This window comes from Rana temporaria, chromosome 12, assembly GCF_905171775.1.
Source record: "Rana temporaria chromosome 12, aRanTem1.1, whole genome shotgun sequence".
Lineage (NCBI taxonomy): Eukaryota > Metazoa > Chordata > Amphibia > Anura > Ranidae > Rana > Rana temporaria.
In genome coordinates, this window is record NC_053500.1 from 113,920,683 (window position 1) to 113,980,647 (window position 59,965).

At 45.7% G+C, this 59,965-nt stretch overlaps 2 protein-coding genes across 2 annotated transcripts; both read right to left on the minus strand.

Moving 5' to 3' along the window:
* Positions 1-6,847: 6,847 nt before the first annotated feature.
* On the minus strand, positions 6,848-20,731 carry UBE2C (ubiquitin conjugating enzyme E2 C). The gene is made up of 6 exons (XM_040330261.1): positions 20,477-20,731; positions 14,033-14,060; positions 13,866-13,952; positions 12,076-12,280; positions 10,921-10,980; positions 6,848-7,130 (listed from the first exon to the last, which is right to left on the minus strand). Exons 1-6 carry the CDS (start codon positions 20,575-20,577, stop codon positions 7,072-7,074), a joined length of 540 nt encoding a protein of 179 aa, XP_040186195.1. The 5' UTR covers positions 20,578-20,731; the 3' UTR covers positions 6,848-7,071.
* An 11,735-nt stretch (positions 20,732-32,466) lies between these two features.
* DNTTIP1 (deoxynucleotidyltransferase terminal interacting protein 1) lies at positions 32,467-55,867 on the minus strand. The gene is made up of 15 exons (XM_040330262.1): positions 55,698-55,867; positions 52,754-52,824; positions 51,660-51,756; positions 48,140-48,238; positions 47,987-48,049; positions 46,384-46,440; positions 46,282-46,300; positions 45,789-45,800; positions 45,558-45,582; positions 45,382-45,427; positions 41,085-41,143; positions 40,936-40,996; positions 37,638-37,709; positions 34,685-34,740; positions 32,467-32,758 (listed from the first exon to the last, which is right to left on the minus strand). The coding sequence occupies exons 1-15, from the start codon at positions 55,779-55,781 to the stop codon at positions 32,650-32,652; spliced, it is 930 nt and encodes a 309-aa protein (XP_040186196.1). The 5' UTR covers positions 55,782-55,867; the 3' UTR covers positions 32,467-32,649.
* Positions 55,868-59,965: the final 4,098 nt, after the last annotated feature.

Sequence of the window (59,965 nt, forward strand, 5' to 3'; positions counted from 1 at the left end):
GAAAACCTCCCATGTCCACATTCGATTGTTTTTGCTCAGTGCTAGGACGTGGCCAACATTGCGCACTCAACCAGCATCACAGGTGCAAGCACTCTACCTAGTTCAAAAGCTGTACACATACAGTGCGCTCTCTGCCCCTGTTGCTAGGTGTATCGTCACAGAGAAGAAAGGATAAAATGTCTGCTATTTCGATAAAAAATTAATGTGATACCTAAACACAGCACACCTTAACGTGTCACCCACATCATATTTATAACATATTAAAAAAACACACATTAACTGCTGTCAACTTAGTCACTGAGATTCATTTTCTGTATTCTTGGGGGGGGGGGGGGGGGGGGGGGGGGGGGGCTGGTTGATCCTGCTGCTCTCTATCTCCATCTTCTGTCCAAGTACCCAGTGCAGCTAGGGATTGTGCAGAGCAGTGTTGGCAGCTCTGCACATGCTCAGTTTTTAGTGTCTTTCTATGCTGAGCATTTCCTATCAAATCTGAGAAGCCCACATGTGGGTGTATACACAGTGGTAAATAACAGCCCACTCCCCCCTTAGCACATGGGGGGGGGGGGGTTGGGGGAGTAAATGAAATTCAGATGCAACTTTGACTGTGTGTAGTTACAGACAGAATAACAAGAAGTGAGGATTTCTCAGAAGAAATAAGGACATTTAAAAGCAAAATGGAAGGATGAGGTAAGTGAAGGAGGACTGCACTGAGGTAAAGGAAACTATTTAGGGGAAAAAAAAATATCTTTTACCTTTACAACCCCCTTTAAACTAGCATGCTAAAGCTAAAACCAGGAAAAAAAAAAAGTACATACTGGGCCAGATTCACATAGAATTACGTTACGCTGCGGCGGCGTAACGTATCCCATTTACGTTACACCGCCGCAGGTTTACAGCGTAAGTGCCTGAGTCACAAAGCACTTACCTGTAAACTTGCGGCGGCGTAGCGTAAATCCGCTCGGCGCAAGCCCGCCTAATTCAAATGGGGCGGGCACCATTTAAATTAGGCGCGTTCCCGCACCGAGCGTACTGCGCATGCTCCGTCCGTAAAATTACCCGACGTGCATTGTGCTAAATGACGTCGCAAGGACGTCATTGGTTTCGACGTTAACGTAAATGGCGTCCAGACGACTTACGCAAACGACGTGAAATTAAAAATTTCGACGCGGGAACGACGGCCATACTTAACATTGGTTACACCACCTAGAGGGCAGCCTTAGTTTTACGCGACGCATCTCTACGGAAACAACGTAAATTTAGATCGACGGGCAAAGCGGACGTTCGTGAATCGGCGTAACTAGTCATTTGCATATTCTACGCCGAGCGCAATGGAATCGCCACCTAGCGGCCGGCCTAGAATTGCACCCCAAGATCCGACAGGTGTAACACAGTTACACCTGTCGGATCTTAGGGCTATCTATGCGTAACTGATTCTAAAAATCAGCCGCATAGATACGACAATCGTATCTCTATCGTATCTCTTTCGTGAATTTGGCCCACTGTACTTAGCTAAAAGGTATCATAAAAAAGGAGTCAATTTGTCTTGGCACAGACGTCGCAAACACAATAAGTGCTGCCGGTTAGGGATTTGGGCCGGGATACAATTAAATCCATTAGGGATCAAAAAAAGACACACATGGAAAAATGACATATGCTGCCTTCAAGGAAAATGTTGAAAACCTCCCAAGAGATGACGCTCTAGGCGATCTACCTTGAGCCAATTAACATACAGAGTCTTTGCATTCACTGGGGACAGTTTTCCCTCCTATTATGTATTCTAAATCAATATGGTTACAAAACACCACATGTAATATAGAGTACCAACAAAGGCCATTAATAAAAGCTTTTACAAATACAATGAGCAGCATTAGGAACATAAAGAAACTTATCTGGATCCTGCAAATCCCTTCTATACCAACAGGGTTTCTCAACTCCAGTCAAGGCACCCCAACAGGTCATGGTTTCAGGATTTCCCGCAGATTAAACGGCTGTGGTAATTACTAAGGCAGTGAAACTGACCAAATATCCTGTGCAATATAATGGAAAGCCTGAAAACATGACCTGTTGGGGCAACTTGGAGGACTGGAGCTGAGAAACACTGGGTTAACAACTCAAAAAAAACAAGTGGAACCGTTTTACCAGCCAGTTTTGGGATCAAGCCACTACTGCCTGATACCGCAACCAAGTCCTCAACCTCCAGTGCCGCCAACCAATGGAGCCTGGTCCAGGACCCACCAGTGTGACTAGGCAGTATAGGAACTGAAGCATGCCGTGTCCAATTATACAGTTCTGTGCATACAAAAAACACAGGACTCTGCATATAAACAGCGATCTGACCGTTTCTTCTCCATGAAAAAACAGCTGGATAGTAAAGGTAAAGCTGCACACATTACACAGTAAAATAAACCCCTTCTCAGCCAGTCCTATTAGAACAGGGACAGTATTCTCACTGAATTAATGCCACTAGCAACATCATTGTTATTTGTTAGGGCTGTCCCGATACCACTTTTTTAGGACTGAGTACGAGTACCGATACTTTTTTTCAAGTACTCGCCGATATCGATACTTTTTTTTAAATGTGTCCCCAAATGCAGCCATGTCCCCCTACAAATGCAGCCATGTCCCCCTACAAATGCAGCCATGTCCCCCATATGCAGCCATGTCTCCCCCCATGCAGCCATGTCCCCCCATATGCAGCCATGCCTCCCCCCCCATATCCAGCCATGTCCCCCATATGCAGCCATGTCTCCCCCCCATATGCAGCCATGTCTCCCCCCACATCCAGCCATGTCCCCCATATGCAGCCATTGTCTCCCCCCATATGCAGCCATGTCTCCCCCCCATATCCCCCTTACCTGCATCCCGCTGCCGCCGACTGGTTAATACGCGCGGGGAACATTACAGCTTTGAATAGCTGTAATGATTCGCGCCGCGTATAGACACTCCCCCTTGCTCGGGATTGGACAGTTAACCCGAGCAAGGGGGAGTGTCTATACGCGGCGCGAATCATTACAGCTATTCAAAGCTATTCAAATGAAAGCTGTAATGTTCCCCGCGCGTATTAACCAGTAGGCGGCAGCGGGGAGTATTCTATTTCAGTATCGGGGGTATTTGCGGGAGTACGAGTACTCCCGCAAATACTCGGTATCGGGACAACCCTAATCATTGTACCTCCCAGATTGTGTCTGTTAGCACTAGATTGTCCACCACACTCCGATCACAGCCATTACAGTGTAGCATCTACAGCTGCATAGATTCCAGCATACACACTGGTGGAAGCACATAGGGCAACTCATCCACTTACATGCAGCAATCGCCAAATAAGCTTTTCAGAACTTTTTTTACTGTGAATTTTGGTGCAGCGCATTTCTGAAATGCAAAGAAACGCACAGATGCGAGTGGAGCCTCATTGTTCTTGTGTTCTCGCACCAATTTCACATCTGGCATAGTGGGAGCGAACGTTGTTGCTCGTTTTTCCTGTCACACACATAGGGCATTCCATTAATGGGCTGCAATGAATGTATCTCATAGGACATTTTGACGCAACCCACAAAACACCAAAATGTCCCATTAACCACATGTAGTGCAGCCCATTGAAATCAACGGCCTGCCCTATGTGAGCCCTGAAAGTGACATTGTGCGATATCACAAGAACAATGAGGCTCCATTCGCATCTGTGCGTTTTCTTGCATTTCAGAAATGCACTGCACTGCACAAAAAAAAAGCTCCAAGCAAATGAAAGTTCTGAAGCTTCTTTGGGGCGATTTCTGTATGTAGGGCAACTCATTCAGGTGGATGAGCTTCCCTATTTGATGAGTGAAAATTCTCCAAAGTTCAATTTGTTTCATCAGAAAAGAGAATTTTGTTTCTCATGCTCAGAGTCCTTCAGGTGCCTTTTGGCAAACTCCAGAAGGGCTGTCGTGCATTTTTACAGAGTGCCTTCCATCTGGCCACTCTACCATACAGGCCCGATTGGTGGAGTGCTGCAGAGATGGCGGTTCTTCTGGAAAGTTCCCTTTCCACAAAAACACTGGAGCTGTCAGAGTGACCGTCTGGTTCTTGGTCACCTTCTTCACCAATTGGCTCAGTTTGGCTGGGTTGCCCACTCTAGGAAGAGTCCTGGTGATTCCAAACATCTCCCATTTATGGATGATGGAGGCCATTGTGCGCATTGGTACCTTCAAATGCTGCAGACATTTTTCAGTACCCTTCCCCCAATGTGTCTCAATACAATCCTGTCTGAGGTCTACAGACAATCCCAAGACTTCATGGCTTGGTTTCTGCTCCGACATGCAGAAAATTGTGGGACCTTGTATTGACACGTGTGTGCCTTTCCAAATCATGTCCAATCAACTGAATCTACCACAGGTGGACTCCAATCAAGTTGTAGAAACATCTCAAGGATGATCAGGATGCACCCGAGCTCAATTTTCAGTGTTACGGCAAAGGCTGTGACTACATAACCACTTAGACCCCTTTCACATTAGCGCCGCTTACCCGCCTGAAAATCTCCTTCACTGCAGCCTCAATGTGAAAGCCCTGAGGGCTTTCACACTGAGGCGATGCACTGGCAGCAGCATCTTTGGAGCGGTGAGAGGAGCGTGATGTATACCGCTCCTTCCCATTGAAAACAATGGGAAACCGTGGCAATACCGCCCACAATGCGTCTCTATAGAGGCGCATTGCGGGCGGTATTAACACTTTATCAGCCACTAGCGGGGGTTAATACCGCACCGCTAGCAGCTGATTCCCACGGCAATATAGCACCGCTATTTTTAGCAGCGTTATACCGCCACCGCAGCTCCCGCCCCAGTCTGAAAGAGGCCTTAAGACCCCGACCAATATGCAGGTAAAGGACCTGGCCCCTTTTTGCGATTCCGCACTGCGTCACTTTAATTGACAATTGCGCGATCGTGCGACGTGTTTTCCAAACAAAAGTGGCGTCCATCCCCCCCTCCTCCTCCACAAATAGAGCTTTCTTTTGGTGGTATTTGATTACCTCTGCGGTTTTTATTTTTTGCGCTATAAACAAAAAGAGCGACAATTTGGGGAAAAAAAAAAAAAAAGCAATATTTTTTACTATAATAAATATCCCCCCCCCCCCCCCCCCCCCCCCACAAAAAAAAAAAAAAAAAAATTATATATATATATATATATATAAAAAAAAAAAAGTTTCTTCCGTTTAGGCAGATATGTATTGTACTTATTTTTGGTAAGAAAAAACGCAATAAGCGTTTGGTTTGCGCAAAAGATATAGCATTTACAAATTAGGGGATATTTTTATGGCGGTGATCAGCGATTTTGTTCATGACTGCAACATTATGGCAGACACTCGACACATTTTTGGGACCATTGTCATTTTACAGCGAAAAGTGCTATAAAAAAAATGCACCAATTACTGTGAAAATGACAATGGCAGGGAAGTGGTTAGCCAATAGGAGGCGCCAAGTGTGCCCTAAGGGAGCGATTCTTACTGTAGGGGGCGTGACGTCACTGATTGTCGTTCCCTATAACAGGGAACAGACGATCAGCGACACTGGCACAGAGAATAACCGGGGAAGGTGTGTTTATACACACACACACACACACACACACACCTCTCTCCGTTCTTCAGCTCCTGTGACCCGATAGCGAAACGGGGCAGCAAGCGGGTGCAGTCACGGAGCATCAGACCGGGTCGTGAGCGGCTGGGCACTTAGAGGGCAACGTACCTGTGCCCAGCCATTCTGCCGACGTATATCGGCGTTAGGCGGTCCTTAAGACCCCTTTCACAGTTTTTCAGGCGGTACAGCGCTAAAAATAGCGCTGCTATAGCGCCTGAAAAAACTCCTGCCCAGCAACCTCAATGTGAAAGCCAGAGGTCTTTCACACTGAGGCGATGCGCTGGCAGGAGAGAAAAAAAAAAAAAATCTGTCAGCAGCATCTTTAGAGTGGTATGTATACCGCTCCTTCCCATTTAAAACAATGGGAACCTGTGGTTATACCACCTGCAAGGCACCTCTGCAGAGGTGCATTGCGGGTGGTATTAACCCTTTATCGGCCGCTAGCGGGGGGGTTAATACCGCACTGCTAATGGCCGAATCCGACGGTATAGCACCGCTATACCCCCACCACTGCTCCCGCCCCAGTGTGAAAGGGGCCTAAGTGATTAATGTGATTTTTTTTTTTTTTTTAAATAAACATTTCAAACAAACTCCTTTCATGTTTGTCATAGGGTAGTTTGAAGAAATTTGAGGAAAATAATGAATTTAATCCATTTTGGAATAAGGCTGTGACATAAAATGTGTAAAAAGTGAAGCTCTGCGATACTTTCCGGATGCATTATACACCTGCTGTAACAAAATGTACATAGAGACCTGTACAGGGTCTTAAAAACCTTTGCCAAGAAGTGTGCGATGCAATTCTATTCCTGAAACCACCAGTTGCCCGACTTTGACCCAAGTCACTGGTTAGGCACATGTATGGTGTGTGCTGCTAGGAGGGGAGAATTGAAGCACAGACAGTCAGCATCATTTTTCAGCCCACCCTCCCAATTGACACAAAGAAAGGGGGTGGGCCCCCTACATTTCAGGTAAGAACCTTTTTGGTGGTACCACACTTCCATATCCTCACCTAGGCAAGGATGCCGTTACTACACCCCACCCTTCACCATGGCCCCCTGGGATACACATACATCCAGGACCAGTCTCCGAGTCTGTGGCCTCGTGTAGTGATCAGAAGCGATAGCCAAATGCAAGATGCCAATCTTACCCACTTTACAGGCTGGTACATAGGAGCTTCATAAAAGTCAGCACTTTTTCATAGCCAAGTGAAATTCATGTTTAAGTCAATATTCAATTATACTGTATGTGTTATTATAAATCTTTAATGAATTTGGCAAAGTCAGCAACTAAAAAAAAATCCTACTGCAACTTCAGGAAAGGCAGACTGAGGATCAATGTACATGGGACATGAAAACCTTAACAATACATTCAAAAAATTAAAATCACTTTATTTGTACACAACAATCAAACTCTTATTAACTTAAGCGTATATTACAGCATTCATATACAGAACACAACAGCCAGCCGGTCAAATGTCCTTTTCTTGGGTGTGCTTCTTGTATTGCTCAAGTAAATGCTTCTTGTATGCTGAAAGACAAAATGCGGGTTACAAATCACAGGCCATGGATGACATCTGGAAATGCTGTGACTGCCACCTAGTGGCAGACACTGACAATCTGGAAAAGCAGCTTGTATTGCTGGGCTAGGATTTCACACTGGGTTATATTTAGACCTACATTTACATATCTGTATGGCAAGATACAAAGTCTGCTCTACATAATTCAAAGTAAACAGCTGTCACTAGGGAAAGGCAGAGAAATTCTCCCAGCTAATGGCTCCTGGAAATCTCATTCATCTTAGATCTACTTTCCCTGAGGGTAAAACACCCCCCAGGCCACATTCACTGACATAAAGATGTCCTAGATTCTGGTGAAGGCCCACAGGAAGCGTACTTTACTCCTAGTAATCTCTCTCCTGGTCTTTTTACGGAGTTTGAAAAGATTACTTTGCAATGTATGCTGAAGCAAAAAAAAAAAAAAAAAAACAACACACACACACACACACACCCCCCACCCTTTACCCTTCATATTAAAATTGATACTATTACCTGTAAAAATTCTAGCATGGTTGCAGATAAAACTGAATCTTGTATACAATCCCAACTCACCCTAAAACCATTGTGCAGCCTGATCCCAACACCATGGGTGACTAGATCACAATGTAGTAGTAATGCATTTTCTGGCGTATAACACGACTTATATACTTAAAAAAAATCCCCCCCCCCCAAAGATCGGGTTGTCTTATACGCCGGTATACCGGGGCTTGACAAAAACCAGACGCCAGGTCGCAATTGCGACAAGAAATTGTGACCTGGCGCCCCCGAACGGGCGGTAATTGAGGCTGCGGCTTTGCGGCCTTGTGAAGTCCCAAGCTTCCTTATGTGACCTGGCACCATGTGGTGGTGGCCGTTGGCATTACAAGTAAAACCAGTTCTAATGTGTAGATTTTCACTGCCATCTCCTTCCCTCCAATTATAACCCCCAAACATGATATATATTTTTTATTCTAACACCCTAGAGCAGGGGTCTCCAAACTGCCGCCCGAGGGCCGGATGCGGCCCTTTACGTGCCTTTATCCGGCCCGTGGAGCACTATCCCTCCCACTGATACAAGACACTATTCTGCCATCTGACACCGACAATGGAGCACCATTTCTCCCACTAAAACCATTAATGGGGCAATATTCCTCCCTATGATACCAACGATGGGGCACTATACCTTCCCCTAATACCAGATGTTTAGTCCCACTGATGCCAGGAACATTTCCAACCCTGCTGGCCAAAGTTCGGCCCCCCAAGAGTCTGAAGGACAATAAACCGGCCCTTTGTTTAGAATGTTTGGAGACCCCTGCCCTAGAGAATAAAATGGCGATCGTTGCAATACTTTCTCACGCCGTATTTGCTCAGCGGTCTTGCAAGCGCACTTTTTTGGGAAAAAAAAAACACTTTTTTAAATTAAAAAATAAAAAACAGTTATTCCAATTTTTTTTATATTGTGAAAGATCGTTACGTTGAGTAAATTGATACCCAACATGTCACGCTTCAAAATTGCGTCTGCTCGTGGAATGCAGACAAACTTTTACCCTTTAAAATCTCCATAGGCGACTTAAAAATTCTACAGGTTGCATGTTTTGAGTTACAGAGGAGGTCCAGAGCTAGAATTATTGCTCTCGCTCTAACGATCGCGGTGATACCTCACATGTGTGGTTTGAATACCGTTCACATATGCGGGCGCTACCATCTGTAAGCGCGTTTTCTGGCTCCTAACTTTTAGCTGGCTCCTAGGTTTCAAGCAAATTTGTCAAACCCTGCTGTATACCCGCTGGATGTGCTTTATTACTGCATGTAGCTTTGGCTACACACAGTATACCGTACTGAGAATCACAGCAAGCAATGCATTCTATTACTACAAAGACTGCTTTGATTGGCTTTGAGATTCAGAGAGGCACGGGCTGAAGTTCCAACCTCTGACAATCACAGCGAGCAATGTATTCTATCAATATTCTAGAAGCCAAGCCTGCTCGGATTGGCAGCCCACGTCTCTCTGAATCTCAAAGCCAATCCAAGCAGGCTTTGTATTCATTAATAGGTCGTTCGCCATGATAGGCTCATGGCGGTATACAGTATGTTACTGAATGCAGCTGCTCCTGTTCCTTCCACGGCCATCTCGCCATCCACTACCGGAGCTTTGGTTTGAAGCACCCGACCCTCCATCTGGCTCTGCACACATTGGTTCCCCCCCTACAGTGGACTTTGCTGGGCACATGAGGTATTTACCACCGCAGCATTGCATCAAAGCTGGCGATTAAGTTGCAGACTTCTTGCCGTTTCAGTATGTTACCCAAGCTATTTACGGCTTCCATGAATGCTAATATTTTATACATTTTTTTAGTCCAACTTATTTTATTAAATGCCGACATCGGCTTATGGCATTTAGAGGGAATGGTTAATTTATTGGAAATTGACCCCGTTTTACCTTGTATGTTTGACGTTATATTTCATGCATATATGGACCAATACATACATTCTTAAATGTTTTATATATTATTTCATATTCTGGACATTTAGGGAAAAAAAAAAAAAATATATTGTAGGTTGCGTGACCTTTCACTCCAACTAGTATATTGGTTGTGGTGTTATTACATGGATTTGTGTCGGTGTCATTTTCCACGCAAGGTTGCGCTTTCCTAAGGCTCGATCTCAGTATCCAGAATGAGGCTTGGCTTATTGTGAATACGGTTGCAGAGCATGAAAACGAGGCTTGGTCTTACCTCTTTGAGCCATTTATGGTGAACTTTCAGAGCGTTGCCCATGCCCTTTGATAATGTAATATGACGAAACATGTCAGGGCGGAGCCACGCTCTGACATCATCACGTTCCAACGTGACCCCAGAAGCACGGGCCAACGCAATTTTTTATGCCGGCTATTTATTTGTTCTCACGAACATAGGTTTTAACTTTTTGTATCGTATTTTGTAATAAACCGAGGAGTGGTAAAAACTTTATTACACCATCTCAAGTCCCTTCTCTTTTTTACGTTTCCCTCTCCCAACGAGGGTCAATTTGTTTTGCGGACCCCTTGGTTCATCAACCTGAGGATCACGATTTGAGGGGATACAGAGGATGGTGAGAAGGAGCTAAAGGGGTTCGTAAGACCCTGCAGAAGGCTATATCTGTAAGCGTCTATGACCTTGCTTGTACAGGGAGGTCCTACGTGTCTGGTAAGAGTATTTAGTACCTCTTCTAGTGTATCCTTAAGGAGCAGCTTTTCCTTTCATCCTGGTGACGGTGGACCTACCTTCAAATGCTATTTTCACTTTCATATTACATTTTGGGATTTAACGTGGACTCATATTTTGATTTGTTTATGTTTACACATTTATGCTGTGGATTATAGTATATCATATTGATGGCTTTTTTCACTATATGTATTAGTTTCTTCACAGATCTTTAGTTATTAGCGCAACCTTTTACCAATTTATATATTTTGTTCCACATGAATATTGCATGTTTTCTAGGTGTCGCAGCTTCATTTTCATTATTTATATAGATAATTTTTCACTTTATTTTACTTTAGCGCAGTGCAGTTCCCTCTTGAGAATTTACCCAAGCTACTAGACAGACTAGTCAGAAGGGGGGGGGGGGGGGGGGGGGTTGGTCACCTTATACGCCGGCAACAACTGGATTGTAATATTTAGAGCAGAAAACCATTGTTCCCTAGAAGTGCTGTTGCAAACAGCACATCGCTTGACATACACAAATACAACGTCCCACTATAACATGGGAGTCCATTAGAATTCAGCCAATAAAAGCACTTACCTGTCTGATTCTGCCAGAGCTCTGCAGCCTGTGCATTCAAGGGACTGTCGTTATTTGGTTCTGAAAACAGGACATTTTATTACGTTAAGATAAGAAAACCACACATGCAATTGCTTGGAATACATCTCTCAGAAACTGCGTGGTCGCAAGCATCTACTACCCAGCTATATCAGGGCTCATGCACACACAGCTGTAAAGGGGCTGTGCAGTATCCAGAGCCTGCGTTACAATTTTTGGGGCATAAATCGGCTGCATACAACCACCTATAGACAACTAGATGCAGATGTAGGTAGGTATACTCCACAGGTTGCATAAAGCACCCACATGGACATATGCTCTGATCATACACCATCAATGTTTGGAGTCTACGTCCATATGCAGGTAGTTGCATCTGATGTCTACAGGTGGTTGTATGAAGCAGCTGCAGGTCCTAGAAATGTTTTTATGCAGGCTCTGGCTAGTGTACAATCCAGTATAGCCATGTGCATGAGCCCTAAAGCTGAACACCAGGCAGATTAGAATATTCAGCTTTACGCACTTTTCTGGATCCTACCTTCCTGTAAAATGCCATGCACATTGACAACTCAGGGGGGCAGAGCCTAATTTCAATTTGAAAACTGACCTTGTTACATTCACATTGCATCAATCCAAGTCACTTTAGATCCAACAGCAGCCATGTGGTACAATGAATGGCCCAATTGACTTAGTTGTTTAGCAATGCCCCTGGCAGGAGATTTGATCAGACTGTAAAAAGTATGGCCAGCTTAACACAGGTCCTGAGGACGCCTGAAACTGGAGAAGCTGTAACAAGATTTGATGCTTCCTGTCAAAGGCTGACCTACCACCACCCCATATTGGCCCAACATAAGAGGTGGCTTTTCAGGCAAGCCAGTTTAAGACTATTGCGAAGTGCTAAAAATGCGCGGCCTCCTAAAAAACAAAACAGGCATGTGCAAGAGAGAGTCTCTCTCGTTCCATATATACAGATTTGTAGAACCCCCCCTCCCACAGGTGGCTAATGTTATAAGACATTGTCTAGTACCAAGTCAACAGGCAGGTGCAGAAACTGCAATAAAAAGGTACTGCAAGATTTGCATTTAGAGGAACCAGTGTCTACACCACATATAGAAGTATGGACATAAAAGATGGTCTCACCTCCAAGAAGGCTTTGTAAGGAGAGCAATATGGTCCGAACATCGTACAGAGCTGACCATTTATCTTTTAGAATGTCCAAGCAGATGTTTCCATGACTGTCTACATTAGGGTGAAAGCATGGGGTAATAAACTTCACAGCTGGTGCATTGTAGGGGTAGCCGCTTGGGAATTCCAGAGAAAGCTTGTACCTTAAATTCTCATAAACCTAAACAGTGTAAATAAATGCCATTAAAATTTCACATAACAGAAATAAAAACAATTCTACAGGATTACAACATACATCTAGAAGGATGCCAAGTCAATACAAGAACTGCATAAAGAGCATCTTTTTTAGCCAACTTAGGACCAGCACTTAGCTCCTGGGCAGGAGGCTCCAGCAAATAGGTGCTGTGCCAACAACCTGTCAACGTTATGAGAGGCTGGCAGCTGCTGTGACTGGACAGTGTACTGCGTGGTTCATACATTTAGTGTTGTATGCACCCAGGACAAATGCCAGGGACACAGCCTGTGTTTTCATCCCCAAGTGCATACATTACATGAAAGTATGCAGCAAAGTGTCCAGTCCCACTACAGGAATAAACCCCTTCACTCTAAGGCTCCATTCACACCTCCGCGACAAGATACGCCACATACGCTGCGTATTTTGCCGCGAGTGTAACTTTTTTTTTTTTTACAAAGCCTTGCCATTGCCGCCTGAAAAAAAGGGTCGGGGACTTTTTTTCAGGCGGCAGGCGTACGGCGTCTATGAGATGTGAACCATCTCCATAGACAGCAATGGGAATTCTCCCCAGCGGCACAAGCGTCCGGCGTTTTGTCGCCTAGATGTGAATGGGCTCTAACAATGGCAGCAGGCTTCCAGTAGTCACCAACTGCCCCATAAAGTCCACCTTCCTTTAGGAGATATTCTAGTGAGCAGCAGCCAGTGATGTCACCAGATCATGCGCTCTGAAGCAACAGCATATTAGCCATGTGCCGTCATCAAGACTCTCGAGCACATGTCCATAAGGGACATCGCGGCTCAGCCACTCAAGAGGCTGCAGCCCACAAACCCGAAAGGAAGACCGGGTGAAAAATGGAGGCCTCTGCAGCAGCGACAGCCCAGCACAGGAGGGGCTTCATTTCAAGGCATCTTTCATAATGTGCCAAGTAAAAGGCATAATGAGCTAGTATGACTAGCATACTAGCTCAATTACTTACCTTAGATCGAAGCCCCCGTAGCGCTCCTCAGACACATCCTCCATTGCCGCCATTATACCCGGAGTGACTTCCTGGTATCACCGCTCAGGCGCTGTGATTGGCCGGAGCGGCGATGACGTCACTCCCGCGAATGCGCACATTTCCAGCAGGCTCCCATTCAGGAACCGCCGCGATCAGTGAGCCTGCGCCGTTGTCTACGGCGCGCATGCATCGTAGACATCGGGGCCCGCTTTTCTGCAAATATCTCCTTAACCATGAAGGTTAAGGAGATATTGCAAAGACCTACATTAAGGCTTACCTGTAGGTGCAAGTATACCATGAGGTTATACCACCACTTTAATACGCACCGTAGTATTGAGCTCCCACATGTATCAAGGCCTCAGGAAGCTTACAACAGATACAGTTCATTCAGCCGTTTACTAATGGTGGGTTCAGAGTGTCAAACTAAAGCCCATGACAGGTGATGGGCGCATGCCCTAAACCCAGACACACGCAGTGACTTACCAGTGTGTCACTTTGCCGACATGCTGTCCACAAGTAGTTAATCAAAACAGAAAAAAAAAAAAAAAAAAAAAAACACTGCTGATACTTACTGTTCCCACAGCACCATCAATTGTGCCAATCCATTTGAAGAGGTTATCTGACTCTGGGAAAGCTGAGATGCCTTTATTGCCAGACATCTGGAAAAAGAAGCATAAAAATGATAACCTAGATCTGACCTGGCAGAATCAGACACTCACAAATCAAATGTTCTACTTACCATCAATGTCATCAGTTCCTGCTGTAACCTGGAAGAAAAAGAAAAAAGCGTCACCTGACAACGAAACTAGATCCGACAATGGTAACCCATACATACGTTAAAGGTTTCTATCTGAACATTACCCAATTTACACCAATCTTAGGCAGCGCCGATAAAACCCACATCTGATCGCCACTTTATAGGTATAGAGCTAGTGAGCTTACTTGTCTGATCATTGCAATCCCAGTGCCTCCAAATTACGTGTTCTGGACAGCGCTTAATTATGTCTTAATGAAAATCTGTCTCATCTACAATGCCAAGTCTCTTACTGTAGCAATCTGTTTCAGCTGCAAAAAGCGCAAACTGCTGCCACACGTTGGGCTAAATGAGAAGGGAAAGAACTGCAACCAACGTGTACGTTTCTTTACCAAATAACCCTCATTGATTTCTCATGCGATTACTCTCCCTTCACTGCAGTTTAAATGGATCACCAATGCAACAAAAGTGGTAACCTCACATTGTTTCATCACTTGTCAAAAAAAAAAAAAAAAAGTGATCATTCCATGATCCACCCAATTGCTGAAAGTGGTGGGAGGTTCACTTGCTCAGATGTTACAGGGTGACATCATTTCATACAAGGCCATCAAGTATAGGGGTCGACCGATATATCGGCCAGCCGATATAGCGGCCGATATTTCACTTTTTTTAAAGATATCGGCATCAGCCGATTATTGTGTCAAAACGGGGGATCAGAGGGATCAGAAGCGGTGGCGTTCTGGGTGGAAACCCCCCCCCCCCGCCCCATCTATTCTAAACGGCTATCACCATATCACGGTCGCTGTTTGCGGATTATTTTTTTCCCCCCCAGTGGAGGAAGTCTGCAGCTGCTGATTGTAGTGTAGAGGCAGGGCGTGCAGCACGTTAGGGGACAAATGGCCAGGCGAGGGGACGGAACAGAGCCAAGAGCTCTGTACTGGTGGGCACTGAGGAGCTCTGTACTGGTGGGCACTGAATGGCATTTAGTGAGATGCACTGGCGAGGTGGCACTGATGGACACCGATAGGCTGCACACCACCGCTCCACCCTAAACAATAACAACCTCCCCACCTCTTCACCCTAGATTTGCTAAAAAAAAAAAAAAAATATATATATATATATATCGCCCTAAAATATCGGCCAGTCCGATTTCTAAATATCAGCCAGAGAAAAACCCATATCGGTCGACCTCTAATCAAGTAGTGAATGTGTATCGATAATTTTGAGAAAAAACGTGTATTTAGTGACAATCTTGGCTACAGGATCCAGGAGTCAGCTGTGGCTTCCTAAGGCACCACAGCCAGCTTGTGCAGAATTTTGTGAATGGTCCTGCAGCCTCCCGGGACATGACGTCCCCCGGGGGTATGAGGCAAGGTATATCATCCTCACCTGGATGAGGATTGCCCCCAAAGCCCCATGAAAACTTGGCCCAATGTCATCACCATCAGAAAAGCCATGCAGCCATCATTGAGTGTGCATGTAGAAGATGAGAAGCACTAATAAAAAGGGGGATTCACAAAATACTTTAAGCAGAACCCTACTGTGCATGCACGAGGCACCACTGCGCTCTCCTTGCTGCCATCAGTCAATCCTCCATTCACAGGAGCGTGGCTTGAGAGCAGGCCTGTTTAAGTGCCCCCATAGCAGGAAGCTTGCCATTGAGGGGAATCAGCAGGGGGGAAGAAACTAGGACCAACAGAGGGGGAACCAAAAAGAAGAGGATCAGGGCTGCTCTGTGCAACTATTGCAAAGAGCAGGCAAGTGTAGTAGGTTACCCCCCCCCTCCCCAATTAAAGCTCATTTATTGGGGGGGAGGTTTAGTGAAGAAGCAGAATATCCATTAACTTAAAGTAGATGTAAACACGATGCATTAAAATTTGAGCTGGGCACATATCTGCAGTGTTATCTCTCCTCAGAGCACTGTGTCCTGTAGCGGTCTCATGCCCCGTTCTTCTGTTAGCCTGATGACTTCTGATAAAGTCTCCAACACATATGATAAAACATGCAATTAGGCTCTACAGGGACGCTGACCAATTTATCTGCAATTTGCAGACCAGTTTTGAAGTCACATTTGCGCTTTCTCAATTTTCCACTTCATCTGGAGTCATAATATATATTTATATCCAAAATCAGTTCAGCATTCCTGCCTTCTTTATTATAATCGCCAGTTTCTCTAGCCACAACTAGGGGTCTTTGGATCCGAATCCGCCTTCGGGTGACCTGGGTTTATCCCGAATGGTTCACATAGGAGCTTTGGAGCCACTTACTGAGCTGGTCATGTCACAAATCCCCTGATGAAGCCAAAGGTTTGGCGAAACTAGTCTGGAAGACCTGACCATTGGCCTGTACTGTGATGTTTGCTCCCACGTTCTTATTGTACTGCTTATATGTTTGAACCAACTTTATCTCTTTGTAATTAATAATTTTTGTATTTTTATATATTTGTGTTTTGGTTGCCATCTGTTGGCACCGTAATAATCCCATACTCCTTTATTCCCTATTCAATTTAATTTAAGGGATGAGGTGCCAGATCAGTGCAAGTCTCATGGTTTTTCACCTTCAGCTGCCCCCCCCCCCCAGAGCCCCCTCTTTTTCTCATCTGAAACCGATCGTTTCAGTGACAAGAACAAGCCCAACAGCTCTAGTCACTGGCCCACACTGCTTTGAACCAAAACCAGTGACATGGGAGGCAGGGGGCGGGGCTGAGTCCTGCTGTCTAACACGAGTGTTCCCATGGAACGCGGTTTTCCATGGGGGCGCTCGAAGAGGAGCCAGGACCACCACCGGTGGACCCCAAAAAGAGGAACCGGACGTTCTGTGCACCGAGCAGGCAAGTATAACATTTTTTTTTTTTAAACAAAAAAAGCCACACACGCCTTTAAAAAAAAACTGAACACATTAATCACACAGGTTTTAAGGACAATTTGAATTAGTTTATTTACCCTCCTTTATCACAGAACCTGTGTAATTAAGAGCCTTTTCACACTGTACCGCCCATAGCGTCGGCGGTAAAACACTGCTATTTTTACCGCCAACGCTATGGGCGGATTTGCAGCGCATTTCAGTCGCTAGCGGGGCACATTTACCCCCTGCTATCGGCCGAGAAAGGGTTAAAACCACCTGCAATGCGCTGCTGAATAGTGGGCGTATTGCAGGCACTATTTTTTAACGCTATAGCGCCTGCAATACGCTCCAGTGTGAAAGGAGTCTAAAGCAGAACTTCACCAATAAAAACTTGATAAAATATAAATGTTAATTAGCAAGGAACATAGATCCCATGTTAATTATGCTACCGAAGTTAGTGTGTGCTGTAAATTGCCTCCAGCATTGCCCCCGTTTCTTCTTGCTAGAGGCTGCCATTTTGTTGAAGCCCAAAGCCCCTGAGCAGTAGTAAATTATAAAGTGGCACTAAACCCATGACACAGCAAATTACGCCAGCAGCTCGGCTCCCTCCACTGCCGGGCCAGTAGGAGAGCGCAGCAGTGCCTCGTGCATGTACAGTAAGGACCGGGCACAAAGCCGTAATGCTTCACTACCAGGTTCCCTCACCAGCGATGGTAGCACCAGACAGCTGATGGAAACATCGCTGACTCCAGGACAGGCAAGTGTCCCATTAAAAGTCAGTAGCTGCAGCATGTGTAGGTACTGGCTTTTAAATTTTGCAGGGGTGGGCAGACCTCCGCTTTAAGGCTGTCAGCAGATCGGCTCTAGAAAAAAAAAGGTGCCTTAACATGGAGGGCAACTGAGCATGTGCAGAGGAGGGGCAAGACAGTATTACTGGATATTGAACAGTATAGGACTTATTTTACATATCTATACCGGCAAAAGTGGCCAGCCTGAAGTGATCTAGCAAGACTTCCTTTGCCGGCTAAAGAGTCACTTTAGCAAACTCTCAACTGCCCTACAGCACGTTTACTGCTACAGGGGGACCACGCTGCACAATATAACATACAATCCTGCACTTACACGTACCAGCACACCCCTGGCTTGCTCACGCTGCGATTTTACACAGCGGGAAATGATGTCCACCGGCACCCACTGATCGTTTGGTACACAAGCAAAATGGCAGTTGGCTTATGTAAACAAGGCAGATTGTCGTTCTGTCAGTACAGAAGACATGGATCCTGTGCTTCTGTAAAGCAGGAAAACCGATCCATGTCTTCCACTAGTAAAAGCACCTCCCCCACGACACTAACATTAGTTAGGCACACAGTTAACCCCTTTGATCACCCCCGATGTTAAATGGGTTGTAAAGGTAAAAGTTTTATCACCTTATTGCATTAAGGTGAGAACACATCTGTGGATTAGCGGCCCCCCGTTTACTTACCTGACCCCCTCGAAAGTCCTGCGCAGTGAACGCGCTTGCTTCTTGGCTCATTCATTGGTTGATTGAAAGCAGCGCATACAGTGAGTGGCTATGGCCGCCGGCTCTATCACAGGAACACGCCCGCAAGAACTCAACACCATGCTCGCTCACTTGCTGAGGGGGAGCCGAGACAGCTGCCGAGGGACCCCAGAAGACAGGGTTCGGGGCCACTCTGTGCAAAACCAGCTGCACAGTGGATGTATGTATAACATGTTTGTTTTTAAAGGGTGTTTTTTTTTTATTTTTTATTAACTAGTAATAGTGGTGATCAGCAACTCATAGCGGGACTGTGACATTGTGGTGGACAAATTGGACACCAACACTTTGACACCAATATTTTTTTTTTCTTATTTTTCTTGAGACCAGTGATAAGTGCTAAAAATATGTGCCGTTACTGTACTAATGACACTGGCAGGGAAAGGGTATGTAAAGGGTGTGCGTTTTTTTTTTAACATACCCTTTAACCACTTCCCTGCCAGTGTCATTAGTACAGTAACGGCACATATTTCTTAGCACTGATCACTGTATCAGCATCACTGGTCTCAAGAAAAATAAGAAAAAAAAAATATTGGTGTCAAAGTGTTAGGCCCCTTTCACATTGAGGCGTTTTTCATGCGGTACAGCGCTAAAAATAGCGCTGCTATACCGCATGAAAAAAACTGCCCTGTAGTGTTCAATGCGAAAGCCCGAAGGCTTTCACACTGAAGCGGTGCGCTAGCAGGAGCGCTCCAAAAGTCCTGCTAGCCGCATCTTTACCGCGGTATAGGAGCGGTGTGTTCACTGCACTTTCCCATTGAAATCAATGGGAAAGCGCGGTAATACCGCCCGCAACGCGGTATTAACCCTTTTTCGCCCACTAGCGGGGGTTAAAACCTCACCACTAGCGCCCGAATATCGCGGTAAATACGACGGTATAGCCGTGCTACAAATAGCGCGGGTATACCGTCACCGCGGCTCCACGCCTCAATGTGAAAGAGGTCTAAGCCCTGGTTCACACTGGGTACGATTTGACATGTCAAATCGCATCTCAAATCGGCAATTGTCGGCAATGGCACTGTCCTAATCAGTGCGACGCCGCATCTGCGATTTCAAAAAGTAGTTCCTGTACTACTTTTTGCGATTTCGGGCCGCGATTTACATTAAATTGCGGCCGAAATCGCGGCAAAATCGCAGCCACGAAATCGCGGTAAAATCATGCATTTTACAGCGATTTTGAATTCGCAGCAGTGTGAACCTAGGCTTAGTGTCCACCACAATGTCACAGTCCTGCTACGAGTTGTTGATCACCACTATTACTAGAAAAAAAAAAAAAAAGGATCCAATAGTTTGTAAACGCTATAACTTTCACGCAAATCAATATACACCTATTGGGATATTTTTTTTATTATTTGATAGGTTTTATAGCAAGAAATTTTTAACATACATACACTTTTGGTTTATAGAAAAAAAAAAAAAAAAAAAAAAATATTGGATACAGTGTTGCACAATTGTCAGTTAAAGTAACCCAGTGCCATATCACAAAAACAGCCTGGCCATGGGGGGGGGGGGGGGTAAATCTTCTGCAGGTCAAGGGATTAAAGGGATGAGGTGGCTGCCACCTCATCCCTTTAAACCAAACACATTAATAACACAGATTGTGGCCGATTAAGGTGGCAATTAAACTCACTTGCTGCCTTAAATTAGCCTCAGAACCTGTGTAATTCATATGTGTTCGGGTTTAATGGAATGGTGTCACACACACACACACACACACTACATTCTCCATTAGATTCACCTACAAGTATGTAGTAGAAGGCGCCCCGCCTGATTGATGGGATAGTTCAGGGAGGTCCTCATACTAGATTGTACGATCAGATTGTAACATGTATGTGGAGCCAGTCTGAGAATGATTGTATTCGTATAGTAAAGTCACCCATGTATTTGGTGGACAGAGCCCACAGAGGACCTACCAGGAGAAGCTCAGTATAGCCGTTGCCCATATAAAAGATGGCCCCCAGAGTCTCACACACACACAAAGACCTGTCTATGAACACAAAGCCACACAGGAGGACACTGCACCTCACCTCTTGCCCACAGAGCCCCGAGCAGCCTGAGTCCCGGACTCCCGTCCTTTCCTCTGGGCCGCGGAATTGGCGGCGGCCGGGTCCACGTTCTGAGAGGCCATTATTATTATAATAGGATTAGGCGACGATGAGACGTGAGTGACGGGCCGGTGTGTAGAGACAACGTCAGCTTTTTACCCTCCGCTAACTGCACCGCACCGCTCAGCCAGCCGCCCTGCGTTTGAACGTTTTAAACCCCCAGGCTCGTAGACCAATCAGAGACGCGCTATAATTTGACTCCGCCAATCACAGGTCGCTGTTGCCGGGGTTTCCACGGCAATCAGTGGCTTGGCCTCTTCGCTGAGCGTTTGAAAATAGAGAACGTGATTGGCTGGGTGAGCGTACCGCACCGCCTCCGATAGGGAAGCTTGCTGTCAATCACGATTGCGCAACGCCTGTTAACTCTTCAGTTGCAGGAGGCGTGGTTGGACTTCCTCCCGTTGTCTCATAGCTCTGGTTTGGCTGAATAAAGTATAAGTCATGTGACATTTGTACACCAATCATCTCGTAATCTAATTTAATGAACATTAGTTATTTTATTAAAGTGCTAATTTATTACAAATATTTTGTTTTCACATTTAGATGTCCTAGAATCAACTCGCCTATTCACAGCGGTGCGTCACGTTAACACGTTTTTGCGTACTTTTTGTGGCGCTTTTTCGCGTGACATCATATTCACTTGAATGGATTGCTCTACAAGACCCTAAAGAAGCTCCTGCAGCTAGCTTCTTTCTCGTCCTCCTCACGTTGTCTTCTGAGGAATGGGGCGCGCTGTCTTCTGGGACCCGTATGTGTCCCAGAAGACACAGGAGTATGTGACGCATAGTAGCCCATTATGTGGCACTTACCTGCAGAAGAAGCCTGCAATGTCAGTGATGTCCCCTCTCTCTCATCACGTCCATCTTCAACCCTTCTTTCATTCCGGGGGCGTGGACTCCGGCTCTGCTATTGGCCGGAGTTGCATGACTTCACTCCCGCGCATGCACGCGGGAGCCAACGGTCACGGCACAGGCACTATAGAAACGGCACGGATCATGCCCTTTCTTGAGTGCGCATGCGCCAATTATGTCGGCGCCGGCTTCTATGGCGAATATCTCGTAAACCCTAGAGGTTTAGGAGATACTGTACCTACAGGTAAGCCTTATTATAGGCTTATGTATAGGGAAATAACAATCGATGACTCCACAAGGACAACGCACATCCGTTTGCATGTTCTGAGGGACAAGCAGGTGTGAATGGAGCAGTGGCAGCCCGTCCATTAGGGGCGCGGGGACATCGCCCCCCTAATCCATGCACCCGGCCCCTAATCTACTTGCAGGGCACCGGACGCATGGATTTCCAGTAAGGTTTTTTTTTCAGAAGCACATGATAAGAGCCAGAGGTTCTAATTGGCTTAAAAAAAGAATGGGCTGTGTCCCAATCCCACCCAGTTGTGTGACAATAGCAACTTAATATTCATTATTTTTTTCCTGATTCGCCTCCCGGCCAATCAGGATTAAGACCCCATTGGCCGAGAGGGAAGGATAAGGGAAGCAACCAAGGACGAAGCCGTGAGAAAGCCAGAGATGCAGGGTGAAGCCATCGCTAAGGAGGAAACGTAGGAAGGGGCCAACGCTGCTAGATGGGGTAAGTGCGTGACTGGGGACGAATGACCGACTGACCGGAGAGTGCCGATGGGGGTCTTGTTTGCTGCCCTCCCCCCCCAAAATATACAGCACCAGCCGCCACTGCTCTGTTACACAAAACAACATACCTGTACGTCATTTCGTGTATTAGACACTGGGGGCGCGTGCTGATTGGACAGAGGGGGGGGGGGGGCAATCAGTGGGTCCGTGGGCAATCAGATGTCCACAGCCACCTGCGATTGTTCCCCAGAAAGGCAGAACGGCGATCTGCCTATATAAACAAGGCAGATTGTTGTTCTGACAAGGAAGGAGATGGAGATTGGTGCTAAGCAGGAACACCGATCTCTATCTTCATCCAGCCAGACCATCCCCCACACACAATTAGAAAGCACCCCCTAGGGACATACTTAACTCTTTGATTGCTCCTGATGTTAACCTCTTCTCTGCCAGTGTCATTAGTACAGTAAGGGCTCATTTACACTTGCTTGCTTCAACGCACATTAAGGTAGGGTGACCAGACATCCCCAGTTTCAGGGGACAGTCCCCTGATTGAGGACACTGTCCCCGGACCAAGTCTGTCCCTGGGTTTTGTCCCCAGATTGGATTTAATAGGGGGCAGGGGCAATTTCAAAGACAATCAGTGCAGAATTAAAATTAAAAAAATTAGAATAACACCCCCCCCCCCCCCCGCTCTGCCGTGCCTACTAGCATAGGGGGGGTTATATTTTTTCCATTATCTGTGCCCCTTTCTGATGATCATGTGCTGGTCAGAGCGGAGGGAATATTTCTTCAGTTTCGGGCGCATGCCCATTCACCTCCGCTCACATGTTATTCTGCCTTGGCTCAAATCCTGGCTAGCCACCTGCCTATCTCCTTGCCTTCCCTGGCGGAGTGATCTTCCTCCGCTCCCCATCCAGTAGTAGCCGGGGCCCGAAGAGTAAGACTTGAGAGGCTGTGAGGTGGGCAGCGACGGGCAGAGAGTCGCTGATTGCCGCCATTACTAGTAAAGAAAAAATATGTCCCCGGATTTCATTTTAAAAATCTGGTCACCTTACCATAGAAGTCTATGGCAAAGCTCACAGGAAGCCTCATTGAAGCCCCACAAAGCCTCACCAAAGCCTCATCGAAGCTCCACCAAAGCCCACAAGGCCCCCCTCCGCAAGAAGGCACATGTACAGGCCCATCTGTAGTGTGCAAATGAAAATCTAAATGATTCAGAGAAGGATTGGGAGAAAGTGCTGTGGTCAGATGAGATAAAAATTAAGCTCTTTGGCATTAACTTGACTCGTAGTGTTTGGAAGAAGAAAAATGCCGACTATGACCCCAAGAACACCTTCCCTACAGTCAAACACGAAGGTGGAAACATTATGCTTTGGGGCTTTTTCTCTGCTAAAGCTACAGACAGACTTTGCCGCATTGAGGGGTCAATGCACGGGGCTATGCATTGTAAAATCTTGGATGAGAACCTTCTTCCCTCAGCCAGAACACTGAAGATGAATCGTGGATGGCTCTTCCAGCATGACAATGAGCCAAAACATACCACTAAGGCAACAAAGGAGTGGCTTAAGAAGACGCACATTAAGGTCGTGGCACTCCACCACCTTAGGCCCCATACACACCATAGAATCTATCCGCAGATAAATCCCATCAAATGGGTTTCTGCGGATAGATCCTATGGTGTGTACACTCCGTCGGATATCTATCCGCAGATAAATCTCCTCTGGAATGGATTTCCAGCAGATAAATATTTGTCGACATGCACAGAATATCTATCTGCTGGAATCCATTCCAACGGATGGATCCGCTCGTCTGTACAGACTTACCGGATCCATCCGTCCAAAGGGATTCCCCGCACGCGCCGTAATGAATAGACGCATGCGTGGAATTCCTTATATGACAGTGTCGCGCCCGTCGCCGCGTCATAATAGCGGCGACGGCGCGACACGTCATCGGCAGAGGATTTCAGCGCGGATTTCAATGCGATGGTGTGTACACGCCATCGCATTGAAATCCTCTGAAATCTTAGAGAGGATTTATCCGCGGATACGGTCCGCTGAACCGTATCTGCGGATAAATTCTATCGTGTGTATGGGGCCTTAAAGTGGAAGTAAATCCTCCTATCGTTTTCAACCAAGGAAGCGGCCATCTTGGCCTCTGTTTAATCTGCAACTGCCATGCTGCTGTACATGTGACCTGTTATGAAACCAGCCATTGGATGGTTTGGCAGTTTGGTTGAGAGCACAAACAAATGTGACAGCTAACATTTCCGGCATGCAGGGAATGTTAACTGTTTTTGTAACTATGAAATTGAAGGGTTTACTTCCACTTTAAAGGGTTTGTAAAGGTAAAAAAAAAAATCCCTAAATTTTACCTCAGTGCAGTCCTCCTTCACTTACATCATCCTTCAATTTTACTTTTAAATGTCCTTATTTCTTCTGAGAATTCCTCACTTCCTGTTCTTCTGTCTGTAACTCCACACAGTAATGCAAGGCTTTCTCCCTGGTGTGGAGTGTCGTGCTCGACCCCTCCCCTGGAATACAGGAGAGTCAGGACGCTCACTACATTGCAGATAGAGAAAGGAGCTGTGTGTTAGTGGGCGTCCTGACACTCCTGCTCGCCCCCTCAAGAGGCTTTCTCCACACCAGGGAGAAAGCCTTGCATTACTGTATGGAGTTACAGACAGAAGAACAGGAAGTGAGGATTTCTCAGAAGAAATAAGGACATTTAAAAGCATTTTTACCTTTAACCACTTGCCTACCAGGCACTTTCACCCCCTTCCTGCCCAGACCAATTTTCAGCTTTTAGCGCTGTCACACTTTGAATGACAATTGCGCGGTCATGCAACACTGTACCCAAATGACATTTTTATCATTTTTTCCCCACAAATAGAGCTTTATTTTGGATGCTATTTGATCACCTCTTCCGTTTTCATTTCTTGCGATATAAACAATAGAAGAGGGACAAGTTTGAAAAAAAAAAACACAATATTTTTTATTTTTAGCTATAATAAATATCCATTTTTTTAAAAATTGTTTCCTCAGTTTAGGCTGATACGTATTCTACATCTTTTTGGTAAAAAAAAAAAAAATCACAATAAACGTATATTTATTGGTTTGCCTAAGTTATAGCGTCTACAAAATAGAGGATAGATTGATAGCATTTTTATTATAATTTTTTTTACTAGTAATGGCGGTGATCAGCGATTTTTATCGTGACTGCGATATTACGGCGGACACATTTTTGGGACCATTTACATTTATACAACGATCCCTGCTATAAAAATGCATCAATTACTGTATAAATATGACTGGCAGGGAAGGGGTTAACACTAGGGCAGAAGCACCGGGTCCTCGGTGACGCGCTGCTGGCGGCGCTCGCGCCCCCTAGTGGTTTTTAAAGGCGCAACATCATATGACGTCCACCCAGGATAACAGAGTCTACCCAGCATAGAAATTCACTGAAAACTGAGCTTCTGCAGAGCTGCCAATGCTGCTCGCCAAAATCCCTAGCTAAATTGGGGACCTGGACAGGAGGATCAACAGTTTTTTGCAGAATACAGAAAACAAATCACATAGTGAACAATTGAGTGTGAACAGCATTTAATGGTTCTCTCAATGAACTGTAGCTCCCCAGTGTCGGCCGCACTCATGCACCCACAGACCATGACACTCCCACCACCATGCTTGACTGAAAGGCAAGACACACTTGTCTTTGTACTCCTCACCTGGTTGGCGCCACACACACTTGACACCATCTGAACCAAATACTTTTATCTTGGTCTCATCAGACCACAGAACATGGTTTCAGTAATCCATGTCCTTAGTCTACTTGTCTTCAGCAAACTGTTTGCGGGCTTTCTTGTGCATCCTCTTTTGAAGAGGCTTCCTTCTGGGATGGCAGCCATGCAGACCAATTTGATGCAGTGTGCGGCGTATGGTCTGAGCACACTGACCACCCCTTTAACCTCTGCAGCAATGCTGGAAGAACTCATACGTCTATTTCCCACAGACAGCCTCTGTATATGAGGTTGAGCATGTGCACTCAACTTCTTTGGTCAACCATGGTGAAGCCTGTTCTGAGTGGAACCTGTCCTGTTAAACTGCTGTATGGTCTTGGCCTTCGTGCTGAAGCTCAATTTCAGGGTCTTGGCACTCTTCTTATAGCCTAGGCCAGTGATGGCGAACCATCACTGGCCTAGCTGAGCATCATGGGAAATGTAGTTCCAAAACATCTGGGGTGCCAAGGTTCGCCATCACTGGCCTAGGCCATCTTTATGTAGAGCAGCAATTCTTTTTTTCAGATCCTCAGAGAGTTATTTACTATGAAGTGCCATGTTGAATTTCCAATGACCAGTATAGAAGAGTGAGAGCGATAACACCAAATTTAACACACCTGCTCCCCATTCACACCTGAGACCTTGTAACACTAACGAGTCACATTACACCAGGGAGGGGAAATTACGAATTGGGTCCAATTTGGACATTTCCACTTAGGCCCCTTTCAGACTGGGCTGGGAGCCGCGGTGGCGGTATAACGCCGCTAAAAATAGCGGCGCTATACCACCGGGATTGCAGCGGGAATCAGCCGCTAGCGGTGCGGTATTAACCCCCGCTAGCGGCCGATAAAGGGTTAATACCGCCCGCAATGCGCCTCTATAGAGGCGTATTGCCGCGGTTTCCCATTGTTTTCAATGAGAAGGAGCGGTATACATGCCGCTCCAAAGATGCCGCTGACAGGAGATTTTTTTGGTCTCCCGCCAGCGCATTGCCTCAGTGTGAAGTGAAGGAGTTTTTCTGGTGGGATAGCAGCGCTATTTTTAGCGCTGTACCACCTGAAAAACTCCTCAATGTGAAAGGGGCCTTAGGGGTGTACTGACTTTTGTTGCCAGCGGTTTACACATTAATGGCTGTGTGTTGAGTTATGTTGAGCGGACAGTAAAAATAAATTTGTTTACAAGCAGTACACTCACTACTTTACATTGTAGCAAAGTGTAATTTCTTCAGTGTTATCAAATGAAAAGATATAATAAAATATTTACAAAAATGTGAGGGATGTACTCACTTTTGTGAGATACGCTAGGTGGATGTACAGAAGTCCCCCACCACTTCTAAGACTGAGAGATCAAACACAGCTGATTGCTCAGTTCTCAGAGAGCAGAGCAGAGAGCTGCTGACTGTCAGTTTAGACCCATACACATGATTGGACTTTTTGACAACAAACTTCAAAATGACCAGGTTTTCAGAAAATCTGACCGTGTGTGCGCTCCATCAGACAAACCTTTTTGATTTTCATCAGACAAATGTTCGCTCTGCAAACAAACTTTTCGACAACTAAAGTCCAATGGTGCAAAGTCTGATCGTGTGTACAGAAAAGTCCTAACACACATGCTCAGAACCAATGCAAAAGATCAACCAGCAATAGCAGAAGTTGCCCAAAGGGTGGCACTAAAGAGCAGAAAAAAACATGTATTACGTCACTACGTTTATATTTGTTTGAAGTCCGATCGTGTGTATGAGGCTTTACAATGATACACAAAGCTGTGCCAGTTCTAAAACCTACTACGAACCTAAAAAAAGTGCTGTGTTATAATAGCTTAATACACAGTGGTAAATCCTCCTCCTCCGTTTCATGAGCATTGCTTCTGAGCATGTGTGTTCGTACTTTGGAGTTTTGTCTGAAGGACTCGTGTACACACAATGGGAAAATCCAACAACACACAATTGTTGGTGGAAAATTTTAAAGCATGCTATCCCACATTTGGAAAATTTCGACAACAATTTTCTGATGGAGCATACAAACTGTAGAGGACACATCGGCTTATGGGGCTCTGCTCCGCGGCCGCTTTCTTCCTCTACCACCAGCTTCACATCACAACACTGATGCTGTGGTATGGCAGGTTGGCAACCTACGATATTTGCTTGCCAACCCGCCATTCCAGAGGGCTCTGCCGGCCATTGGTTGGCCACCCCTGCTCTACTACAACAAAAAGGGTTAGATTTGCTAGAAAATTAATTAGAACCCCCAACCATTATATATATATTTTTTTTAGCAGACACCCTAGGGAATAAAATGTCGGTCATTGCAACCTTTTTTTCTCACATGGTATTTGCGCAATACGTAAAAAAATAACAAAACAGTAAAGTTCGCCCAATTTTTTTATATAATGTGAAAGATGATGTTACGCCGAGTAAATAGATACCTAACATGTCACGCTTTAAAATTGCGCACATTCATGGAATGGCACCAAACTTCGGTACTTAAAAATCTCCATTGGCAACGCTTTAATTTTTTTTACAGGTTACAATTTTCGAGTTACAGAGGAGGTCTAGTACTAGAATTGTTGCACACGCTCCTATGCACATGACGATACCTCACATGAGGTGTTTGAACGGCGTTTACATATGTGGGCGGGATGCATGTTCACTTCCGTGCGCGAGCTACCGGGGACAGGGTCGTTTTAAAATTATTATTATTGTATATCTGTGTGTATGACTGTGTATCCCAAGCGTGTCACGATCCTACGGGGTAAAATGACTGCACCAGCCAAGTAGACACTGGCTGGAAAAAAGCGCCCAGAGGCGATTCAGTTCGCATGAGTAGCGCTATACAAGTCATTCATTCATTCTTTGTTTTTGATCACTTTTATTCCTATTACAAGGAATGTAAACATCCCTTGTAATAGGAATCACTGTGACAGGTCCTCTTTATGGAGAGATGTGGAGTCAATAAGACCCCACATCTCTCCTCCAGGCTGGAAAGCATGAGATTGAAAAAAAAAATTCACCGATCTCATGCCGACAGCGGCTTTGTTTACCTCCAGGTACCGGGCGTAACGTCATAAGGTCGCGCCCGGGCCTCCGACGGTCATAGAGATGACTGGTGACCAGTCGTTTATTGCAATTTTTATTTTTACAAAAAAATATGTAGAAGAATATGTATCGGCCTAAACTGAGGAAAAATAAACGTTTTTTTATATATTTTTAGGGGATATTTATTAAAGCAAAAAAAATTTTTTTTTCAAAATTGTCGCTCTATTTTTGTTTATAGCGCAAAAACTAAAAACCGCAGAGGTGATCAAATGCCACCAAAAGAAAGCTCTATTTGTGGGGAAAAAAGGACGCCAATTTTGTTTGGGAGCCACGTCGCACGACCGCGCAATTGTCAGTTAAATCGACGCAGTGCCGAATCGCAAAAAGTGCTCTGGTCTTTGGGCAGCAATATGGTCCGGGGGTTAAAGGAGTGGGTGCCCTGCAGGTGTCATTCATTTTTAATGGCACCCCAACATACCCTCAAAATGCACAAGGGCTGGAAGGCACCACAGCACAACACATAATGTTCTGTGAATTTCACTTTGAAAAAATAAAAAAAAATGCAGCCAGCCCCAGTTTCACTTGCCTTGTATTTCAGCCCATCCAAAATTAAAATGGTTGTAAAGATAAAAAGTTTGCAGAAAATGCATTAAGGTAAAAAAAAAAAAAACTTTCCATGTCAAGCCCCCCCCCCTGAAATACTTACCTGAGCCCACTCTCAATCCAGTGCTGTGCCCACCTGCAGCAGCACTGTTCTTCTCTCCTCTTCTCACAGAAGGCGCCGCAGCAGCAGGGGCCACTGGCTCATGCCGCTGTCAATCAAATCCTGTGTGTAGAGAGCTGGGGGGCAGGGCTGAGCCACACTGTATGTGTCAACAGACTCACACAGTATGGCTCCAGATCAAGCCTGCAGGAGTGTCACCATAGAAAGCAGCTTGTTATGGGGCACTAAGAAACCATGGGGCCAGATTCTTGTAGAATCTGCGGCGGCGTAGCGTAAGCCATTTACACTACGCCGCCGCAAATTACTGGAGAAAGTGCCATATTCTCCAAGCACTTGCTCCGTAATTTGCGTCGGCGTAGTGTAATTGGCCCGGCGTAAGGCCGCGTAATTCAAAGGGGGCGGCTTGTATTTAAATTAAGCGGGGCCCCCGCGCCGATCGAACTGCGCATGCGCCGGGCGGAAAAATAGCCCAGTGCGCATGCTCCAGCTCACGACGGAAAACGTCAATGACGCCGAAGTGAGCGTCATTGACGTAAAGTCGTATTCGCGAACGACTTACGAAAACGACGGAAAAAGCCGACGCTGACCCGACGCCATACTTAACATGGCATACGACGGACCTACGTAAACTTGCCCCTCATTATAGCAGGTGGCAAGTTTACGCTTACGGAAACGTCGTAAAATCACTGCGTCGCCCGCGCGTACGTTCGGGAATCCCGCGTAACTAGCTAATTTGCATAGACGACAGGGAAAACGACGATGCGACACCTAGCGGCGGGAAAAAAAATTGCATTTAAGATCTGACAGCGCAAGAGCCTTACGCCTGTCAGATCTAATGGGTATCTATGCGTAACTGATTCTAAGAATCAGTCGCATAGATACGCCGGGCCAGATTAGGACTTACGACCGTGCAAATGGTGTTGCGCCGTCGTAACGCCTTTGAGAATCTGGCCCCTAAAGCTTAGTTAAAACCCCAAGCATTATATATTTTCTGAAAGCAGAGACTCTGGAGAATAAAAAGAGTGATAGTTCTAATTTTTTATGTCATACAAGCGAAACATTTCAGTAAAATAAGTTAAAGTGTTACTAAACCCACAACAGTAAAATCAGTCTGTATATGCAGTAAAAAACAAAAAATGCTTGTTACACTCACTTGTGGAACCTAAGGGGTTAATCCTGTGCATTGTGTAAAAAGGCTGTTTGATCCTGTCTTCTCTGAGCCTCCCATTTTCCACTGTTCCCAATCTATCTCCTGATAGTAGAGAGCCTTTGCGGCACTCTGCACATGTTTGGTGTGCATTGCTAGAGACTTTTATTTAGGAGGGTGCATATGATCAGCACATGGCCAATCAGTACTGTTAAAGCAGAGGGTCAAGGGTCATGCAGCCTCATAGGACAGTCAAAGGAGAATGACAACTCCTCCTACAAGCTTTAACCAGATACTGAAGAAGTCATAAGACTGCTATATACTGCTGATGAGAAAAGGCATTTAGCAGTTTATATTTACTGAAATAATTGCATTTCCGTGTTCGGTGTACTGTGGGAGGGCAGATATAGCGAAAGCAGAGTCCTGGGTTTAGTAACACTTTAATGTTAGGGCACAAAAACACAAATATTATTACCCAATTTTTTGGCATGAAAGGTGAGGTTGCGCTGAGTAAATAGATATCAAATATGTCAAGTTTTAAATTTGTGCACCCCCACAAAACGACTTTGAACTTAAGTACTCTATATTTCATATAGGCAATGCTTTAAAAGCCCCTTATAGGTCATCAGTTTAGATTTAACCATTAATAATGGCCCTAGAATTATTGTTCTCGCTCCAGCTTTTGTGGCGATATGCAACATATATATCACAAGCAACAATGTTGTACCTAGGTGTCCCCAACGGGTGCATTTAGGTTTGTGCATGCATGCACATAGGGGTGGGCTCAACGTTTTTTTGTGGGCGGGGGGTCACAGAAAGTGATCAGGCGGCTGTACAGGTGCCTGATCCCTTTCATAAGCCGACAGTTTATGGAAAAAAGGTTAATGAGGAGCAGCACACTGCATTTTGGTGTAAATGGATCCCTAGTCATGGTGATGCAGAGAGCAATAATCATTTTTACATGCAGTTATGCTTAAAGTGGATGTAAAGCCACTCTCATCCTTTCTAACTACTGCCATAGTGCTGATCTATAAGGATATAGATGCCTCCTGCATGTATCCTTACCTGTCAAATGTCTCTCCTCTGTCTGTTATAAGAACTGAAAAACTGCAGATTCTGTGGGTGGATCTGTTGTCTGGAGCTCTGTGGGTGGAGTCATGATGTCAATAGACGCCCCGCCCACCTCTACACTCCCCTTATCAACATGCATTTTCTCTTGTGTATTCCTTACACTAAATTCTGCTATGATCACTAACATCCAGTCAAAATCCAGAAAAGTAACCACATGACTTCAGAAAAGGAGTGGGGGTGGGAAATAAAAAATAATGCCTGTCTCCAGGCCAGTGCATGACATATGTAAATAACCTGTCACTCACAGCAAGGGGGCGGAATGGACCAAGGTTTTTCTCTGCAAGTCCGGTTTATTTCACGGAGAAAAAAAAGAGGATTGCTCAGAGCTGGATATTAACTCTGTGTGGCAAGACTGGGCACAGATGATAGGAAATCTTATACTCTACATTGTGCACAGCAAAAAAGAAATACCTTTTTTTCGGGTTTACATCCACTTTAAGAACCAATAAGATTACAGTTTACCATAGTCAAATGAGACGGGATGATTTTTGAATAGTCATTGCCATGAACTACCCCCCCTCCTTTTTTTTTTTTTTTTTTTTTTTTTAATCATCACTGCTTTTTGCCCCACCATTACTGAGCACTTTATTGTCATTTGGCCATGATGGCTTTGTAAAATAGCTTTTATCATTATGAAAGTCAACCACATTTCAAGAAGATAATTCGAGGAGTGTCAGAGTTAACACAACATTTGGCAGCTACTCCTGTTCCGTCCGCACCAGCTCCATGTACTTTTTCATCTTCACAGTCATCCAAAGTGGAACGACAAATTGCTTCAACTCATCTAGCCTCAGCTCCAACGAGTCTCTGTAATAAAACCATCCACAAATGAGGGAGAGAGAAAAAAATGCAGAAGTGGAAAAATGAGAAATCAGTGAAAGACTCCCAGACATGAAATTATAAATGTTTTTTGCACTTAAAGCACAGGAAACCTTTACTGCCCCTTTTCCCAACAGGTTGGTAGTAAAATCTATAATACATACACATCTATCTATCTATATATACACACACACACACACACACACACACGTGTGTGTGTGTGTGTGTGTGTGTGTGTGTGTGTGTGTGTGTGTGTGTGTGTGTCTATATATACGCGTGCGTGCATACTCGATCGATAGATAGAGATATATACATACACACACACACACACACACACACACACACACACACACACACACACACACACACACACACACACACACACACACACACACACACACACACACACACACACACACACACTATAGCCACCACTGCTACGCCTTTGCTCCTGGCAGACGTCCATTAAGACGAAACACGCATAGAATGGAGCCTAGCGGTGATGCAATTGCGTCCATCGTGTTGAATAGAGTGGTGGTTTGTTTGAAATTAGGGTTGTCCCGATACCAGTATCGGGACGATACCGAGTAAATGCCCCTGATGCCTGAATAGAATACTTGCCCCCGCCACCGCAAAGCCGCGTTAATCAAGTGCGGGGAACATTACAGCTTTCGTATGAATAGCTGTATCCCCGCCGCGCCGTGTATAGACACTCCCCCTTGCGCAGGATTGGATGGATGTCCAATCCCGAGCAAGGGGGAGTGTCTATACACGGCACGGCGGGGATACAGCTATTCAAACGAAAGCTGTAATGTTCCCCGCACGCTGATTAACGCGGCAGAGGCGGCATCATCCAGGTATGGGGGACATGGCTGGATATATGTGGGGGGGACATGGCTGGATATATGTGGGGGGGACATGGCTGGATATATGTGGGGGGGACATGGCTGCAATATGTGGGGGGGACATGGCTGCAATATGTGGGGGGGACATGGCTGCAATATGTGGGGGGGACATGGCTGCAATATGTGGGGGGACATGGCTGCATATGTGGGGGGACATGGCTGCATATGTGGGGGGACATGGCTGCATATGTGGGGGGACATGGCTGCATATGTGGGGGGACATGGCTGCATATGTGGGGGGACATGGCTGCATTTGGGGACACATTTAAAAAAAAGTATCGGCGAGTACATGAAAAAAAAAGTATCGGTACTTGTACTCGGTCCTAAAAAAATGGTATCGGGACAACCCTATTTGAAATATCTAAATCTACAGACGGTCTTGCGAATAGATTTACCCCTGCTTTTGAAATAATGAAGGCACAAAGTTTGGTACACTATAGAGTTTTTCCATGCGATTTCTTTAAGGAGTGCTGTCAATTCCATTGATGCTGAAAACCATTGTCTGGGGAAGTGCTGAGTGCATAGAGGGTTGCATACGTCCACCTGGGAGTTGGCTGGTAAATGCTGAGCTTGCTTGGACCTCCATGGTTTTGGGGTCTGAGAGCCCGGTTTGCAGCCTTATTACTTCTTTGGTGGGGAAACTCTATATTTACTATTACAACACAGACGACATATGATTGCACATCTGTGGGAGATTATTTTGTGTGGATTATTCAGTCACGTGTGGGGCCTTATTTACATCTGTTGGATTTTCTGTTTCACAAGTTTAAATATTTGATTCACATATGAAATGTTATTTTTTTTTGAACACTAGCATGATAATTTGATCTTAAAAAGGATAGGATTTATTTTTTTAAACACATTGAGGCAGTGCAACACAATTTTTTATTATTTATGTGTTTTGTAAAATTATACTTTCACAATATTGTAGCATGTCAGGAATAAATTCATAAAGACATGAAAAACCAGTCCAACATCTGCTTTAACTAAATGCTTTATATATCCTTACCTATACTCATCAGTGGTTGCTAAATCTAGAATATCTTGGTCCAAAAGAAGGTACACCTACAACAAACAGTGTTAGTATTATTGGTTTTATATTAATACAATGAAAGGTCAGGTAAACATTAAAAAGGCAAATGACTGATATAAATTAAAATGCCGTATTTATAAGCGTACAACACGCACTTTTCCCCCCTAAAATAGAGGTCAAAACATGGGTGCGTGTTATACCCTGATATGTACCTGGCTGCCTGGGGGGTGTTAGGCCGTGAGCACTGCCGGATCTCCCGTTTACTGCCCGATCAGTCACACAAAGTCCAGCTTCCTGGTTGACTCATAGGATAGATGCCACTTGTTCTGGCATTGGACCGGTGTTCTGTCTATCATAGGAGCCGTCCAGGAGGCGGGACTGTGTGTGACAGAGTGCCGAGTTGACAGAAGATCCGTCTGTGTAATCCGGCAATGGCGAGGCTGCAGATGGGCACTGCACCGAAGGGCAATGGAGAGGCTGCAGGTGGGCACTGATTAGGCTGCATTAATAGGCAATGGTGAGGCTGCATTAATGGGCACTGATCCTTATTTTGCTTCAAAAAAGTTCTTAATTTAAAATAAAATACTAACCCCTGAGATAGCTCTCCTTTCTATGTAGCAAGGATCTATAGCCTCTCAGAAACAATGTATTTTACGCATTTTTCTATCAGCAGCCAGACAATTGATCCCCCTTTTCTGGAAGACAACCACCCCCCCCCCCCCATTATCCCTATGGGTCTCTACAGTAAATGACATCATGAGAATGGAGGAAATGTTAGCACTCAACAACAACACTTTGGACAAATATAAGGTGTTGTGGTCAGTCTAGATACACTTCTTTTCCTCAGATACCCTGGCTGGCATACCCTCTCTTCCTCCAAGCCCAACTCTGCCACCACCATGACCTTTCCCTAAAGAAGTAGGGATACCCCTCATTTACCAACTTACTGTCCTTCCATCCCAGGCTCTCCCGGCAGACCCCCCCCTCTCTCTAACCTTTTCTGCCTTTATCTTTCTCCCCCTTTCTCTTTACCTCCTGATCTTCTATAGTTGGCATACATTGAATCCAAACCGATTCATTAAACCTGTGGGCTCAAGCGCCGCTGTAGGCGATAGCCATTTGGCGCGCTCGTTACCACTTGCTTAGGCTTCATTTCCATGGATGTTTTTACAGCCACTTTCTTTAGCCTTTTTTACAGCTTAAAAACGCCTGTCAATGTTTTAGTTTTTTTCTATATTTTTTTTTTCTGAGCTGGAGCTTTAAAAACGCAGCGGTAGCGTTTTTGAGCGTTTTTACAGCTCTACTCTGGAGCTTCAGAACGCACTGGTCCTGGTTTTTTTTTGCAGCTTAAAAACGTCATGGTGGGCATGAGGCCATAGACTAACATGGAGAGCTGTTTTTAAGCTGCAAAAAACGCTCAGAAAAGTGGCTGTAAAAGTCCATGGAAATGAAGCCTTATAAGTGATATGTCAACCGAATTGCTGATGTACTGTTTATTCTGCCAATAAAAAAACATTTTCAACTCTAAAATAAAAACGTTTTTTCCTTAACCACTTCCCGACCGCCGCATGTATATGTACGTCCACAGAATGGCACGTACAGGCAAATGGGCGTACATGTACGTCCTTGCCTTTCCGCGGGTCGGGGGTCCGATCGGGACCCCCCGCTACATGCGGCGGTCGGGTTCAATCGGGGAGCGATCCGGGACGACGGCGCGGCTATTCGTTTATAGCCGCTCCGTCGCGATCGCTCCCTGGAGCTGAAGAACGGGGAGAGCCGTATGTAAACACGGCTTCCCCGTGCTTCACTATGGCGCTGCATCGATCGTGTCATCCCCTTTATAGGGAGACACGATCGATGACGTCAGTCCTACAGCCACACCTCCCTACAGTTGTAAACACACACTAGGTGTACACTAACTCCTACAGCGCCACCTGTGGTTAACTCCCAAACTGCAACTGTCATTTTCACAATAAACAATGCAATTTAAATGCATTTTTTGCTGTGAAAATTACAATGGTCCCAAAAATGTGTCAAAATTGTCCGAAGTGTCCGCCATAATGTCGCAGTCACGAAAAAAATCGCTGATCGCCATTAGTAGTAAAAAAAAAAAAATTAATAAAAATGCAATAAAACTATCCCCTATTTTGTAAACGCTATAAATTTTGCGCAAACCAATCGATAAGCGCTTATTGCGATTTTTTTTACCAAAAATAGGTAGAAGAATACGTATCGGCCTAAACTGAGGAAAAAAATAATTTTTATATATGTTTTTGGGGGATATTTATTATAGCAAAAAGTTAAAAATATAGATTTTTTTCTCAAAATTGTCGCTCTATTTATGTTTATAGCGCAAAAAATAAAAACCGCAGAGGTGATCAAATACCACCAAAAGAAAGCTCTATTTGTGGGGAAAAAAGGACGCCAATTTTGTTTGGGAGCCACGTCGCACGACCGCGCAATTGTCTGTTAAAGTGACGCAGTGCCGAATCGCAAAACCTGGCCTGGGCATTTAGCTGCCTAAAGGTCCAGGGCTTAAGTGGTTAAACTTCACTCTTAAAATTAAGGTGCGCGTTATACCCCGATAAATACGGTATATAAAATAAAACCTAAAAGGAATTGTTTTCTAAAATACCTGAACTTAGAAAGCACATAAAAACAAATTTAATTGGTTTTATTGTGACAAAAACTTTACAAGAAACCAGATTTTTCAGTTCAGTGTCTGCAGGTCATCAATGTAAATGTGTGTTCTAAGACCTGGGCAAATTTGGTGACATAAAAGTTAAAAACTCACTTCACCCAATAGTCATTTCAGTAGTATAAGTGGAGGTCATGGGCTAAATTATTCCCTGGTGTTTTTATTCTTTCAGGACGCAAGTGGTATAATCTGCTGCCCTTGTCACAGGGTCTCACTCATGCAATAACATACCATTTTGCCACCTGTGGCTTTCATGTGCTGCTGTTCTGTCAGCCACTGCTTGTCCTGGGCATCAGCTGCATACTGCAAATTTAAAAAAATAAGTATATGAGCTACATTTAAAGAGACGACCCACTTTTTTTAAATCGCAAACATGTCATACTTACCTGCTCTGTGCAGTGGTTTTGCATAGAGCAGCCGTAACCCATGTCTTCTCGGGTCGCCCTCCAGCCGAATGCCCCCATAGAAAGCAGCTTGCCATGGGGGCACTCTAGCAGGCTCGCTCCTGAGCCACTGCTCTGTGCATCCATTCACACACAGAGTGCTGCTGGACCCCACCCCTACTTTCTCCTCATTGGCGCTCTGGCTGTGATTGACAGTAGCGGGAGGCAAAGGCTCCCATTGCTCTCTTAGCCAATGAGGAGGGAGAGACCCAGGAGAGCCACTGCTCTCATACACATCGCTGGATCAAGATGGGGCTTAGGCAAGTATTAAGGGGGGCTTGGGGAGGGATCTGCACACAGAAGATTTTTTACCTTTATGCATAGAATGCATGAAGGTAAGAAACCTTGAGCCTTTATAGCCACTCTAACCTGTTGGTTCTAAACAGCAAAGCTACAATGATTAGTATCGTAGTATGTTAACCACTTAAGGACCGCCTCCTGCAGATATACGTCGGCAGAATGGCACGGCTGGGCAGAGGCATGTACCTGTACGTCCCCTTTAAGTGCCCAGCCGTGGGTCGCGGGCGTGCGCCTGCGACCCTGTCCGAAGCTCCGCGGCCCCGATCGCCGCCAGTGTCCCGCGATCGTTCCTCCGAAGCTGAAGAATGGGGAGAGGTGTGTGTAAACACACCTTCCCCGTTCTTCACAGTGGCAGCTTCATTGATCGTGTGTTCCCTGATCAGCGAGTTACCTCGTTAAGCGATTGAAATGCCTCTAAACTCAGCTTCTGAACCCATTTTTTTTTTGCTTTCCAAAAAAAAAAAAAAAAAAACCTCTAAACTCAACTGCCTAGAAACTACTGTAAACGACCCTGTGTACATGTACTGATAAGATCACATAGAGGAGAGTTCAGGAGCAGTTGGAAAAAAAAATGCCCAACTGCTCTTAAACGTCCGTTTTACCAGCAGCAGTGTACATGAGGCCTAAAAAGGTAAAAACAAAACAAAAAACAAAACATATCTATACTTACCTAACAAAACTCCTCTTCTCGGGTCCCCCGCCGGCACTACTGGCCCCTCCTCTCTGTCCAGTGCCCCCATGGGAAACCGCTTCCCATGGGGGCACTCGTGCGTGACTGACACAGACAGAAGGATTCTGCCCTGCCCCCCGTCACTGGCTTTGATTGACAGTAGCAGAAACCAATGGCCCCCGAAGCACCAGCAAAGCCAGCGAGACCCAAAAAGGAAGAGAGAGAAGATCTTGAGACGAGCACAGCGCTGGATCGAATGAGGGCTTGGGTAAGTGAAAGGTGGGGGGCTGTGATGGGGGATGCTGATGCCTAAAAAAAAAAAATGTTGCCTTAATGCAAGGAATGCGTTTAGGTTAAAAATGTTTAGTCTTTTGAACCACTTGATCACTGGGCACGTAAACCCCCTTAATAACCAGACCAATTTTCAGCTTTCGGTGCTCTCACAATTTGAATGACAATTACTCAGTCATACAACATTGTATTCAAATGAAATTTTCGTCCTTTTTTTCCACACAAATAGAGCTTTCTTTTGTGGCATTTAATCACCGTTGGTTTTTTTATTTTTTGCGCTATAGGGGAAAAAAAGACTGAAAATTCTGTAAAAAAAATTAATTTTTCTTTATTCCTGTTATAAAATTTAGCAAATTTTGTATTTTTTCTTCATTCTTTTGCATAAATGTGAAAGATGAAGTTACGCCGAGTAAATAGATACCCAACATGTCACCCTTCAAAATTGCACATGCTCGTGGAATGGCGCCAAACTTCGCTACTTAAAAATCCCCATAGGCGACGTTGCAGGGTATTGTGGGGTATTGCAGAGTAGTGTGGGGTATTGCAGAGTATTGCACAGTATGGGTATAGGGCAGGGATGGTGGAGCAGGGATGGCTGGCTGGATCTGTGACTGCATGTGTCACAGATCCAGCCCACAGCACTCGTGCTGCATCTGCTCTCTCCCCCCCCCCCCCTCTCCTCTCACACTGTACCGTTCGGTACAGAGAGGGGAGGGAGGAACCGGCGTCATCACATGATGCCGGTTTGTTTACAAGTGATCGCTCCGTCATTGGACGGAGCGATCACGTGGTAAACCGCCGCTATCAGCTGCGATTTACCGTGATCCGTGATGCGCCGGGTCCTCCGTACCCGGCGGTCACGGACATTCCTGTGTGCGCGCCCCAGAGGGCGCGCGGGAGCGCGATTCTGGGAGGACGTCCATGGACGTCCTCCCAGAGTTAAGCAAGCGCCTTGTAGACGTATATCATCTATAGGGCGGTTGTTAACTGGTTAAGTAGTTTCATTGCCTTGGCAGTTGGCAGGGTTGAGCCATAAAGATTTGGAATTTCAATGCCTAGTAATAAACCAAAGGGGGGCAGAGGAGAAAACATTTCTAGCAAATAAAAAGGTAACCACAAGCATCTTTTAATTTAAAACGGAGTGCAGGTTAAAAGGGGTTGTAAAGGTACAATCGTTTTTCCTAAATAGCTTCCTTTACCTTAGTGCAGTCCTCCTTCACTTACCTCGTCCTTAGATTTTGCTTTTAAATGTCCTTATTTCTTCTGAGAAATCCTCACTTCCTGTTCTTCGGTCTGTAACTCCACACAGTAATGCGAGGCTTTCTCCCTGGTGTGGAGAAAGCCTCTTGAGGGGGCGAGCAGGAGTGTCAGGACGCCCACTAACACACAGCTCCTTTCTCTATCTGCCCGCCCCCTCAAGAGGCTTTCTCCACACCAGGGAGAAAGCATTGCATTACTGTGTGGAGTTACAGACAGAAAAACAGAAAGTGAGGATTTCTCAGAAGAAATAAGGACATTTAAAAGCAAAAATGGAAGGATGAGGTAAGTGAAGGAGGATGGCACTAAGGTAAAGGAAGCTATTTAGGAAAACATTTTTTACCTTTACAACCCCTTTAACTAAGACGGGCATCTTACCACCCATCACCTCCAATGAAACATCTTCTCATCTCTTAGAGGTTCTATATGACAATTGAACACTCATCCAGTTAATTCTAATCAGCACTGGATTTTTGGATTTGGATACCAGTGACTTTAAAATAAAGTAGGTCCTTTAGAATTATGTGACCTAATGATAGCATGTACTGTGTGTAAAATTATCAGTTACCTTAAACAGCTCTGGGTGTTTGGTATAAATCCGACCCCTGGTCCCTCCCATGCCTAGAGCCCTAGGAGCAAAACACACAACATGTCGGTTAAAGGGTATATGGCTGGGATGAATTACAATCTCTGAAAAATGACCGATATGCATCTTACTTATTGGCACGTGATCCCAGCACAAATGTCGTTTTCTCATCCAGTCTAGATGGATCCCACTATAACAAAATAATATAAAAAAAATAATATTTATTATGCCTGACCAGTGTAATTCAAAGAACAGCTGTCCTGAGCTGCATAAGGAGACTCGTTTCTGAAGGTAAAGCTTCAGAGCGCTCACCCTTATCCTTCTTCCTAACTAGATACCGAGTCAAGGACCTGGAATACTATATATATATATATATATATATATATATATATATATATATATATATATATATATATATATATATATACACATACACACACACACACACACACACACACACATATACACACACACACACACACACACATACACACACATACACACACACAGGGCTAGATTCAGCATTGATTTACGCCGGCGTATCTATAGATACGCCGCGTAAATTCAAAGCTGCGCCGGCGTATCTTTTTTCTGTATTCAGAAAGCTAGATACGCCGACATTAGCCCAAGATCCGACTGGCGCAAGTCTCCTACACCGTCGTATCTTAGGGTGCATATTTACGCTGGCCGCTAGGTGGCGCTTCCGTCGTTTTCGGCATAAAATATGCAAATGACCTAGATACGCCGATTCACAAATTTACGTACGCCAGGCGCTATTTGTTTACGTTAGGCTTTTTCGGCGTAAGGTTACTCCTGCTGTTAGAAGGCGCACGCAATGTAGTATGGCCGTCGTTCCCGCGTTGAAATTTGAATTTACGTCGTTGGCGTAACTCGTCCGTAAATGGGGCTGGACGTAATTTACGTTCACGTCGAAACCAATGACGTCCTTGCGGCGTACTATGGAGCAATGCACACTGGGAAATTCCACGGACGGTGAATGCGCCGTTTGGGAAAAACGTCAATCAGGTCGGGTCACCAAGAATTAACATAAAACACGCCCCCTCATCCTCATTTGAATTACGTGCGCTTACGCCGGCCCCATTTACGCTACGCCGCCGTAACTTAGGAGGCAAGTGCTTTGTGAATACAGCACTTGCCTCTCTAACTTACGGCAGCGTAGCATAAATACGATACGCTGCGCCGCCGTAACAATGCGTGCCCCTACCTGAATCTAGCCCACACACTCTCGAGTATAAGCCGAGGCACCTAATGCTACCACAAAAAAAAAAATGGGAAAACTTATTGACTCGAGTATCTGCATGCCTCACTATGCCTGTGTCCATGCTTCACTGTGCCTCACTGTGCCAATGCCTCACTGTGCCAATGACTAGACTGACGTTTAACATGGGAGTCTATGGAAGGGGTGCCCGGCTTTGAAAAATCAGTGCTCCCCAGCCGTAGGTTCCCCAGACAACAAACTTTGCACACTTGTAGAGGAGAAATGGGGCTATATGTGTGCCAAGTTCTGGGTCCAGGGGGACCTACGACTGGGTCCCCAAAGTCACCTGAAAAATTACCGTTTAACATAGGAGTCTATGGAAGTGGTGTTCAACTTCGAAAAATCGTTGCTCCCTGCACAACAAACTTTGCACACTTGTAGAGGAAGAGTAGGGCTACATGTGTGGCAAGTTTGGGGTCCAGGGGGACCTACCGTCAGCCGGTACCGGGTCCCCAAAGTCCGGGAGATCAGGTCCAAAAAGGTGACTCGAGTATAAGCAGAGGGGGGCATTTTCAGCACAAAAAAAATGTGCTGAAAAACTCGGCTTATACTCGAGTATATACGGTAAGTGTTTCTTGGTCAATGACTCTCCAAGTAGCGAAGGAAAGGTAAAAGAAGACAGCCCATAGCTTGAAACTGCAAACACACGTCAGCCACCATACTTTATTGTTTAAACAATACATTTTTATTTGTTTATAATGTACATCATTTAAAATTTTCGGTAACATAAGCTAGGACTATAAAAGATTGGTCGTTAACAGATACAGTAATAACCGCTTGCAACACAAGGAAGGGTTAACAGATGTATACTTCTATTCCAATAAAATTATGAATTCCTAAATGAATTGCTCTGATAAAGATGAAAACATTTTTGAAGCCTTTTTAAACAAAAAAAACAGCGCTCCTTCCTGTGGAGTAGAGTGTTAAAGCCCCTGGCGCAGGTATAGGTGTGCGCGCCGATTCGTTCAGACCCTATGCTATGTAACTTTCGACAAAAGTTATCTCTAGAGAGTCTGAGCCTACACCCATGCTCACTTGGCTGGGATGGCCTCCCATGGCCTGGGAACACCTCAAACTTCCCTGCAGGGTGTGAGGGCCACAGGAGATATTGGAGTTCCGTATGTCCATAGGCAACAGGGTTTTCTATTTTTATATTATGTATTTTAATTGTTTTTCTCATGTACGAGTTGGCTATTGTGCTACTATTTAATTTGCTAAAACAACTGACTGTACCCTTTTTGTGAGCAACGTTTACTTGTTTCTGTAAACGCTCTTTTGTTTTGTACTTCTACCTTAAAAATTTAAGAACAATATTGAAAATGGAAAAAAAAAAATAAAAAAAAAATTCATAGTTTGTTATAAAATTTTGCAAACAAGTAATTTTCCTCCTTCACTGATGTGCACTGATGAGGCTGCACTAATAGGCGAAAATGATAGGCACTGATTTGCACTGTTGGGAGTGCCGTGCCTATTAGTACAGATATCTCTTTAACACAAGCCGGTTATTGGCTCTCTTCTTCCCTTACGCTGTCAGCGTGAGGAAAGATAACCGGCTTGTGTTTACATCCATGATCAGCAGTCATTGAACCCATCTAATTACGTGGTAAAGGGCCGATATGATTGGCTTTTTACTTCGATCTGTGATCAGTCGAGTTGGAAGGACTCGCCGATCACAGAGCACGCCACAGCACGATCATGGGAGGACGTCAATAGATGCCCTCCTGGCAAAGTAAGCCCACACTGTAACTGTCATTCGACTATAGAGTGGGCGGGAAGAGGTCAAACGCAGATCAGAGGGAAATTAAAGCTAGGGTTCCGCGGGAATACAATTTTTTTTTTCTAGGTTATTCTCCCGCTGTTACCATAGCAAATCGTGTACTCACCAGACCGATTATTGCAGCCGCCGCCATTCTCATTTCCCCGCAAAAGTTAATTTATAAAAATGATAGATGGACGTTTCCATCTTAGTTGTGGGCACTCTGAAGCCCTCCAGGATTTCCTTCCGGGATGCGGTGAATGCTGATGTCCCAGCATTCACCGCTCTATCCCGCGCATGCGCAGTGTTGACGGCGAGCCGCGCCGAGCCACGTGACCTGCGAGATAACGCGGGATTACAGCACAGCGCGTCTCCTGGGATTCTCATCACTCACTCCCAGGAGACATAGCGCTTGTCAAGGAAAATCTAATACACGCCCACTCCCGCGGGGAAACGCTGATTGACAGAACATAAGAGCTGGATTACAAAGGTAAAAATGCAGATTAAAAAAAAAAACGTATTGTGTATAGTGGATGGGTAATGGTTTAATTAAGCTTAACTTGTAATTTAGGGTGAACCTCCGCTTTAAACAGAATTCAGATGCACCTGTCAAATATTTCTGGGCAATTGTAAAGGTCTCGCGCTGCCGCCAAACGGATGCCATGGAAAAACAAGCCCAAAGCCTGTTGACACAGGCCTTATTTATTTTCATCTGTGTTTGCATCTGGCAGGGCAGGAAATATAGGGAAATCTCTCCAATGAAGGGATCCAAAACAAGGGAAGGAGAGAGAACTTCTGTTGTGTTATAAAAAAAAAATTCCATCTGTACCTTCATGTCTTTAGGCCCCTTTCACAGTTGCTGCGACCTGAAAGTTGTGCGAATTTGGCGTGACTTGAAGCAAAGCTTGTGTAATCTTGAGGTCTATGGACCTCAAGTCGCATCAAAGTCGGAACAAAGTAGTGCAGGGACTTTGAAGTCGCACAGATATGAACGGTATTCATTGGAAATCATGGGGTACGACTTGTCATGTGACTTTGCAGTTTCAAGTCGCACAACTGTGAAAGGGGCCTTATGACAACTTTATCCATAATAAACAAAAAAAATAAAAAAAGTTAGCTGTTAGTTGGAGTTAGGTTTTATATGTAGGGCACTGAGGAAGACAGGAACCACTGCATGAACACTCCTCCAGAGGAAGGGGACAATAACCTGAAATGATGATGATGATCCCAATGTAGCGATCTGTGACCCATATACCAGAATTAAAAAGAAAAATTGTAACTACTGCATATTTTGGGTCTGCTTGAAAGGAGACAAATTGTGTGCACCATTTTCATTTCAATAGCAAACATTAACATTTTCATCCAAAAAAGCATATTCACAATTTTTTTTTACCTTTGGCCCTTCACGTCGAATGGGATCGACCGTCTTGATTTTCAGCCTGTAGGGGAAAAAAGAAAATAACAGTAGACCATTTAATTGTGTTCATCTGTGAGACTGTGCTGCAAATGTTCATAATAATAATGCATTTGATAAAAAAAAAAAAAAAAAAAAAAAAAAAAAAAAAATACCCCAAAGTAAAAGCAGCTTTGTCGGCTTTTTTGTCAACTTTCCTCCATCGTTGGTTTGGTCAGATGTAATTTTTGCAGAAAAGTGTAAACAAGCTCCCCATCTATATACTTAATCCCAAAGCTTCATTAAGGCTACTTTCACACTGAGGCACTTAGCAGGCGCTATATTGCTAAAAATAGCGCCAGAAATAGGGCCTGCAAAGTGCCCTGAAAGAGCCTTTCCTTTCACACTGGAGAGGTGCGCTGGCAGGACAGTAAAAAAAGTCCTGCTAGCCACATCTTTGAGGCGCTGTAGGAGCGGTGTATAAGGGCAGACGGATTCTGGAAAGTAAATAATACATAGATCATCTGCCCTTACTCAAGATGCGGGGGGGGGGGGGGGGGTTCTAAGCGACTTCTCAAAATAAAACATGGAGATATGGATGGACTGGCGAGTTGGCTTTGAATAATGAAAATTAATTAAATAGTCCTTATGGTTTTTAGTGCTCAGATACAGAGTAGTGCCGCTTTAACTCTTCCCTAGTCGATCTACAATTTCACAAATATGGCTTGAGTTGGTCTTTAATTCAGGAAATCCTTGCTGATCACACCTGAAGTAAAATGAGACTAAATAGCCAATACAAGAGCATGATTCAGATAAAATCTAGGCCATTAATACTCGTATTACTACTTGTACTTACGATGCGAGTACCAAGGAATTTCGGTCATTGTGGGAGGTCTGTACAGGGGGGGCGCCCCTTTCTCTGTGGGAAAGACAGTCTTTAGATAAGGCCTTCTAGTGTAGACTAAATTACTGTATGTATTAATACTCTGAAGTCATACTAACCTTTTTGGGTATTGGACTCCTCCGCATGTTTGACTCCTCATCTACCTGTCTCGGTCGCTGAGCCAAAGACAAGGAAAACAGAAACTCAGATGCTACCAACTACTCAAAACATTTTATACAATTCTTAAAACAATAACCCTTTTTAGGGCTATAAATTCCTAAAGCTGAGCACAATTAGTGTTTAATTAAAATGAGCATAGCCAAGGTGTAGGTGCAACAAACTGATCCACGACTACCAAATTAACCAGAAAGGGGCTCCTGTTGTAAAACCAATTATGGCAAGCACAACTTAGATATTTCTTTCCCCATGGCTAATGCTTTATACAAGGTGTCCAAAGCACCTAACAAAGCAAAACGGTCATTAAAAAACACAGTGTGTGCTAGGCATTTTCTGGTGATCCATAATGTAGCCATAACTTCGACTCCTGCTGCTGCACCCTAAAAGACTGATGGTAAATTCAGTACTTGCACACACACTGCAAAGTTCAACCGTTACCCCCCCATATGACAGCCACTGACTGATTGACTTGCCCTTGTGGACTGTTATACTGTATGTGGGTAAAACTATTCGACCCCTTAGAAAAATTTTTGGTGAACATCGCCGTCTAATAGAAAAGGGAAAAGACAAAACATTGCGTTCCTCGGCATTTCATGGAATTCCACCAAAAGTCTACCATTGGATTACAAATCTGGGTTATACAGCAGACATTCAAACACCTCCTTAAAGCGGGGGTTCTCCCATAAATGTTTTTTTAACCTTTGATACCCTAAGATGCATGCTCATTTAGTCTAGGGGAATCGGCTAGTTGTTTTAAAATCCGAGCATTACTTACCGTTGAGGAGGGCGATCTTCTCCGCCACTTCCGGGTATGGGTCTTCAGGAGTGGGCGTTCCTTCTTGATTGACAGTCTTCCGACAGGCTTCCGACAGTCGCATACATTGCATCACGAGTAGCCGAAAGAAGCCGAACGTCGGTGCGGCTCTATACTGCGCCTGCGCACCGACGTTCGGCTACTTTCGGAAAATCGTGACGCGATCGATGCGACCGTCGGAAGCCTGTCAATTAAGAAGGAACGCCAAGTCCCGAAGACCCATACCCGGAAGTGGTGGAGAAGATCGCCCTCTACAACGGTAAGTAATGCTCGGATTTTAAAACAACTAGCCGATTCCTCTAGACTAAATGAGCATCCATCTAAGGGTAAAAAGAGCATTTTACCGGCGAACCTCCGCTTTAACCACGTCAATACCATGCACTTCCCACCCTTCATGCCCAAGCCAAAATTTCAGTGCTGTCGCTGTTTAAATGACAATTGCGTGGTCATGCTACACTGTACCCAAATTAAATTTTTATCATTTTGTTCCCACAAATAGAGCTTTCTCTCAGTGGTATTTGATCACCTCTGCGGTTTTTATTTTTTGCAAAATGAATAAAACACTGCACATTTTGAATAAAAAATTTTTTTTCTTTGTTTTGTGTTATAACATTTTGTAAATAAGTGTTCCTTCCATCACTGATGGGCACTGATAAGCTGCACTGACGAGATAGCACTTATGAAGTGGCACTGGTGGGTGACACAGATATGCAGCACTGAAATCATCTTACCTTCATCGCGGGAACCTCTATGCCAGTCTTCATTATCTTCTTGTCTGTAAAGAGACCCTTAGCCTGAATAAGATAAGAAATAGGACCAGTTAAACAAAAAATAAAATACAAAATAAGGTTAACAGATAGAGCAAACAAATATTATTGACTCGCCTGCTCAAGACAACTGCGGCATGTGTCACGGATTAGCTGCTCGGGGTCTACCTGATCCCCAACATTTTCTCTCACATTCAAAGCAGCTTTCTGAAAGAACTGAAAAAAAAGCAATAGAAATGAGTGAAAAATACTAGGACATCACTGAACAACTCTTTAAAGTGACCTTTGCTATTCAATTTGCTACCCCATTTCACCAGTGCATAGAGCAGGCATGTCCAAGGTCCAGCCCGAGGGCCAATTGCGGCCCGCGTTACGGTTTAATGTGGCCCCATTGGTAATTTGGGCATATATGTCTTTTGTAGCCTAGAAGGAATCCCAGAGCATCGCACATTCAGAGGCTGCATTCATGTCAATAGTGAGGCTGCATTCATGGCAATAGTGAGGCTGCATTCATGGCAATAGTGAGGCTGCATTCAGAGGCTGTACTCATGGCAGTGGTGAGGCCCTACTCATGGCAGTGGTGAGACTGTACTCATGGCAGTGGTGAGACTGTACTCATGGCAGTGGTGAGGCCGTACTCATGGCATTCTATACATGAATGTGAAAAACCTGTGCTGCAAAATCCCCCCCCCCCCCCTTTCACTTAACTGAACTTAATCTTATCCAGCAATGTGTGGTTCTCGCCACTGTCCCCCCTCCTCCTTGGGCAGATTAATAGCAGCGGGAGCTCTGCAAATGCCGTGCCGAGCAAGCGGGGCCGAGCTGCCCACTCTGTGTGAATTGATGCAGACAGGGCGGCTTGGAAGCGAGCACACACGGGTGCCCCCATGGAAAGCGGCTTTCCATGGGGGCACTTGCTGAAGAGGAGGAGTCTGGAGCACCAGCGGGGGGGACACCAGAAGAAGAGGAACAGGGTTGCTCTGTGCATAACCATTGAACACGTAAGTATAACGGGACAGATTCTGGTACATCGTACGTATCTCTGCGGCGGCGTAGCGTATGTCATTTACGTTACGCCGCCGCAAGTTTTTCAGGCAAGTGCTTTATTCACAAAGCACTTGCCTGTAAAGTTGCGGCGGCGTAGCGTAAAACACCCGGCGGAATTCAAATTCGGCGGATAAGGGGGCGCGTTTCATTTAAATGAAGCGCATCCCCGCGCCGAACGAACTGCGCATGTGCCGTCCCTAAAATATCCCAGTGTGCATTGCTCCAAATGACGTCGCAAGGACGTCATTGGTTCCGACCTGAACGTAAATGACGGCCAGCCCCATTCACGGACGACTTACGCAAACGACGTAACTTTTTAAATTTTCGACGCAGGAACGACGCCCATACTTAACATTGGCTGCACCTCATATAGCAGGGGCAACTTTACGCCGGGAAAAGCCTAACGTAAACGTCGTAACTTTACTGCGTCGGCCGCGCGTACGTTCGGGAATTCGCGTATCTAGCCAATTTGCATACTCAACGCGAAAATCGACGGAAGCGCCACCTAGCGGGGAAGAAAAAAATTGCAGTTACGATCCGACGGTGTAAGAGACTTACGCCTGTCGGATCGAATGGATATCTATGAGTAACTGATTCTAAGAATCAGACGCATAGATACGACGGCCCAGATTAGGACTTACGACGGCGTACATGGCGCTGCGCCGTCGTAAGTCCTTTGAGAATCTGGGCCAACATGTTTATTATTTCAATAAACAAAAAATGAAGCTTTAATATTTAGTGTAATACATGATTTATATAAAGCTGTATGTCCAAATCCTAAGGAAATATACACTTTGTTTTTTTATCGTTTTTGCTTCTGAATTCAAATTCTATTACTTTCAAAATGGGTCTGACCAGCCCCCTATGTGACGGTAAACTCAAGCCCACATCACACAACCTTATGGCCCTCCGGTGGTCCATTGAGTGATCAGATGACCAACAGATAATCTTTGTTCCCCCAATAAAAAGGCGGGCAAACATCTTAGGCCCCATACTCACGACCAAACATGTCTGCTGAAACTGGCCCGCAGGCCAGTTTCAGCAGACATGTTTGGTCGTGTGTGGGCGCGAGCGGGCCGAATTCCAGCAAACATTTGCCCGCCGGGCCTTTTCCCAGCAGACAAATATTCCTGGACTTGTTTTAAAACAGCCCGCTGGAATTCAGCCCGCTCGGACATGTACGGTCGTCAGTACAGACCTACCGTACATGTCCAGGCGCCCGCCGTCCCTCGCATGCGTCGAATGACTTCGACGCATGCGTGGAAGCATTTTAAAGGCGGGCCGCCCACGTCGCCGCGTCATTGTCGCGGCGACACCGCGTCATCGACGCGGCGACACCGCAGACACACCCCGCGTATTGTTTACGCGCGGACTTCTGTACGATGGTGTGTACAACCATCGTACAGAAGCCCTCTGGCAGACATGTATGGTGAAAACGGTCCGACGGACCGCTTTCACCATACATGTTTGTCCGTGTGTACCCGGCCTTATATTAAAGTGAGCTGGCATCACCATGACTCCATATGGCAGGAGGTAGATCCACTTTATTGAGGCATCAGGTGTCAATTAAAGTTACACTGCATTCTGTAGAAAGACCTCAATTTCCTGCACACTAATACTGCATTCATTTGATGTTGTATTGTTGGAAGTTTCCATGTGTGATGCAATAACCCGCATTACTTGACAGACATTCCTAGTGCGAAGCAATGACTGTAACTAACTGAAAGAGCATTGTGACCCCAGTTAATTCGGGGAGCATCTTCATGCCCATGTTGTCCAAGTTGTAAATCATTTGTGTTAACTGGTCAGGTGGAAAAGTCAGAACATTTCCATGTAAATGCAGCATTAATGTGGATGTAACCCGATTCATCAAATTTGACCTATGCACATATATCTGTAGTGCTTTATTATCTCTCTTCAAAGTCCTGCATGTTTGTGCCGTTTTGTTGTTCTGAGATGGGAGATAAAAGCAGCCTGAGATTTGTGTCGAGGGAGGTTGCTATAAATGGATTAGCAGAGAGCTTGACTTGTCACAAGACAGCTCTGAAAGTATCTTCGTTCTTTTACCAATGTGGAGGGGGGTGTGTGCCTTTCCTCCAATCAGCTGTCTCTCAGTGTAATCCAAGCCTTCTCTCAAAGGGCAGAATGAGAAAGTGAAAATTCTAACACGTGGCAAGAATCCTAAAGAATATGGCAAGATGAAGACAGCAGATGTAAACTTATACAGGGAGATTTGTTTCATCTCTGTGTATCATCCGAATCTGTTCACTGGGCATATGTGAGGGTTTACATCCACTTTAACCCCCTGGTCATCTAAGCCTAAAACCAGGAAGCATTCAGTCTTGAGCTTTTCCTAGTTCAGCAGCTACAAGCGAAATTCAGTTAATAATAGTCCACCAAGTCCTTTCTGCTGTGCATCATAAACCAATAATTGAATTTCTGGTCTAGATCATGTCATCAGCTTGGTTTTAAACCCCTTACTGCCATGTCCTATTCCACACACACCACTGGCTACCTTTAGGAAGAAAGCTGTGAAGTATGGCATACATCATGTAACGCCTTAAAGAAGCATCCTGTAGACATCACTTACCATCATGTACTTATTAAAAACATTCTGAATTTCCTCATTAATGCTTGGCTGTAGAACAGCACGAAGAAGATCCATGGACACAGCTGGGTCAGTAAAGCTGCAAAATATAATCAGAATTTCAAGACATAACTATAGCAAAAACAAGACTATGATTTATTTTATAATACAAAAAGCAAGTTATCAAACAATAAGGGTTTGAAGTTTACTATCTAGACTACAGTTGATAAAATGTGAAAGGCTTGTGCATGGATTTTAGAGCTGAAATCCCGTCAAAGAGTTAAAACACAAATTAAATGGGTTGTAAAGGTAAAAGTTTTTTTCATCTTAATGCATTCTATGCATTAAGGAAAAAAAATATCTGAGGATTAGCCTTCCCCCCGCCCCCCCCCCCCCATTTACTTACCTGACCGCTCGGAAGTCCCACGCCGTGAACGCACTTGCTTCTCAGCCAGGCTTCTCGGCTCATTCATTGCTTGATTGAAAGCAGCGCAGCCATTGGCTGGCACTGCTGTGAATCACATCCAATGACGCGGCCCGCCAGGTGGCGGGGCCGAGTGATACAGTAAGCGCCTATGGCCACCGGCTCTAACACAGGAGCGCGCCCGCAAGAACTCATCACCATGCTCGCTCGCATAAAAGGTGATGAGTTCTTGCGAGGGGGAGCCGATGAGGCATTGAAGTCAATAGGACTGGATGCACTTTGCTGTCTGTATCCCCTTTGGAAGTAGTTATCTACCCAAAAGAGCCGATTTGTAAAATAACCTAGTGGAGTTTCTTACTATTTTAAATTCTAAAGACATCCCAACAAAGCCAATCAGCCTACGGCTTTCTGAGCAGCCAGATTAAATGATAAAAGGTTCCCTTTAAATTCTGTATGTATATTGTTTGTGTTCGCATGCAGACATTTTGAATGAATTAATACGACAATTCTAATCAATAGGAAAGTTTAACTAACTGGCAAAAACCAGCAGAAGAGGCACAGCTAAGCTATGTAAATCTGAAAATGCAGTGATCATTGCAGGAAGAAAAAGACCAACACTTATCCTCCAAAAATATTTCCGTACATATACGCTTTTTTTGGCTCATTCTCCTACCTGACTGATACATGAGCACGCCGTCCTCTGCGCTGAACCTGACGATGTTTAATCATGATGTTCCAGGGGCTCTGAGAAATGAAACAGACATTGTCAGTTTTTACTGAATGCAATATAAATAAAGCTATGAGACATGTACAAATTATGAGACATGTACAAATAAAGTCCTGTAGTTGGGATTAAACTGTTGACCCCATGGCTGCCAGGCGGAAAGGCTGGTTTCACATGGGCAGTCCGATTAGGTTTTTCAGGCGGAACTGATCAGACCAGCCATTGTTCTCTATGGATCGGGAAATGTCAGCGAACACCTTCCAGCATCCGATCTGATCCTGTCCGCCAAAAACAGACGGATGGGGATCCATTCCCAAACTGTCTGGTGGATCCGATCAGTTTGGATGACAAGTCTGATGGAAATGGACAGGCAGTCCATTTCCATCTGACAGCCCCATACAAAACAACAGGGCTGTGTCCGTGTCTGCACTGCATAGCAGACACGGACCTGCCATCCCCCTGCTCAGAGGAGAGATCCCCTGCTGAGCAGGCGGGTGCAGATTAAAGAGGTTGTAAAGGTTCAGTTTTTTTTTATTTTTAAAACAAACATGTCATACTCACATCCACTGTGCAGTTGGTTATGCACAGAGTGGCCCCAATCCTCCGCTTCGAAGGTCCTTCAGTGACACTCCAGGCTCCTCCTATTCTTGAGTGTGCCGTCGGAGAATCGCTCTTCTATGGGACACCGGTGTGGGCACACTCCCTGGTCCTGCTGCTTCATCTGTTGACACAAACAGCAGGACTCGGCTCCGCCCCCAGGATCATTGGATTCGATTCACAGCAGTGGGAGCCAATGGCTGTGCTCAGGGGTCAAGTCCTGGGGAAAAAAGTGTGGGAACTCCCACCCAAGATCCACTCCCCCACCAAAAAATAAAAAATGATACGCTCATATGCATAATTACTAAACCGCATGTTTTTGGGTTTTTTTCAATCCACTGTACCTTTGTAATCCTTTATGTTACTGGCTGCTTCCTGTATATGGATTCATCGGGTAGTGTGCGGGTATTCCATCACTTCCTTGATGCCGCAATGTCTCCTGGGAGCTTTTGTCATTGTTCCCAGGAGACATTGCGGAGGTCTGCCGCGAGTTATCACGGGAAGCAAGTTCTTTCTAAATCCCACGATAACTCGCGGCAGACCGCCGCAATGTCTCCTGGGAACAATGATAAAAGCTCCCAGGAGACATTGCGGCATTGAGGAAGTGACGGAATATCCGCACACTACCAGATGAATCCATATACAGGAAGCGGCCAGTAACAAAGGATTACTAAGGTTCGCCTGCCCCTGACAGTGACTCGAGCTGGGCATCGCCGCTTAGTGAAGGATTGGTTCGGGCGGCTCGGCTGCTCTAGTCCTGCAAAGGGAACTGCGTTCCTGCTGTGAAAAAAGTGCAGGTACTCTGTTCCCACCCGTTCCCGCAGGACTTGAGCCCTGGCTGCACTGCTATCAATCTATCAAAACAGGACACAAGACACTGGCTGGAGCTGATGTGCTCGTTCCCGTTGCAGGATTTATGGGGGTTAAGGTAAGTATAAGGGGGGCGCTTCTTCAGTAAAGAAGGTTTTTCACTTTAATACATAGAATGCATTAAGGTGAAAAATGCTGGGAATTTACAACCCCTTTATGGAAACCACCCATGTGAAACCAGCCTAAACCACTGTAATGCCTGTATAAAACTTGCACTATTCATTCCTAGAATGTAAAGTGTTCTGTGACTGGAGGTGACAGATGGTAAAAATGTGGTTGAGCTGAGATTTTACCACCCCTCAACTGCTCTCCCTTTATCTGGGATGGCAGCGTGGCTGCGACAGGAATTATACCCCATTGCGCTCAGCGGGCACTACCTCCTATTCAAGTCATTGGGCCGTGCTGCAACATCCACGCAGTTGCAGCCTGGTGGTTCGCCATTTAGAGGGTTAAAATAAGTGGCGAGAAGGCAATACGCCTCCTCACTGCCTGTCTTTTGCTCTCTAAACAGCGTTCCTCTTTCGGATCGGTCTTCAGAGAGCATCTGACAGGCATTAAGGAGGCGTATTGCCTTCTCACCACCTATTTGAACCCCTTAAATGCCAGACTACCAGTTAAAGGGGAGGTTCACCCTAAAAACGACTTTCTATTATTACATTGGCCCCCCACATTACAATACAATTATGCCTATTATGTTTTTTTTTGTGCTGTACATACCTTGGTACAGCTAATTCACCCGTGGCTTCCGGGTTGCGAGTCCCGTGGGAGTGGGCGTTCCTAACATGCTGTTGATTGACGTGAGGACCAAAAATGAGCTCCCCCCGTCGCGTAAGCTGCGTCACGATTGCCGAAAGGAGCCGAACGGCGGTGCGCAGGCGCAGTATAGCGCCGACTCGCCGTTCGGCTCCTTTCGCCAATCGTGACGCAGCTTACGCAACGGGGGGAGCTCGTTTTTTGTCATCACGTCAATCAACAGCATGTTAGGAACGCCCACTCCCGCGGGACTCGCAACCCGGAAGCCACGGGTGAATTAGCTGTACCAAGGTATGTACAGCACACAAAAAAAACATAATAGGCATAATTGTATTATAATGTGGGGGGCCAATGTAATAATAGAAAGTCGTTTTTAGGGTGAACCTCCCCTTTAAGCAAGTGCAAATGAGGCCTTACAGTTGACTCTGCCTGTGTGTGCATCTTTATGTATAGGAGGATATAGAGTGAGAATCAATAGTGTTCACTGCAACAATCTGCAGACGATCTGTCATGGGACGACCTCCCATCTTCTATATATGAGTGCCTGCATGTCCGTGATAAGCATGCAGACAGGAAAGCAATGCACACACAGGCAGCAGCCATTTTCAGACTGCTTGTAGAATGTCCCGGAGGAGGGGCCGCACAGGTACCCAACAAGTGTCTCACTACTAACCGGTGAGGATCTCTCGGCGGGGTCCCCATCCTCCTCGCCCCCACTCTGGCTCCTCAGCTCCGGGTCTCGGCCGGTTCCCATCATCAGTGTCAGAAATCAGCAACCAACCCCGGACATCAATCACAACACGGGCGCGATGATGTCATCAGGACGCGCCGCCCTCCCGTAGCCATGGAAACGGACGGCTGTACCTGGAATGCTGTATGTATATAGTACTGACTGGGCCGAGGATGAGGTAGAGCTGTATCGTCAGCCACTGGTGTTGAAAGCGGAAAATGCTAATAAAATAATACAATAAAAGGATCTTATTAAATTACAACTGCAAGAGTTTTTTTGTGAAATGTTTATTACATTTTATATAAATAAAAATACATGACATGGTCTTTGTAATTGCAAGCTATCAGGATTTTGGGGTTGTGCCACACCAGAGATCCTAATAAAATATCAGTGGCAGACTGGCAACTGCTCGGATCCAAAGAATGGAAAACGTCCGCCCTCTGACAGAGTCCGATGTTCTGCCGTTAAATTGGCCAACTTGTCAGAAACTTCAACCACATCACTTCCAGTTTCTTTAAACCATCAATAATTGAAGATTTTGACAAATTGCTGTTTGGTCACAATACCAGCAACTGAATACAATCCGGTGCACGATATTATGAGAGGAGAGTGTTACTCCGCTCCGATACTACCTAACAAAATGGCCGCCTCCAAGGCGGTGACAACTTTGTCCTTGTAAGCCACTATGCTGTCAAAATAGCGAAATCTTCCTGTACTGGACTGTATTCAGTTGCTGGTGTTGTATCCCCTCTTTAATGTGGGAGCAACAAGGGGCATAGGGGTGGTGAGCGTAATAGGAACAACATTGGACTCACCGACTCCCCAGGTCAGACATGGAACGTCCATGGACGGCTGCTGGAACCCACGCGATGCGCTCCGGCCGGAGCGTTTCTTTCTCATTCGAGCACCGCGGGAAGTACGGGATCCTCCGGGGCCCTTCGACTCAGGGAACCGGGACTCGAAAAGGTAATCAGGAAGGTCGCCGTCATCAGTCAAGGAATCATCTGATAAGAGGTCAAAGTTCGATAACTGCAACTCTTCTGCTGGCAGGTAACCGCTGGGTTTGGCTGCTGTAGGGTCCCTCAGCCAGTCTGACGAAGAGTGCTGAGGAGGTAGGCCTCGACCACGGCCGCGGGAGGCTGGAGCAGGCTCTGCTCCTAGAGAGGCACACCACACGGAGACCGCTGTAGATTTGGCTGTCTCCGACGTGGTTTCGGCCTGGTTACAAGTCACTTCAGTTGAACTGGTCACGCTGGCTGGGTCACCTTCTTGGTCCGGGCCGTCCACGGGGCTTACCTCCAATGAGCGAGGTGGCGAGGCAGCCGAGGGCAGAGTCAAGGTGGACGATACTGAGATTATCTCAGGATCCCGGACTTCTGGTTCCACTATAGCTACCGACAGGGATGGCTCCGGCCATACGATCTCCTCCTCCGTGGTAATGGTGGCGGTGACAAAGTTCACCCGATACTCCTTTGGAGCTTGCGTGGGTGATGTGGCCACAAACAAATAGGCCCGGCAGCGCTGGCATCGCGCAAAAGGCTGTATCTTCACCGATAGGTCCCCGCAACAGGACAGGACAGGCCCAGCATCTCCGTTCCGGCACTGGATAGGAGCATGAACTGTCCTTGGGTGGACAAACGGACACCCGTATCTGTCACGGGCACCCCGGGCGGTGAAAACATGCTGAGAACCCTTGGTGAGGTAGTTGGAGACCTCAACCGCGGAACGGCAACACCCGGTTGCAGGGAGGCAGACATCACCATGCGGTTCTCCTTCTTTCCTGCGGATGGGCGGTGCTTTGCTGGCTTGGCGCGAAACTCTATTATACGTCCCGTGCAGGGGAGGGTGGCTCCTCCCACTTAAAAAACTTGTCCAGACACGTTGTAGGCGCGTGCTATGCTGCACGTACGCCCAAGCTTAGCTGTGCGAGGTTAACTCCCTCGCAGCCGGACAGTTCCAAAGACACGATACTCTTCGCGCTTTAGTAAATCACTACTTACTATTTCTGTTGCCAGTGGTAACAGCTAAATCCCGGACGAGCCCCCACGTGTAGCGCTACCCCCTCAGGAGCCGCTGGTTGTTGTTGGGATCGGCATATTAAGTTACCTTCTCAGTGTTGTCTAGGGGTGTAGTTGATGAATAGAGTAGAGTAGAGTAGTGAGCGAATGTTCAGTCAATCAAAGAAGGTTTTCAAATGCTTTATTTCCAGGCCCAACATGGCCAACATCAACATGAGGTAGAGCAAAAAGGTTGATGAAGTGATAGAGAACCTTGCGGTATCAGGCCTGGATATGAAAGGAGCAATCCTGCTCTCAACAGCACAGTAGTGGTAGTTACTGTTCGTCGCCACTCTAGCCAGAGTGGGTGAAGTGCCCCCGGACAGACTCCTGCCACAAGCCTGGCAGCCGAAGTGTCACTTTAGGTTGCTGGGAGGAACAGGCCTCTGCCACAGGCCTGGCTCTAGGGCCTCTGCCACAGGCCTAGTACTTTAAGTGAACCGAACGGATTGAGCGAATCCTCCTAGTAGATTAAGTAAGGGGTCACCGGGTGACAGTTGAAGTGTACCTGTCAATGTCCCGGTCACCAGATCCCCGATGGTTCGTTCAAGCCCTGTTGGACAACCTGCCTCGGGGTTCTCCTCAAGCCGACCCCCCATCGAACGGCATCCAGCCTGGGATCTCCTCAGTAGAGCAGGGAACCCAGTAAGTCACTGGGGCCCCTTTCAGGAACATGGAGCTCTGCGTAGCGTGTGACCCCGGGCTGGTAGGCCATCGCCGGGGTCCGTTGGATGCGCACACCCTGAAGGTGGGTGCCGCACCAGGAACCTGGAACCCGCGAAGAACAACACAAAATGGCGTCTGCCACAGATATACTCTCCCCCAGCATGCCCCACGAGGGAAAACTCCTCCAATTGGATGCTGGGGAAAAGCGGCTCTGCCAGAACCCCTCTAGCGCCACCTGTCGCCCAGGGGTGGAATCAGCACCCCTGGAGCGCAGACTGACCTACAGGACAGTTCAGGAATGAGAGCAGCCCAGAATTTAGCAAATTGTGAATGGGAGCAAAATAACTCTCCCATTCCCCACTAACTTTAGCGTAGTGCCCGTACTGAAAGTAAGGGGGCGCTACATTTACATGCTTGCGGAAAGCATATAGATGACCTTGAAGTCCTTAAAGGGGAGTTCCACCCAAAAATGGAACTCCCGCTTTTTTAAATCCCCCCCCCCCCCCTCCGGTGTCACATTTGGCACCTTTGAGGGGAGAGGAGGGAGAAGATACCTGTGTAATACAGGTATTTGCTCCCACTTCTGGACATCGATCACTGAGGTGATCGAGGTGACCTACTCCACGTCCGGCGCCTATTCCGCCCCCCCCCTTACTGTGTTCTGGGAGACACACAGGTCCCAGAAGAAAGCAGGGACCTGTGGGATAGCGCAGCGTGACTCGCGCATGTGCAATAGGGAACCAGGAAGTGAAGCCGCTGGCTCTGATAGACACTTCCAAAACACACCCACCACTGTTATTCAGATGGCCAGTGCTCAACAGGGGGCCGGACACCTGAATAGTGGGCGGAAGCAGCGACAATACATAGATTCATGCAATGCATGAATCTATGTATTGTTGATTGAAGGGTGCAGGAGAGAGGGGGCGGCGTTCCTGCGCCCACTATGGACACACCGCCAATGACTTTCACCGTCTTTACACCCACTATGCCTCACAACCCACTACATATTGAAGGATGTCAGCTATCTTTGGCCTTGGAGGTCCTCATTAGATTGGGCAAGGCCCGAGACCTTGCTGCAGAATAAAATACAAAACATGCAGACCAGTTATCTAAACCTGACTTAGTGGTGCATCCACACACGGAGGCCTGCATCCATTCTACTATAGGCTACGCACACCTATGCATTCTACCTTGTTGCTGGAGAGGAATGTGATGGTCTCGGATCTCTGGCTTTGCTTATTGTAATTTAAGGGAATCTAACCACTTTTATCAGGGGGTCACACATCTGAGGGTAAGCAGGGTGTGAAATCATTGTTTGGTGGCACCTCTGCTATCTTTTCCACCATTCACGGCATGTGGGACTTCTCTTCCTATTAACTGTGAAGTATCGATTCGGAACTCTAAATGGACAGTCATATGTTCAACAGTTATTTTTAGCGCTGCACTATTGGTTTTATATAAATTTTTGTTCTGTGTCTGGACATTGTG

Excerpts from the sequence above, each read along its gene's own strand:
- UBE2C (XM_040330261.1), bottom strand. The coding sequence starts at position 20,577 with ATGGCCTCTCAGAACGTGGACCCGGCCGCCGCCAATTCCGCGGCCCAG. Across the intron at positions 10,981-12,075 it reads CTTACAAAGCCTTCTTGGAG|AACCAAATAACGACAGTCCC; the intron begins GTGAGACCATCT and ends TCCTGTTTTCAG. Across the intron at positions 7,131-10,920 it reads GCTCTGGCAGAATCAGACAG|CATACAAGAAGCATTTACTT; the intron begins GTAAGTGCTTTT and ends TTTGTCTTTCAG.
- DNTTIP1 (XM_040330262.1), bottom strand. The coding sequence starts at position 55,781 with ATGATGGGAACCGGCCGAGACCCGGAGCTGAGGAGCCAGAGTGGGGGC. Across the intron at positions 48,239-51,659 it reads TTTTTAATAAGTACATGATG|TTCTTTCAGAAAGCTGCTTT; the intron begins GTAAGTGATGTC and ends CTTTTTTTTCAG. Across the intron at positions 41,144-45,381 it reads TTCGACGTGAAGGGCCAAAG|TGGGATCCATCTAGACTGGA; the intron begins GTAAAAAAAAAT and ends ATTTTGTTATAG.